Below are 72,089 nucleotides of genomic sequence, written 5' to 3'. Positions count from 1 at the left end.
AACCCTTGTGGTAGCTGTAGTAGTTGAAGGCGAGAGCGTCATCACGAAAATCGGTGTGAGAGCCAGAAGAGCATCGCTGATTGGACGAAGAACTTGGGCTAAGGTCGCCATCCCGCGGCATGTTAAAGAGTTATCGAACGCCATGGCTGGACTAGAGAAAAACGCAACGCTCGTCGCTTCTCCCGTGTTGGCCGGCCGCGATATTTCTATGGGCGAGCGTAAGCGGGGAACGCGGTGTTACAGCCAGGTGAGGCAGGTGCGCGTCACAAAGCTACTGTTGTTATGAATTGGTATGACGCTGTGCAACGACGTGTTGCAGGAGCTAATCGCGGAGGCCACGGTCATGATGCATTACCCCATTGTACCGCTCCCAGAGGGCGACACCACCCCGCCGACGAAGAGGACTGTGATCGGAAAGTGTGAGATGTAGAAGGCGCGCTTGTGAAGCCTCCTGAGTGCGTGACCGTGGCGCAGTGGATAGCGCGCCCGGCAGCTGTTGTCGCTGATCATGACGTCCTGGGTTCGACTCCCCTAACGGAACTATTTTTCTCTGGTGTCTAATCCTGTTATGTTTTCTATGCCATATTTGTGACGGAAAGACGTCACTGAAGTCATGGTGGTGGATCCCGGCATAAAAACACTTTCGTGTTAAAAGTTATTAAATATGTGTGTAGCGCAACAGTGACGCGTGGCACAATTTTTGCAAGGAGTTAGAAAACAACTGCTTCAGTTATTCGCGTTTGTAAGGTCTTGAAGCAATACGAGTGGACGTTTATATAATCTCGAACAGCTATGATTTTAATGCCGGCCAAATTATATGTTAATGTCTTCATTTTTTCCTTTCTGCTATTAAAACTCGCTCGCATGACCTGAACCGCGAGAATGCAGTGCCCTAAGAAATAGACTCGTGTGTAATTATTATTGCGCATGTCGCTGCATCGTCAAAAAGAAAATTCTTACCAATCAGAGCGGAATAAAAAGTCGGAATCGCTGAAATATGTGCCATTGTTCATTGAGAATCCAGGTAGTCACTATTGCGACTCGTTGAGCTGCTGAAGAATCTGCAGAAAATTAAACATATAGTATTGAAATGCATATTAGATTTAGCAAACAAGGTTTACGTATGTAATGCACGTAATGCAACGCAGAGGTTGAAAATTCACCTGCTTAATGTGGCACGATAGCGCAAAGGGAGAGGAAGGCGGTAGCCGAGGCGAGGATTGCCAGTGATCACTTGGTGTTCCTGAGCAAGTGCAGCACTCAACTTTCACGCCCCCCTCTGCGCCCACGTCAAGACGCCATGCTGCGACTTTTCGTTGTCAGACACCGCTACCGACTCTATGCAGTCCGCCTGTCAGCCAGCGCTACGCACTGCCAAATACCGAAGCTTGGGGCATCCCTGACCACCACCCGTTCTGCTACCACTGTGGAGAAACAGGCCACAGCTGCTGCAGTTAAGTGTACCACGATATAGGACTACGTGGTTCTGTGGTCAACGCTCCGCGTCCACAGCGCGGTGAGCGGTCACGGGACATCCCTAATTACCAGGCCAAAACTGAATCGAGGCTTCTACGGCAGTTGCGTTTGCCTTCGCGAGGACGCTAGTTCGTCGTTGTGTCGAAGATTTTCCGCCGACGATGACCACAATGAGCGCATTATTCCGACAACGTCGGAACACGCCGCAAGTCAGACGGAACCGTGAAGACGAAACTTCGCCAAGTACGAGACCTAGCGATTCAAGGTAATGCCAAATTCAAGGTAATACCATCGCAGCGAGCCGGCGCAGACGTGATCCGACGCCGCGAAAAGTCGTAACTAAGGACGACGAACCACCAACCTCAACGTGCTTTCCGATGGCTACAACGTCACCGCTCTTGCCGACGCACGAGCCAACTACTCTATCGTCAGTTGACTGTTCGCCGCAGAGCGTAGGCCCCGACATCCGAACAGCTGGAAGTCCTCCAATAACGCCTGTTGGAATCTGCACAGCAACTTCACGAATAATGATCAGACTTTTCCTGCGAGCTTCCTGATCCTACTGCATGGTACGAGGAATGCAATGTTTGTCGTAGACTTTCTAATCAGACACGGCGCGGTCATCACATTACGGCCAAAGTCGATAACACTGTCCACCGGACAAGCGCTATCACAACATGCGACGATCACTGACTGTGCCCTTAATGCACTCGAAGATCAGGTCGCAACCCCGCCGCAAACAAGTGTTCACATTTTCGTCGGCACCGAAGCACCAACGCACATGGAAGACATAGTTGAGAACGAACAGAACATGCTGGTTGACCGTGAGATCAGCGTCTCAAGGGGAGTATTGAAACCTCACGGCAGGTAATCTCCAGCCATCTTCAGCCAACATTATAAGCATCCTAACAAAGGCACATAATTCGCTTACTTGGAAGAAGCTGAAGCAGTTGAAAATAACCCCCTTTCCGACTCTACCGAACAAGCAATATTATTCCGAGTTTTCCAACTCATAACCAACAACAGCTCAAACGTCTTTTCCAGCGAGACAATTAAGAGCTGTTCTTCATCCTTTTGAAGGATCTGACAAGCATCAATGAATCCACATCGAATTATAACCGAGGAATGCGGCAGGCAGATCCCGAGTTTTGACGTGTTTCTTTTTTTACCTTGTTGTGCAGATCGGAGGGTTGTTAAGTGAAGGTTTTCAAAACAAAAATAAACTAGTTAGATTGCGCTTGTCTTTTTGTATCTCCTCTTTGTCTCCGTGTGCTCGCGCGAGTCCGTGAAGATGAATGTGTTCCAACTAGGCCGACTAGCAGTATTGCTTGAAAAGCGCCGCTTCGCTCACGGAGAACACCTGTTCCCTGACAATGTCATCATCTTCTTGTCCCTTAAGGTTACACCTATAATTTTCCTTTTCACTACCGTCTTCCTCAGTTTCAGCTTAACCATTTTTTAAGCCTTCAGGTCTCTGTTCCGCAGACGAGCACCGGTAAGATGCAGCTGTTGTACGTATACCTTCCTCTTGGCTGTTAGTGGTAAACTACCATTCATGATTTGAGAGTGATTGCCGAATGTGCTCTATCCCATCCTTCTCCTAGTTACTCCTAGTTACATTGGTGTTGCAAGTACGTGGTTACAACTTTCCTGGCTTATTGGGGGCAGGGAAAGAAATAGGACCCCGTGCCTACTCACCACCTTGTTAAGATTGTGTTATGAACGTATTGTACAGCCTGAGGACTAAGGGATGTTCGGTAAACGTTCCCCTGGAATGGTGTATGGTGAAGTGGCGGCAGGCCCGAATGGCGAAGTGGCGCAGGCGCGCATATTACACCGTGGCTACAGCCAAGCAAGAGCGGTCCCAGGGTTATTGTGGCTACTACTTAGCGGAGCGCTCCAGCGATGCAGCAGGCGACGCGAAGTTCCTGCCGTGGGTCCCTATGCCTGCATTTGCGCACACTTCTCAACGCCTCGATGCGCGACAGCACTTGGTGCACAGGCGCTCCGCGGAGAGGGGCCACGCTCAGCCGTGTTGACCTTAAGAGTGGACGAAAAAAGGACACAGATCATGGCGCTGTCCTTTCTTGTGCGATCTTTTTAGCGCCGTTTTTCTACTCGTAACCATGAAGCAACCAGCCCCACTGCGTACCCTGCTAGAGTAGTAGGGCGTTTATAAAATCGGGTCCATAGGAGACATCGTCGAAGAGGTTCTCTGAGTCGTCATCTCACTGACTTAATCTTGATGTTGTCTCTTGCAGTTTTAAACGTATACAAGTGAAGAAGTAACACATTTCATAGCTGTCACTACAATAAAGGAACTGTGGAGTAATTTTAAATGATTAGACACATTTCATCGGACCGGCATGTATAAACAGTGCCCTGCATTTGTTAAATGATTGTGAAAATTTAAGGCCCTGCTCACGTACATGTTGCCAATTTCAAATGTCCTTAACATTAACAACGCCTGATCAAGCAACGAAAAAATAAAAGATGCCCACCTTGTAACGGCTGCGTTCATATCATTCCAAACCGCATACGCTGAAAAACATCTACCTGGTCTGAATGCAAGCACGAATCACAGTCGACAATTGTAGGAGTTTTTGACAGCACAAGCTATGCTTCACAGATGCCACCTGTCAACTTTTGATACGACATACACGACTAGACGTTCTGTCGGATCGACAGCTGCGCATCCCTTTTGGAGCCTTGAATGAATACAGTCCAAATTAAAAGAACCGCTTTGCAGCTGTGGGCGCGGTTAGGGGTCGTGTGGTTTTACCTCTGACGTCTAATTGTAATTATTATTTAGCACTATAGACTAACAGCAGCGTTTGTTGAGGAATACAACAATTATTATTTCAAAACAGTCCATATGATAGGGACATTTTCGTTCGAAAATTTACATTAAAGAATGTGTGAAGTGAAGCCACCAAATACACTTTGATTTGCCCAAGTGCCAACATTACTATTTGTCGGACTTACGAGAATATATTTCTCCATGGGGCTATGCCGCTAAACAGTTTTATCAAAGACAGGGATAAGACCGCATCGTCGTGTTATTGCGCTCATAGAGGTGTGTATTATTGTTTTATTGTCATCGTTGGGCAGTCCAAGAAAGCTCGTGGGACATGTGAAAATTTGTTTAGCCCAGAAATTTATGACTTGAGGCATGTGACAATCGAACGGACACCTGCAGATGCTACATATAGGGAAATAAATTTCGGGATGCTAAGACCCGGATTCTGGCGTTTCAGATTTCAAAACGACTTTACGATTTAAGATCCACCGTAGCCGTGAACTGGAGTAGTTTTTGCTAGGTTGAGGTTATTAACTTAAAAACACAGGCGACTGCACGAGCGCTGGTGTGTGTCATTCCCACCACACCGAGGTCGCTGCGCCCGTACACAGACATGCTATACATCGAGATCAGGACCGTCCGCCTGTAGTTGCAAATGCTGTGTGGTGTGTATACTTAGCTTTGACAAAAAATAGCGAGTAATTCTACTCTCTGGAGGTGGACGACCCACGAAGCCGTTTAGCAGACGCACATAGTGCGCTACACCATAGAGGTGATACATTATTTCAAACCATCGCCAGTCACAATTCGATCACAAATAAATTCGAAGTGTCTGCTGAGAAGAATTTAGCGTATCCTTCCTTAAACTTTTGCAGCTGAGCAGCGTGTTAGTTATTTTTGCCACATTTCCTGTTTTGCGACATGAGTGAAATTGTTTAGCTTGTTGTATGCACTTGTTCAGTGCGCCATCTTTATTTGATGTTTTCCACTCATGTCTTTCCTCCTTCGTTTTTAGTGGACGGACAGTGTGTCGCGTGCTTTGGCCTATTTATGCGGCACGTATGTGTTTTTGTTGCCGCACAGAAAAAGATGCACGGAAAACTGGCGATATCCAGTTTCGCTTGCGTTCCAGCGCCGCCGGGGAAGCAACAGGTTTTCGGCGAGTGGGCGGATGGAATGGGTCACGGCCGCACTGGAACGCCATCGCAGTTTTCTACCACAGCCGTGAATGAGCACATCGTCGGCGCATAGCGTAATATATCGTGTAATAAAGAGTAATGATAAAACAAAGATGTTTAAAAAATACTTACAAAACATAGAAAACTTTGGAACACTCCTAAAAAACATGGCGACAGTCTGACGAAGGGGGGCATCAGCAGTTTCGACAGCTTTTGCGAAGCGCGGCCTGCTGCATTTTATTGAATATTAGGAGTCCTCAAAATGAATATGGCACGCCTTGCATACCATTCAATGAAACATACTGCATCAAATTTGATACGAAGTATATTTCTCATACCACATTTTTTTCCCGCTGAAACTCTTTGTGAATATGTTCACTTGTTTCCCAAAAGTCAATAAACAAGATATTGTCTTTTACAGACATTTTTGCAGGTGCGCTTTGAATAAGTCATCAAAAATTGGCCATAAAATGGTAGAACGTTAAGAAAGCCAATGTAAGGCCGCCTACTTTACTTTTGATCGGTATCTCGCGGAAGGTTTTATTCGTTTTCCTGCGGAGACTCCCGAGCTTTTATTGTTTGTGTGAATTTCACCGAAGAAAGCCTTGAGAAAACGCAGTCATGTGAACATAGACTTCGGATTCTGTCGGCAGCCTGACTCCTGCTATCTAGCGGTACTGGGAGTGCCGGAAATGGCGGTGATGTGAGTAACACTATTGCATGAACATATTTTCAGGTACATGGATGAACGGCCCTGTTAGGACGGACATTGCTTTGCGACACCTGCGGCTAGCTGAGAGATATCCACAATATGTCATCAAACGTGCACCTTGCACAGAAAGGTGCACGTTTTAAGTCGCGAAGTCATAAAAGTGTATCTGTAACTGTGACTGAGTCGAACGCTGTGCATTAAAAACGTTCGGTGGCAGATATCACAAGGTGCAAAGTATCCGTGATCTGGTCTGCTGTAGTTGCTTATGATTCGTTAGAACTCGTAGCACATCGTGCACTTAAATTCACACGTACCTCATTCGGCAGATGTTAAAGGAAGAGCACCCGAAAGATTTTCTATCTTTTGAAGATGGACGGGTTCGAATAGCTGTGTCATGCGGCGGCGAAGTTCTGATGGCTTGTCGTCGCCAAAGTCCTTCCATGATAGTATCTGTTGAATACGCCTCGACTCAGATTTCATTGTGGGCTGTCGTAAATAAATTTTGCGAGTCATACGGGTAAGCAGGAGGAGGATCTCGCAAAAGGTCTCAGATGAAAGCTATAGTGCTGGGGCTGAGAGGACTGACAACTCTTACGAATTTAAGGCGCGTTTTGAAAAGTGCGCGAGTGTTGTAAAAAACGCCTGTTCAAAGAGGAGCAGTTCGACGACAGGTAGTGCAGATGCGAGCACTTTTGATGGAAAACCGAAGAGCTCCGCCGCGGTATAGTTAGCGGGTCTCCACCTAGCCGCTGACGTCCTGGCTGAAGAACCTCCTGAGCAATCGGTGGCCGTACTCTGCGGCTCGAAGCAAGCGCTCCAGAGCCTCGTGAACCACCGAGGATCGGGGCTTACAGGATCCTTGCTGAGGTCTAAGTTCACCACATTCGCTTACGCCAGGGTTTCAATCTCCTTCCACGACATCCCGGCACATGTGGAAATGGTGGGAACTAGCAAGCGGACACCCTCGACACAAGCGCCCATCGCCCTGGTGTGCCGCTCACACGATCAGTTGCTGCCTCTGATTTTTCAACGTAGCGCTTGAAAGAACTGCTCAGGATTGCCCACCCATATGCCAGAGTGGCCATCGGCAAGGGTACCGAGTCTCTCCCAGAGGGTGGCATTACTCAGAGGGAGCGCGTAACGTACCTTCGCCTCCGCACGGGCTGTCTGTGGACAGCAGCGCACCTGTTCACCAAGGGATGCTCCCCCCACCGGCCTGCGAATTTTGCGGCGACCCCGAGATCCTTGAGCACCTTCTCTGTGCTTGCCGAACGTCGGCGCAGGAACGCTCAAGGATAACCACTGCCTACACGCAGCTGGGCTTCACTTCTAAAACCACAAATGACTTGCTGATCCCAGTACCTCCCAACCTCCGGGCACTCCAGAGCTTCTTGGAGTTACTGGAGGCGACCGCGATCACCACCTCCCGTTGGGCTCCTGAAAGTTCCTAGACACTCCCTTTACCGTCGGTCTCCCATATGATTGGACGAGACGCGGGCTATTTCTAAAACCTCTTCTTCTCCTATCCTCGTTATTTCCCACTTCCTCTTCTGCAGACGCTGTACCGTCCTCCCTATTGGGCTGGAGAATTAAGCATCGTTTTCACAATAAGTCACTATTTCTACTCGACGAAGACGATGTGCAAATGGGGCGTGTGATATACGCAATATTAGCTCCACCAGTGAGTAGTGCCCACGCTGGGTGGAAAGAGCAGGGGAAGCATGAGGAGAGAAGGAGTGGGGGGCCGAATTATGGCCGAGTGCCGAAGGTGACCAAGGCGCGGGAGTAGTGGCAAGGCAGCTGCTCACTCCAATCTGGACGCGTACCCAAACTTCTTCCCATTGTCTGGCGTTGGCCAGGCAAGCCTACGCCTCTCGGTTCGTGTCCAACTTTCGGCTGAAGAACGCCGAAAGGCCGCAGAGCTAGACTTACACGATGTTTCCTTCCCTCCGAGTCTAACGTCACCATGTGAGCGTCCCTAACGTATATTCAGCCATCGCCTACTGCGCTAGTGCGTCTCCGCTGCAATTTCCGCGTCTCCTGAGCGGTAAAACTCTAATTTAGGGCGAAGTCCCTTAAACTCTCGGCTTGTCCGCAGTGCGTCGTCGTCTGCGGTCGCCTTGTGCATCGTAGTGACCCATTTGCTTGCTTGTATCGTCGTGTCCCGTCCATTTGCTTGAGCGCAAGAGAGGGCTGCAGCGCCTCAGCGCTCGCCGTGTGGCGAGAGAGAGCAAACGGCGCGCGTTGACTATGGAAGCGCTCTTTTGCGATGAACGCTGAACTACCACCTTGCGAGGAACGAGAACGCGCCCTCGCCCGCGAAAGACAACGCCGACGCTTGCAGCGTCTGCTAGCGAGTTTACTGAAAAAAATGTTGCAGTGGCTTAGCTTAGCTATGTCAGGATAACGTAGCGTTAGCAAAGGTTCAGCTGATTGTTCTTAGCTTTCCTGATTGTCTAGGAGTAGCTTGATTATCATCCTTACTGCTGCTCCAATGATACACATATGGTATACATATTATGTACATGTATATTTATTTTTCCAGGCAACTACTTCGGGATCCGATGAGTTAAGCTTCCCCGCTCTTTTGCGCCGTTGAGCAACATTTGCGCTCCTACTTCATGGCTAAACCACACTGGTAAATGTCAGTCAGAGGCGCTATCAAGCGGCTCCAGCGCAGTGTCAGACGGCGACTGCATAGCGAAGCCGAATAACTGCGCGCGCGCCGACGCCAGTACGTGTACCTCGGCAACGATGTTACTCCTCTAGAAAGCGCAGACCGGCGGCCGCGAGTCGCGCGCGGCAGCGGCGGAGTGCGCGGGAGGCGCCGGCTCCGGTGCGCTAGCTGTGTGACATCATTGATCCTCGCGCATGCGCAGCACGTCTCTTGAGGAGCCACGCGAAACTGGTTCGGCTAGGCCAGTGTAGCTAACGCTACAAAAAACCGACTGCTCGCGCTTTTTTAGGGGCAAAGCTCCTCAGGGCGTGGGCCTGTCCCTCCTTTTTACTATGTTAGGTAGCCACGCATAGTGCAATGTACCCACTACACGTGATAACGATGACGATGACGCTGATGACCATGAAGTATAAGCGCGTTCCATGACGATGACGACTGATGACCATAAAGAATAAGTGCGTTCCAGTATAGTGGAATGTACCCACTACACGTGATAACGATGACGACGACGCTGATGACCATGAAGTATAAGCGCGTTGCAGACCACACATTCTCTTTCTGCCATGGATGAAAACGATCGTGAACGCGCTCTCGCCCTCGAAAGGCAAAACGGCAACGCCGACAAGTGTTCCCCTGAGCTTAACGTCATATATGAGGACCCCCGCGTTTGTGTGTTAGGTCTTTGTATGATGATCGAGTGGGCAAAATTTGCGGGGATTGACGGTTTACCAGATTACCTCCGGAGCTTCGCCCACTCATCATCATTCACTTCGTTGATATGGCGCGGTTTTTTTCTTTATTGCCTTCTTGACTACATATGAAGATAGTCTAAAAAAAATCACACCATCTCCCGCTAAAGGGGACCATGAGGCGATGCCAAGCAGTGTTTCGGCATGTAGAGCCCGCGTTTCAGAGGTGGAGTGGTGAGGGGGAGAGGGGAAGTGGAGAGGGGGAAAGAGAGGGGGAGGGGGAAGCGGAGACGGAAGGGGAGAGATGGTGTGGAGAGGGGGATGGGAGAGGGGGAAAGGGGAGAGGATGGGTGGGGACTGGAAGTGGAGATGAGGAAAGGAGGGGGAAGGGAAGGGGAGAGGGGGAGTGGAGAGGGGAAGTGGCGCAGGCTTGCGCATGCGCAGTAAGGCTGGTCACGCCGCACACCACGACCACCGGATTGAACTCCGCTATAAGATGCTTCCCATCTAAAAAATTGGCCGCGTATCTGCGTGCTTCGCTGCAAATGTCGTCTAAAGACGATAGAAAAGGCGCTGCGTGAGATATGGACACCGTCTGGCAATACGTCGGGAACATGAGTGCTGTGTTGCGGACTGGTAGTCCCGGCGCAGCAGCAGGCGAATACCGGCGGTGACCAACACGAACGGCGGGGACGCCAGCCAGCCCGAACACGTGGTTTGGCGCGAAGCGCTGAAGCAGAAGAAACGTCCGCACTCAACGAGTACTCTCTACACACTCTTTTATTTACACGTCGCCTGGCTAAAACAGGAACGCCAGAGCGGCGCCCCATGGCATTCGTACAGTGCAATACAGAACCGAAACCGAAACACAACAATGAGCTCGTTCAGAGGGCACGGTGGAAGTCAAGTTTAACGCGCAGTCGCATTTTCAGCGCAGCTTAAGAAATTAGGGTCTTTAGAATTACGTATATATGCATTTTCTATTAAAGGAACACACCACCTAATGCTTACCTATTGATGTTGTGCCTCAGATATGCGTAATATTTGCTTTTTGATCGACAATGTACACAAGTATGAACCTAGTGAGCCGTTCAAGATGCCTGGCCCTTGGGCAAGTGGTTCAACTTTGGCCGAGTGGCTGAATCCAGTGACGTGCCGACAAACACAAAGACAGAAAGACAGACCAAAATTCCTCCGTCTAAGTATCCCAAGAAAGACTATCGTCTTTAATAATCTCATTGGACAACCGTTGACCGGCCACTCCGTACATATAGACACTGGATATTGACCTGCAATTTAGTGCCGCTGGGATATTTCTCTTATGTGTAGTTGAACAATTAAGATTCGTAGCGTGCATGTTCACTAAAAGCGGACTGCGGGTCTCTGAGTCTGATCTTTCTTCTGCCTCTCATTGTCCATTAGCAGTGATTTTGCTGTGGGAAATAACGGCGCACACTACATGCTTCGCCCATCAATGGTATCACGTTAGTGAAGCTTCAACACTGCTTCGCCCCTCCCCAAGCTTTTCTCCTAAACATGCCTTTTATGCACGGTTAGCGTCCTTATCTTTCGTTATTCCTATTAACTCCCTTTTCTTTCGCATGTTCAAATAATTTTTCTGTCACTTGTTATCTTTCTGTTCTTTAAGTATACTGAGTGCTTTTTTGAGGGCACGAATGGTCTCTCCTTTCTTGATCACGTTTATGCCATCTCTTTCTATGGGAACCTACACGAGAGCATGGCTCGCTAGCCTCGTGACAACGGCATCGTCGTACTTGGAATGCTTTCGGGAGAAAAGGAAGGAGGCACCCACTAGATACGGGTGAAAGGTTGGTAGCGGCGTTACCGAAGTGCACCGGCAAAGTGGGAGCTAATTCTCTTCAGTCCTTAAAGGTACACTAAAGAGAAACAATGAATCGGTTTAGATCGATAAATTGTGCTCCGAGAACTCTAATACCGTTGATTTCGCCATCATAAATTTATTAATGGAGCAGAAAATCAAGTTCAAAATTTCATTTTTAAATTTCGCGCCGATATCTTCCCGCGTGACTTCACGGATTTCAAAGTGCATTTATTGTATTTTGGCGCCATTGGCTCAAAAAATCACCCCAAACTTGGTATGTTAAGTCTGTGGCCCCCTCAGAGGACAATGTACTTCTTTTTTACCCATTACGAACTATGTACTCCCTAGTAGAAGCCGTCAAAACATGTGACGTCCTGGCAAATGGTGCGGAAACTTCAAAGTGGCGTCGCCACCCACATTTCGTTTTTGAGCGCTTTCTCGCTTACTGATAGCCTTCTCGCAACAAGCGTGGTGTTTTGGGGATTGTGAAAGAGTTCTTTACTAATATGAGAAAAAATGTTTTGCTCTTTACTGTCCCTTTAATGGGCATTGCTATAGCTCGGTTTCCAGCGACTGCAGCAACATTTGATGCACTGCTGTTTCGCACCTATGCCACTTTTTTTTTTTTACTGGCTCACATCTGCTACATTCCGATGTCATCAGAACGTATGTATGGTAATGTATCGCTGGGTGATAAAAGGGCGACACAGTGCTATGTTTAAAGAAATGTTTACAGGCGAGGCAGAAAAGATACACAAGCACGGTAATGGTCATTTCGTATTGTTGTGATCCTGTGCAGGAATGTCAAAAGGTGGAAGACCAAAGAGCTCGGGCTTGAACTCGAGCAGCGAGGTAAGGGAAGTCGTGGCCAGACGCCGCTTCTCTTCGTCGATACGAGGATCGGGAACCATAACGACCTGCATGCCGGCAGCCAGGGCAGCCGTGACGCCCATCACTGAGTCCTCAAACACAAGGACCTGTGCGAAGAAGGTGCGCCCGGTAAGTCACGTTTCGCGTTGTAATTCTTTGAAATCTGTCGGAATTATGCAGCACAAAGGCTTTATTACCGAAAAATAACGCAGGCAGTGAAAAGAAATATTTGGAAAAGCACGCATTTGGAAGAGCACAGCTTACAGAATGATGTGAGCTTATAAATCAATTCTTCCTTTGCTTCTTCGTCCCATTTCGCACGCTGTGGTTCCTGCTCCTTTCCCATTATGCTACCGTGACAACTGAGTGATTTCGACTGCATATCTGCCCTAATTGACAACTTGGCCAGCTGGGTAATGGCAAGTGACCGTGAACCACAGGATGCACGTGCCTCAAATAAAGAACGCCTTCCCGCAGAAACAAATGTGTTACGAGCTGAAAGCCCGCAAGAGAGAGTTCATAGTCATGATTATCGAAATTTACTTACGACAAGAAGCATGGTCCTCTCGGTTTCTTTGTGCCACCTCTACTGTAAGGCGAAAGTCATAGCTGCCTCATAAAAAGCCAAAAGTTACCGTCGGCTTCAACACGAGCAATGCGAAAAGAATTATGAGATGACGTCACCATATGACGTCAACTTGACCTCAGAAATGCCCCCGAGCATGGAGGCGATGCAGAAACATGTTAGGTGCAGAAAGCCTTCCCGGAGTCTAGTAAGGTCAACTTGTTGGCTAGTTGGTAAAGCATGATGACACGGGAAACAGCGCGGTAAACGACGACAAAGAAGGAACACACACACCACACCACACAGCGCTTCGTGTGGTGTGGTGTGTGTGTTCCTTCTGTGTCGTCGTTTACCGCGCTGTTTCCCGTGTCACCTTCCCGGAGGAAGGGGGGGGGGGGAACGGTCAGGCATCAATACTATCTATTGCGAGGAAAAAGGAAATAAAAAGTGCGCGTGACTTTGCTATCGCAAACAGCAATAACCAGTGGAGCTGAGGAGAAGCCCCAGCAGTGTTGTGTAGAGCTAGGCGAAGAGCGTCGTTTAGTAAAGCAGGATAAAAGCTAAGCAAGGTTCCTTCTCTCCCTGCCTTAGTCAATCCTTGCCTTGACACTCCGTTGCTTTAGTATACTTTACCTTCACCCTGACACTCTCCCTTTCTTTCACCTTTTTCCTTGCCTTTAGCTTTGCCGTCACTCTTATGCTTTCTCTCTCCATCACCTACAGGTTTTCCCTCAACATCACCCTCACCTTTTCCCTTTCTTTCGTTCCTGCTATGGTACGCTTTTGCTATGCTTTCTCTCTCGCTATACACTTAACCCATCACCCGACGTCGATTGCTGTGAACATCACTGCGCGAGCAGTGATGTTCACAGCAATCCTTAAAGGGGTGGTGCCCTGACCTTAAAGGGGTGGTGCCCTCAAATTTCTAGGCTATAACAAGCCTGTTGTGGGTTTCCTCTGTATGCAAGGACATTCCACACGAAGGGTCGGACACAGCAAACGTTTAGAATATATTTTAGTTCACTTTCAAAGTGTACCTAAATGCCCATTCTCCCGATCGAAACCCATCTCTAGCGCGCCAACATTGACGTAGATCTGTAGGATGGGCAGCGAAAGTTGTAGTGACGTCACACCAAATCTGCTGTAGTAACGTGAGTGACCTACGGACCTCCACCACTTACGCAACGTACGTACCGGCTGTAGTGAACTAGAATATATTCTAATTCACTATAGTACCGGCAAAGCATCGGTTGCTACATCACTCGCCGAGTTTCGATCGCTTCCTGGCTAAGTGCGTCACAGCCTCGTGTGGTCCCGTGACCACGGCTCCTACACTTCTACGTCACTGCCCAACCTCGGTGCCCAGAAACTGAAACCGAAAGTTGTCCACATCAAAACGCGATATTAAATTATTTAGCGATAATACATGAATCTTGGTGCGTGCATCATGCTTCCTGGAGCTATAGGAAACGCTTACAGCAAAGAACGCGCAAGCCACAAATTTGATGGCACCACCCCTTTAACAGCTGCGCTGTAAAATGGCTTTTGCCTTCGAGTCATCTTAGGCGACTGCATAAGCGCTCGAGTGTCTTTTTAGTGCTACCTTCTCCGGCGGTGGCATTTCGTCGAACTTGGACGCGGCGACGAGGAATATATCTGGGTGCGGCTTGCCCCGCTTCACTTCGGGGTCCCCACCCGAGCAGACCACGTGATGGAACAAGGCCAGGAGTTCGCGATGTCGCGTCATCTTGAGAACGAACGAGGACGGCTTGGAACTGGTCGCAATGGCGATGGGGATGCCATGCGCGTGTAGGTGGCGCACCAGCCTTTCGGCGTCTGCAAATCAGATGTGATCTGGTGTTTTGGAATGTTGGCAATATACATTGTCCATACATAGGACAAGCATGTGGATAAAAATGAACACTTTAAACAACAGAAACATGAAACTCAACGAAGTACATATAACGCCGACGTCTTCGTACTATGCAACATTCCTAACGTCCACACACTCGCTTGCGCAACCCAAACAAGAAGGACGCTTTAAAAATTGTGAGAGTGCAAACAAAGAAAAGTCAGCAGATCCCCTTCATTCTGGAAGTCGATGTCTTGCAAAGCAGTGGGCGATTAGTTGCCTATACCGAATTGTTTTTTATCGCTTGCAGTCAAATGTTGCGAGTTGGAGCGACTTCTTTGTGCATTTTCAGTAATCATCATCATCATCATAATCATCCTGTCTACGCCCACAGCAGGGCAAAGGACTCTCCCATGTTCCGCCAATCAACCCGGTCTTGTGCTTTCTGCTGCTACGTTATACCTACAAATTCCTTATTCTCACCTACCACCTAATTTTCTGTCTCCCCCTCACGCGTTTGCCATCTCTTGGAATCCAGTCAGTTACCCTTAATGACCACCGGTTATCCTGCCGACGTGCTACGTGCCCGGCCCATATTCATTTCTTCTTGATTTCAACTATGATATGATATTGGGACCATGGGGCTGCCCATGACAGTTCCGAAAGGCAACGAAAGCGCTGTTGCGTTTTCTCAAGGATACCGGACTGATTCGCCGTTTGTGATGTCAAACGCGGAAATCTTACGTCGGCTGAAAGAGTGACTTTTCTCTCCTCCTCTCTAACTTTCCTTCCCCCTTCCCCAGTGCAGGGTAGCCTACCGGGCTCAGCCCTTGTTAACCTCCCCGCCTTCCTTTTATTCTTATTCTCTCTCTCTTTTAACCTCCGTTTGTTCCCTGTCCCAAGAGACGAAAGACCTCATTAAGAAACGTCAAGCCATGAAAGCCTCAAATGTAACAGACAAAATAGAGCAGGCGGAGCTTTCGAAGTTAATCAATAGGCGTAAAGTAGGCGACATAAGAAAGTATAATATGGAGAGAATTGAGCCTGCTCTAAAGAACGGAAGAAGCCTCGAAGCTATGAAGACAAAACTGTGCACAGGCAAAAATCAGATGCATGCATTAAGGGACAAGGAAGGCAGGGTCACAACCAATATGGATAGAATAGTTGAGGTAGCGGAAGAGTTCTACAGAGATCTGTACAGCAGCCGAGACAGTCAGGATGATAAGGCAAGAAGCAGTAATAGCCCAGAGGAATCTCACATCTCCACCAGTATTGACAGGAGAAGTAATGAAAGCCTTAAAGGGAATGCAAAGAAGCAAAGCCGCTGGTGAGGATCAGGTAACATCAGACCTGTTGAAAGACGGTGGAGAGATTATGTTAGAAAAACTGGGCACCCTGTATACGAAGTGCCTCTCGCGGGGAGGATACCAGAATCTTGGAAGAATGTCAACATCATTTTGAGTAGTTAGGGTTATACCGTGGGCATGCCCTAGCGAGGATTTTATTTCGGGGTGGTGGTGGGGAGGATAGGGACGAGGGAGCTCTTTGTGAAGGCATTGGCTATTTGAGTAAAGCACTTATCTTGAAGGAAGTACCTCACTGAGTAAGCAAGGATTTTGGAGGATGGGGGGGGGGGGGCACCTATGACCCCACCGTCCTCGCCATGGCAACGGGATTGATCGCGGACTTACCAGGCACGTCGGCTACACGACGCCCAAAGGGTATCCAATGGTCCGGCATGACGTCGGTACACGCGTTAGAGCACAGAAATCAGTTTTATCGAAATGAACTTCAAGCTAACGTGCGACGATGTTCACACCATAGGAAGCCATATGTGCTTATATTATTCCTGATTAAGCAAAGGTTAACCATAGCTTGGCAATCGTGGAGTACGTGTAATGTTTTTTACATCGTTACAAACTCCGACAGTGAACACTCCAACCAGAGCGGACGGTGCCGCAAAATGACGCCATTATAGGGTCATATAATCCATCGTGAGTAGCGCAACAAGACAGGATAACAGAAGGAGTAAACGAGCACAGGCGCAACTCGGACGAGCACAAAAACCAAATCGCCGAACAGTCAACTCCCTTACATGATACGGTCTTTTTTGTAAGCAGTTTCAAGCACTGGCGTAGCTCTGTGGATGAATACTTCAATGCCAGGCAGAGTGTCTGGGATCGATTGCGGCTCTAACCGTGATTATAAATCTTTTGGCCCCTCTGATATTTCCCTACCGACAACGCTGCAGACGCCTGCCTCGTTTATTCTGCGACACAAGCTCCAAAGCGCGATCGCGTAAATTTTTTTTAAGTGCGGAGCATTTCAGGGGCCTGGGCTGTCTTATGCTGTCATCGTATGCTGTCGTAGCTTGGCGTAACGCAGGCAAAACTAGGAATAGCATAGCCATCTGTAAGCAAACTGAGCGCGCGCTCGCGCCAACGAGGAGTCTTCTTGATTTTGTTCTTCGAGCACATTGCCGATGATAAGTGCGGAGCACTTTAGGGGCCCGGGCTGTCGTATGCTATCGTCGTTGGGCATGACGTAGGTAAAATAACGTATAAAAATAGAGAAAAAGAGTAAGCAAGTGAGAAATATGAATAGAGCCAAAGAAAGGAAAAAGTAGGAACAGAAATAGGAAAAGCTAAAACGAGAAAGAAATAGCTAAAGAAAGAGGACGAAATAAATAGAAATAAAGAGAGAAAAAAGGGCAGAAAAAGAAACGGAAAAAGCAAAAAAGAAAGGCTGAAAGGAGGAAAGCAAGAGAAAAACCAAAGAGAAACAAAGAAGGCTGCCCAGCGCCGCCCTTCCTTCAGGCTTGTCACCCCTAGTGCGAAGCTGCCTTATATTTTTTGAAACTACGTTAACGCATTGCTGGGCTGATACAAACTGTGGATCACTTATGGCTCATACTAGAATCACTGTATGTGTTACCTAAAGGCAGCATATACAGTGACTCTAGCTCATACCTGCATCCCATGGGCCGTGGTATACGGGTATGATATGTGCCACAAGTCACTGTAGAAAGAGTTTCATGATGTACGCGACGAGAATCTCACGCGATTCATGCGTTAAACTCATGCCTGAAATCACCCGCTTTTTCCCGCGTACATAATAGAGAGTTTTAGTGCCGAGGACCCGAAGCCGCTTGTGTACGCACGCGCCCATGCAAATTTTGGTATGTGTCAAGTTAAGGAGACAGTCATGGGAGCACCCAGAGGTAGGCGGACAGATGATAGATAGATAGATAGATAGATAGATAGATAGATAGATAGATAGATAGATAGATAGATAGATAGATAGATAGATAGATAGATAGATAGATAGATAGATAGATAGATAGATAGATAGATAGATAGATAGATAGATAGATAGATAGATAGATAGATAGGGGTCATTCCATGCCAAATCACCCAGCGTTTTTCCGACCATCACAAATATGGCTGAAAAAATTTCCACGCTTTTCTTGAAGTTCGAAACTCGTTATGCTCGTTTATTTCTGTTGCCCAAAATTTTCCCGCCTGTTTGTGAGAGTCTGTAGTTTTGCGCCGACTGAGCTAAAGGCCATCAAAGAACAATTTTTTTTTCAAAAGGCGTTTATAGGATGCACTCAATAAAATGGTATTTCCAGCAAGCTAATGAAGTGATGTAACTGTAAAAATAATGACTTATTTATGTCTATCGATTCTTCGAGGGATTTTCGCACGAGCAAAATTGAATAAAGTTGCAAAGTTTGATATTTTTTTCCAGAAAGAAGGCAAACTAAAAAGGTAGAAATTAATTATATACTGGAAGCCTGTTCGACATACTACAAAAGAAAAATAATTTAGTCGCTGAAGGTGTAGCAAATCGTCTGAAAAAAATTGCGAATCTCACTTTTTTTGAGAAAAGGTCTGTATTCATCGTTAAAAAACTTGCCTTGGTGGTCGGACTAAAAATATGCACGATACTTCATTTGAAAGCTCCGTGTATTAGCTAAAGATAGACAAAGTTACAAAAGGGTATTATTTTTTTAACTTGAGAAATTTTTTTTTGAAATTTTGTATCTCCACCAGCTTTACGCTGACGTAACTCAAGCGGCATGAAGCACTCGCAAAGGCAATCTTCAGCCCATGCCCACTGACCTGGGATGCAGACGTCAAGCATGGTGCTGTCTATAAAGCAACCCCATTTCTTTTTCCATTACTTTATAGACAGCACCATGCTTGACTATGCATCCCCGGTCAGTGGGCATGGGCTGAAGATTGCCTTTGCGAGTGCTTCATGCCGCTTGAGTTACGTCAGCGTAAAGCTGGTGGAGATACAAAATGTCAAAAAAAATTTCTCAAGTTCAAAAAATAATACCCTTTTGTAACTTTGTCTATGTTTAGCTAATACACGGAGCTTTCAAATGAACTATCGTGCATATTTTTAGTCCGACCACCAAGGCAAGTTTTTTAACGATGAATACAGACCTTTTCTCAAAAGTGAGATTCGCAATTTTTTTCAGACGATTTGCTACACCTTCAGTGACTAAATTATTTTTCTTTTGTAGTATGTCGAACAGGCTTCCAGTATATAATTAATTTCTACCCTTTGAGTTTGCCTTGTTTCTGGAAAAAATATCAAACTTTGCAACTTTATTCAATTTTGCTCGTGCGAAAAGCCCTCGAAGAATCGATATGCATAAATAGGTCATTATTTTTACAGTTACATCACTTCATTAGCTTGCCGGAAATACCATTTTATTGAGTGCATCCTATAAACGCCCTTTGCAAAAAATTGTTGTTTGATGCCCTTTAGCTCAGCCGGCGCAAAGCTACAGACTCTCACGAACAGGCGGGAAAATTTTTGGCAACAGTAATAAACGAGCAGAATGAGTTTCGAACTTCAAGAAAAAACGTGGAAAATTTTTCAGCCATATTTGTGATGGTCGGAAAAACGCTGGGTGATTTGGTATGGAATGACCCATAGATAGATAGATAGATTGATAGATAGAAACGGTAAAAGTGCCTTTGGTTCGCTAAGAAATGCTTCACGTTAAAAAAAAAGGGTAATAATGCAGCTTCGCTCTAGTGGTGCAAAGCCTGAAGGAACACAGCGGATGGGTGCCGTTCCTTGTTTATCTTTTCCTTTCTCTTTCTTCCTTCTCCTCTTTCTTTCTCGTTCTCACTCTTTTTTGTATCTTTTTGCCTCCATTTCCTTCTATTTGTTTCTTTCGCTTTCTTTCCTGCTCTTTCTATCTATTTGGTCTCTTTATTCCATTTCGCTATCTCTCTTTCTCTCTCTCTATTTCTCGGTTGCGCTTTCTTTCTATCTCTTTCTCTCTCTCTCTCTCCCTTTCGTTCTCCTTCTTTCTCTTTTTCTTGATATTTCTGTCTTGCTTTATGTACAGCGCGTACTCAGTTCAAGTGAAAAGAAACACATAGGCATAGGAATTTCCGTGTACTAAGCCACTTGTAAATGGAGGTCCAACGACGCTGCTTGGCTGTTGAAACATGAATGGTTTGCATCCGACGGGATGCCGCGACGCAACGTGATTTCGGAAGATGAAGCAGCCGGTGTCAGAAACGCGGGCACAGAATAAGGCTATTCTCACTTAACTCAGACACGAATATTCAGCTGCACCATTCACCCGCGTTGTCCCGTGTGCCTAATAGAGAATTTTAGTGCCGGGAACCCCAAGACGCTTGTGTGCACACGCTCTTGAGTTCATTTGTACTCCCAACTGCACCTATAGAGAATACAAAGGAAGGCAAGGGCTTACGTACGCAAGGCGCTTTGGGGCCACGGCACTAGAACTCTCCAATAATATTCAACGCTGTGTCATGCTTCGCGTCCAAATAGGTTCTTTTTTTGCGCGTACTTCTTCGTCAATTATGGGGAGTCTGTGGACCTCGCTGCGAGATGTCAGTCAGACTGTGTGGATACTTCTGTTAAGTCACCCTATAGAAATTGCAGCGCCAAAGAAAAACAAGGATAGAAGAATCTTCGAACAACGTAAAAAACTCTCACGTTTTGCATTCACCTAAGACGACTCAGACACGAAAGCCTTCTTTTTCTTCTCAGTCGATGTGTTCATCCTGCCCCACCACCCATGGAAAGCTTTGGGCTTCATGGTGGTTTTGCACTGCCTCCAAGATAGAAGGCAAATCGTCTGGTTTTGCATTGCGTTCGTGATCGGACTACCCGCCACGGTGGTCTACGCTCTAAGAAAAAAAAAGAGTATGCGTGACTCTTTTCGGAGAGTTCTGACAATTGCCACGTATAGGACTCTCTTTGAATAGCCACGGTGACTCTCGTGGTGGATCAGGGTCGGCTCGGTCTAGGAGAGTCCCCTGACCCTCAGGAAGAGCGCAAAGACTCTCATCCGAAGGATCACGTTACCACTTATAGGTAGTCAGACGACTCTTGCCGGTAATACTCCTACGGGGGTCAAGTGACCCACACCGAAGCGTCAAGCGACTCCACGAGTATTTTAAGCTACTCATTTGACCTTTGCTCTACTTTTGCGCAACTACTGTTGAAAATAGTGGAGTATTCATTTTAAACAAGTCCAATCATACTTACCGTTCTGCCCAGCGACTGCAAAAAAAGAATAGTTCAGTTTTACGATTATTTTAATAAAACTCGTCAAAACAACACATATTTTCCAGCAAAGTTATAGAGAAAGCGCGAAAAGATGGTCTGTGATTTCCAATTAAGAAGTTTGGGTATTCCTCATTTACATGCTTCTATGAGTATAGCCAACTAAAATGTGTGCCTGATGTGCATAGTGTCATATGGTGCAAAATAAACTGCAGAAATGGGCATCATCTTTCAATCTTTATTCCTTATGATTAAGAATAAATCAAAAAGTGGTGACGGCTGGAGGCATCAGGCTTGTGGTTTGATAGGTTGTCGCTCCTGTTCAGCGTGAGCACCATGAAAAACGGTATCTGAAAAGCAGAACGTGATGTTATGATGGGAAAATGAAATTGCAGTAAAGGTTTGCAAAAGCTACAAAATAAGTGGATCGCATAGACACAATGATGGCTCAGAACAAAACAACAAATGCAAACACGTATGGTAAGGAACCAAGTTTTTTGCCGTTACGAGTAAAACACAACTTGCAAATAGTAGCTTTTGTAACATGTCACTTGGCGACAAACTTGCAGCACAAGATGATGTGAGCCTCTTTTAAACAACAAATGAAATTGGGTTAGGCTCCTTTGCGTGGGTGCCACTCACCTATTTTCCTACGTCGTCTTGTCCAACCAAAAGAAATGTAGGACCGACTGCCTCGTTGACAGGGCGAACGCCGCTGTTGATTTTCCCATCACGAGCGGTCAGGCGCCAGACCAGAGCGTCACCTTCGTTTCCCCGAGTGTGGCTGTCAACTGGAGTGAAGAGGCGGGGGAAGTAATCCGGGATTCTGGGAATAACCAAAACACACACATTGATTATTTTTATTTAAAACCACCATTTGTTCAACACACTGTTAAGCGGTTTATTGGACGGGACTGCGCGACAATTCGCTATGGCGACAGTCAAGGCAAGAGCACGGGCAACGAGAGCGAGCGGCGTTATAAGAGGACGACCCACTAGGAGCCGCTGGAGAACGCAACCGTTAAATAGTACCAATTGCTTCGCCACAACACCGTTATTGTACACACATCTGTCACGAGTTCTTAGTTGAAATTTCGCAACGCAAACAAATTTTCACTTAGAGGGCAGCGGGAACATCGTCTCGCATTAGGCACTGGCTATACACGAATGAAAGCACTTCTTTTCTGAGAAATCGCTTCAAAATTTGGTTTCAGAATAAACACGGTTTTGCGCCGGCATATCCCGACATCCAAGCACATCCTCAGGCAGTTATGGGCACGCCGTGAGCGGTTACTGACCGCATCTTTTACAAACGTAACCCATACTCGGATAAACACATGCGAGTACGCGGGCCCGAACGACACCCAGCGCGTGCGGACGCCGTCTACGTCGAGATCAGACATCTCATATGCTAGAATTAGCACGCATAACTCCCACAATCACGTACACTCACTTGATTCTGTTATAGCGTCATCGCAGATGTTGGCAAACCATGAAAACAGCTAACAGAAACGAAGGAAAAAACCCGCATTTCCCCGAAGGGGAGTATGAGGAAGTGCGAAGCACGGGGTGATGCTATGAGGGGGCGCGCGCGACTAAACTGCAGAGCCGAGCGAAGGAGACGGCAGCGAGAGAGCACGCGCCAGCCGACCCACGGAGGTCTGACCGTTTTTAAGTGCAAAGCACTTTTACTGATGATGATGATCTGTCTTCCGAACTCGTTCCAAAGAACCCGCAACGCGTTCAACTTGTTGGCGGCGTTGCGCACGCCCGAGATGGGGCTCAGGTTGTTGTCGAACCACAGTCGATCGCACACCGCGCAGCTATATCCGAAGCTGCGGTCCAGGAAGTCTCGCTGGAAGCGCGCGTCCGGCCGATCGAATTCGAGGGCCCGCGCTCGCTCACGCATCGCGCGTCCCCGCGCCAGATCGGCTTCGGGGTGCTCGGCTCACTTCGCACGCTTTCGTTCGGCGTCTCGCCGCCGGCCTTCATCTCCACAGGCAATGCGCGGGGCGCGCGCAGTCAAGGAGCTGAGGGCGGAGCGCGCGCAGTCACGTGGGGCGTGACGTCGCTGCGCCGTTGCTACTGACGCTCCTCCTCCTCTCCGCTCTCCGCGGCGTTGCTATGGGACGGCGGATTCAGGGTCACTTATAAAGTGCATTCGCACTTAAAAAAGTGCACGGCGGCGGCCGCAACAACGGGCGCCGTCGAACGTCTTTAGCTTTTTCGCCTTACCGGTGAGGCGTGTTCAACTTGAATGACTACCGCGTACGTTCTGGAAGTCACCGTACTATATCTGCACCTCAAACTACCGTCTTTAATCCAACAAAAACCATTATATATAGTGTGACCGTTCTGTACACAGGCTTTTTTTTTCACGTTGCCACGCGCGGAAGCACGCTGCACACTCAAGGTCGATGGAAATGTTATTATGAAGTAGACTAAAGTGCATCTCAAAACGACATCTTGCACCTTCAGTAGTGCAGACACAACGTGCGATCAGCAAGAAATGACCCTTGATAATTGTTTGCATCGCTCACTTTGTGGGAGTTTGTACAGCAACGCGCATAACGGTAGCAACTCGTTAACTGACAGCTTTAGTTGGGCATCCGCAACAGCCCCACGGACACAGGCTGCTGTTGGAAATGGCTGCCAGATAACTTCCGCAAAGCTGCTGCAGACGCCTAGCTAAAGGTGTATAATTAGTGCCTACGAAAGCAGTACACTCACCGTTAACAGGCGCCCGTTGTCCGCAGCTCCATCAATATTCCTATTCCGCCCTCCGAGCGTCACTTTATGCACGGAGCCGGCGTCAACAGCACCGAAGACGCGCCTGAACATGAAACTGATGAAACTTCAAGACACGCAACGACGCAACCCGCACAGCCAACGCAACCACGCAACGCATTCCAATAGACGAGGAGACTGAGACGACTGAGAGAGGAGGCAGAAGTAAACAAAACGCGCATCAAGGCACCCTAGGAAGAAGCGGCGCGGCGCGCCACCCCGGCGCCGACCCCGTCTCCGTCGGCGAGCAAGGCGCCACAACGGCGCCAAAGAGCAAGCTCGCGATATGTATGGCGTATACGGGGGCTCTTTTATCACAGAAGCCAATCGAAACGCGCTTCAGGAGCGTCCAGTGATTCCTTCCGACATGCTAACTCTTTTTTCTCTGCCTGTACCTTCCAAAAGGGGTCAGATGGACGTCCTAAGAGAGTCACGGTTCCATGACCATCTTTTGACTCTTTTATTTTCTTAGAGTGTAGTGGTTATGGTGCACAACTGCTGACCCGCAGATGACGGGATCGAATCCCGGCCGCGGCGGCCGCATTATCGATGAGGGCGAAAATGCGCGAGGCCCGAGTACTTAAATTTATGTGCACGTTAAGAACCCCAGGTGATCGAAATTTCCGGAGCTCTCCACTACGGCGTCTCATATCATATCGTGGCTTTGGGACTTTGCACCCCACTAATTATTATTCTTATCCGTGATCGGACCGCGTTTGACCAAGCTACAGTGTAACGTGATTACATCATCATGCGAGGTAACGTGACGTCATAACGGCGTCACAAATTTCGACAATCTGTGAAGTCATATGGCGACGTCAACACGTGATGATCTTTTCTCATCACCCGTCCCCGACACAGCGGGGCGCCTGCGCCGACGGTCAATTTTCTCTTTTGACAAGGCATCTAAGGATTTCGCCTTAAAAACAGAATGTGCATTTACATACAGTTTTATATCTGTCTAGCGCCAAATGTTCAAAAACTCACTGATACACACCGCTTACAGCGCACAATTCTATGAGCTTTGCAAAGGTGAAAGCCTAAAATGCCTCATCAAACGCGTAAATTGACCGTCGGCGTCTACGTCATGTGCATCGGCGTCCCGCGGCGTCGGGTACAGCACGAGTGATGAAAAAAATCATCATCACGCGATGACGTCACAATATGACGTCATCATGACGTCACAGATCGCTAAAATTATGACGTCATCGTGACAAATTTTGGCACGCTGTCAGGTGACGTAACGTCACATGGCGCCATCATCAGATGACGTCTTAGCTTGGTCAAAGGTGGGCCAATTTCGGAGGCAGTAAAAAACCAGTGCCTCCGATCCTGGAGGCAATGCAAAGTCACACTAAGCTTTCGGGTGGTGGAGGGCAAGAATCAACGCATCAACCGAGAAAAAAAAAAGAAGATGGCTTTCGCTTCGAGTCCTCTTAGGTGAATGCATGGGACCCCTTGAGTTTTTATTTTGAAAACGATAAAATTTTCACGCACGCAAATAATTTCTCCATCTCTTTACCACCGTCAATCGCAGCACCTTCGCCCTATAAGTTTTGCTTGTGAGTGTAGTTTATCGCTAACAATCATGTTTGCCCCTTTAGACACTCGCTGCATAACAGCGAAGTTTTTCGTTTCGCTGAGTTATTGCAAGGTTAATGTTGGTCTAGGTTAATCGTCCTATCACTTATTAGTGAGAACTAAGAGACAATAATGCCAAGGAAAGTATAGGGGATGTTATTTGTAATATTGGATTACAAATGTGAAGAAAGCAAAGTGGACGAAAAGATAACTTGCCGCCGGCAGGGACCGAACCTGCGACCTTCGAATAACGCGTCCGATGCTCTACCACTGAGCTACGGCGGCAGTCATCCCCCCTTCCACTTTGTAGGGTATATATGTTCATTTAAACCTAGGAGGTTCAGTCAGCGCCGATCGCAGGCATGGCGGCGAGTGTGGAACACTCTTTTTCTGCCTTTTTGGCGTCACGTAGCACGTGATCTTTTTGCGAGCTGGCAACTCACCAATAATCCCTCGCAAGTTATCTTTTTGTCCACTTTACTTTCTTCACATTTATATTCTAATTACTACAAATAACACCTCCTATACTTTTCTTGGCATTATTGTCCGTTAGTTCTCATTATTATTGTGTCTAACAACGAAAAAGGAGCCCTTAAAAGTCATATTATTTCCTCCATTTGTAGCGAGGGTCTCGTTCTGGCAGATTTGATGCCTTCAGGTAGTATGCAAGGGATTATTGGTCAGTTGCCAACTCGCAAAAAGATCACGTGCTACGTGACGCCAAAAAGGCAGAAAAAGAGTGTTCCACACTCGCCGCCATGGCTGCGATCGGCGCTAACTCTCCTTGGTTTAAATGAACATATATACCCCATAAAGTGGACGGGAGGATGACCGCTGCCGTAGCTCAATGGTAGAGCATCGGACGCGTTATTCGAAGGTCGCAGGTTCGGTCCCTGCCGGCGGCAAGTTATCTTTTCGTCCACTTTGCTTTCTTCACATTTATATTCCAATATTACAAATAACATCCCCTATACTTTCCTTGGCATTATTGTCTGTTAGTTCTCATTAATATTGTGTCTAACAACGAAAAACGAGCCCTTAAAAGTCATATTCTTTCCTCTATCACTTATTAGGGAGGACGGCACTTCCTTGCCGTGTGCCACAGTCAAAAATGCTGACACCCTGTGAAGCCGACCTCATGCCGCGGCCGCTTATGTGGCCACGGTCCGCGCGCACGGTTATTTTGGCCGAAGCACGCGCGAGAGCGCTCCAGTTCGGTAGCGCATTAGCACCGCCACGTGTCTTTGTTTCACATTTCGCGGACACCCCTAGTCACCTAAAATGAGGGCGGCGCAAAGTCTGCCTCTTACATTGACTTAATAGGGAAGTGGGGCATCGCGATGAAACTTCGCCTCCACTACCCCCCCCCCCCCATGAAGAGGAACCCTGCGCACGCCTTTGCATAGACCGCACGAAGGTCTCTTCACTCACAGCAGAGACCGAATTTGCTAAAGGAGGGAGCTGCTAGCCTTTCTTCGCGTGACATTCTAATGTGCTGCTATTGCATTCATTATTGACCCTTGCGTCGACAGTGTCAGTTCCTTATATACTAGTTTCAATTCTTGTTCTTATGTATTATTACGATTATAGTTGCTGTATTTCTCTTAGTTTTGTTTACATTCTACTTCTACGGCGCGAACTCCAGTTTCATGGAACTCGTTGTATTATTTTTTCCTTTTGTTCCATATTTTCGTTTTTGTTTCTTTTTATATGTTGTTTCATCTTCTATTTTTATTTTTATCTTCTGCTTCCGCGGAAATGGTCCCGAGCAATTTAATCGGCATAGGCAAAAAAAAAAAAAAAAGAGCGCCGCGAGGCTCGATACGTGTGAGCCACATCTCTTGCAGCTCTCGTTCACTCGGCTACGTCGACGGCGCAGGGACGAAGCTCAACCCATGTATGGGCACATAGGAGCTGCGCTCTAAGGCGAAATGAGAAGGAAAGTGTGTCTGTATGGCAAGAAGAAGGACGCAAAATATGCCTATATAACAAGGCAAACAACGCTGGTTTGCTATTCGGAGGCCCAGCGTCTCTGCCTTGGGAATGTCACACCGGATAAAATACTTAAATGTCTCTGTTGTATCAAACGTCCACAAAATACTTTGCGCGTTCAAAGGGGATACCAGGGCACTCAACCTAGAAACCTTTAGGAAACATGCACTTTTATTGCGATAGCATTTGTATGGACACTCTCAGCGGATTTTTGCCGTCGCCGTCCTGTCCCGTATATATCGAACCAGCGAAATCGAACCAGCGACTCCTCGCTCCGCAGCGCACCATGTTCAACAACTCTACCATGCCCCATGCATCCACCGGATTATAGAGACGACCAATTTATGTACACCATTCACAGCTGGCGGTACGAAAATCTCGGGGGAGCTTGATCCTATTCTCTATCACGCAACGCTTCTACATTTTCTTTAAATGTGAAAACTGCCCTTGAGACGCACACGAAAAAGTGGCTCTTTTTCTGTACCCCCTCGCCATGTGCTGCGAAAAAGAAAGAACACTGGGCACACCTTCCTTCAGACACCAGCGTGTGACAGGAGAAAAAGAGGGTCACTGCGCGCCGCAGTTTAAAAGAAAAAGAAATATCTAAACGCGTGGGGTTCTGCATAGTCGTGACAGTTGTTCGCGCTTGTCCTGTTTATACCTGGGCGTTCTTTTCGAACGTCGTTCTTTGTGCTTCAGCGCCGCGCTGCAAGTTTCGAGTTGCTTTCCCTCTTCCTGTCACATTCCAATTTCTTGCTATCGCATTCATTGCTTCGCCGTTCCGGCGAAACTGTGACTTTATTAACATGAGCCGCGATACAAGGCGAATTGAAGTAATAATAGGGGATATTCAAAATGTACGGCGCCATCTGTCCACAATCGAGTAAGCTCGATCCGCGATGGTTTGTTGGGCGCGAAAACGAAACCAGTCGCATATCGCAGCCTTTCAGGTGCTTGTTGCTGATTATTTATCTTCGTTCTGCGATGACTTCCCAATGCTTCGTGCGCTGTTCAGGCAACGAGGGAGCCCTGACAATGCCAGGAACAATGCAGCATTAATTTTAATGGAATTTATCAGTGAAACGAACGAAGAAAAATGATATACCGAGGCGAACTTGTTTCGTCAACGAGATCCGCACTGTGTTTAAGTTCGGAAATGACCGGCGCGCGCAAAAGCGCTCTTCAACCTCAGTTCTTATTTCTCCGTTCTATTTAGTTGCTCGCCTGCAACATAAGCTACACTTACAGAACAATATATTACGATATATGCATTTTGAAACAGACGACCGACGTCTCACACGCGCTAGAGAGCATATTTGGCCAACATTAGCTTATCGATGTTGCAGATGGACAAAAGCAATGATTTACGTATATAAACGTGTGTAGGCAGTGCCACAGACGCTGCTGCGCGCGTCCGCGGTAAATCAGTGCTGTCACTAGAGACCCGATCGCAAAGATCCACACAGCGATCGCTTTGCAAGCTCGCGAGGCAGTGTGCGCCGAAGTACATAGTCCGCACGCCGCGCCTACCCTTCGCTTTACACCACCTTATTCCTCAGCTTTTATTTTTCTTTTGCTTCCTTCAGTTAGCGTGCGCTGCGAACACGGAGCGTGTTGCGGAGCCGTACTACAGATGGAGCTGTTTGTTCGGTAGATAGGTGGATCGGGCAGATCATCGTGCTCACCTTACCGCGGATCGCGGGCACTTGTATGCTTGTACGCTGTTCGCAATAGCGCGCGGCGCGCGATAATGCACGTCTACGTGGCATGGAAAAGCAAAGAGCGCAAAAAGATATGTCAGTGAACGCACACGTATAGCTTTCAGGAAAACCAGAACGACAGTACTAAATCCGCGCGATAGATTACGACCACAAGGCATTATAAACAACCAGTGTGCATTAAAACAGCCTTACTCGGGCCGCTCTCTGTGTACACAGTTCAAACGCGCGATGAGTATTTTTGTTTGGTTTGCCGTGCACCGCTCATGCACATGTCCATGCCTTGTTCATTTCGAAAAAGAACGACACACGCTATTGCGAAGGGTGTAGAGATACATTTGGCTAAAGAAATGAGTCGAGGAACGCAGCACAGCGTTGCACAGGTCGCGCAGAAACAACGTGGTTTCAATAGCTAACGCGTGTTTATAATCGCAGTATGGAATACAATGTAGATGTATTGCTGTGTAAGGTTATCTTAGAAGTATGAGAGTTACACCTCCTCTGCAATGAACACTTCTCTTGACCGCTTAACTCAGATCGGAAGCACACGCCACTAGAGAACAGCAGTTTGGCTTTCCGAAGCGATGCGCCTCGTGCAGCTGCCATCCGGATGAGTTTTGAAGCGCGCAGAGCTCCGATATTGCGTTCCCGTCTATTTGTGGCAGTACAGTGAGGTTCACTGACCGTTCGGCGCTGGACGACGAAAGAAACGGCCGTATTTTCATGGTCCGAAAGCTCCGCCAACGACTGCGGCTCAGCCTCTCCGCGGCCTCTCCTTATGGACAAGGGGAGAAATTCGGCCTTGTTGGTAAGACATTAGAAAAAATTTGCAGCGCAAAATAACACAAGGACGAGAAGGGAGGACACAACACGTCCTCCCTTCTCGTCCTTGTGTTAAATTGCGCTGCATATTTTTTCTAATCTCTCCTTATGGAGACGCAGCAGACGATTCCACAATGGCGCCCAACAAAAAAATGGCGGACGCGCCCAGTGTTGCCAGAGCACCAAACATTATGAATATCCCCTATTGGTCGCAGTATAGATAAATAGGAGTATTGGTGAAAAAAAAAAAACGAAAAAAGAACACAGTTCCTATTCATTTGATGTGAATGGAATCGTGGATGGGATGCGTAGTGCTATATAGAAAAGGAAAGTTACGTAAAATGTAGCACGGATAGCATTAGATGTAATAACACCTCATTAAAGCAAATTATTCATGTAAGTATTTGACGATGCGAAGTAGCACATAAATGTCAGCTATCTTCATATTCTGCCTTCGCCGGTTCAAGTGATCTAATAATTCATAAGTGGAAACACAGGCGTACGTTTTTCCAGTTTCCCGAAGGGCTCTTCCTCTTGATATTCCATGCGGTTGTAAAATTAAATTTGGTTTTCTTCAGTGCAACATTTACATCGCGCAAAATGAGCACCGCAGATTTTATGCTGTGGTTCGTTTTAATACAAAACACCGTTTCAAACAATACCTACATGCAAGCATGAACTCATGCTGAAATTAACGACCACTATTCCTTCGTCGGCTTCAATATCTGCTGGTTTTTATGAGGGTTGTGTCAAGAAAAGAAACGAGCCCTCAGGATTCCCTTCCTTCATTCATTCATAGCGAGGGCCTCGTTCCGGAACACTTGATGCCTTCAGGAAGTACGCGAGAGCTTATTGGCCAGCTGTCCGCCGGTTAAATGTTCACGTGCTACGTTACGCCATCTGGCAAAAAGGAAAGGTATTGCACGCTTGTTGTCATGGCTACGATCGGCACCGACATTCCCAGGTTTCTTGCACATGAACACCCGATAAGTGGACAACCGGACGACCGCCGCCGTGGCACAGTTGGCAAGAAAATGGGGCGCTTAATCCGAAGGTTGCAGGTTCGCTCCCTGCCAGCGGCAAGTTGTCTTTTGGTCCAATATTCTTTCTCCACATCTACATCCCAACTAACACAATACACTTAAAACAGTGCAATTAACGTCCCCTATACTTCCCTTGGCTTCATTAACTGTGGGATTTCATTAACGTTGTGCCAAACAAAGAAACGATCCCTGAAAATTGAAAATGTTTTACGCTTTCCGAAGCGAGAACCATGAGGCATGGTGGATGCTGAGGGACGTAAGACATCAGGCAAAGTAGCAACAATGACTACAATTGCTGCGTCTGTTCCCTAATGTAATTACACAACTGCACGTGCTTCACGTGCTTTTGCAAGCAACTGCCTTCTTGCATTCCCACACTATCTTGTAATCAGGAGTATATGTAAGCATAAATATCAAGGGGCAAGTAGATTGTTTGGAGATTATACTGGCCATAATGTTGGGCATGTTCGCAAGGGCAGACACCGCGAAAGTACGTCACACGACACTGTGTACTCCTGTATATGAACGCAATCGATTCGTGTCACTGAGCGAGAAAAAGTTTGGGATTTGCCTAACGTATGCAGCCGATGCGGTCACGACGCGACAGCGAGCTCTTTCGCCGCACGCACCGTGGCCCATCTCTCGAAGAACACGGCAACTCGCGCCGCTAAACCCGTTCACCTGCCCACCGCTGGCATTCAAAATGGCACACGCTGGGCGCTGGCACTCAGAAGAGCAAGTGTGTGGTGCCCTATCTGGCTGTGTAACATTGTCATTGTGACAGGTAAATAAGGGTTCAGCGTGGAAGCTTGGGTAGTAGTGTGTATAATATCTGGTGTTTAAAGTCCCAAACCCCCGACATTATTATGAGGGACGCCGTAGTGGAGGGCTCCGGAAATTGCTACCACATGGGGTTCTTTTACGTGCACCTAAATCGAAGTACACGGGCCTGAAACATTTTCGCCTCTATCGGAAATGCGGCCGCAGAGGCCTTGAGTACGAGTGAGAACAAACACTAAAAAAAATGCAGTGGCTTAGCTCGGCTATGCCAGCATACACGTAGCGTTAGCAAAGGTTCGGGTGATTATTCTTAGCTTTCCAGATTGTATAGGATTTTTAGCCTTCTTCTGTTCATTCTTCGCGCGCTGAACCGCTAATTGCCAGGCAACTACTTCGGGACCCGATGAGATAAGCTTCTCGGCTCTTCTGCGCCGTTGAGCAGCATTTGCGCTCTCTTTCTCCATGGCGTTAGCCACCTGCAAACGCCAGTCAGAGGGGCTATCAAGCGGTTCCAGCGCAGTGTCAGACGGCGACTGCACAGCAAAGGCGAATAGTTGCGCGCGCGCCGGTGCCAGTGTGTCTGCCATGGCTACGACGTCACTCCTCTCGAATGCGCAGACCAGCAGCGGCGAGCCGCGCGCGGTGGTGGCGGAGTCTGTGCGCGCACCGGCGCCAGTGTGTCTGCCGCGGCTACGACGCCACTCCTCCCCAACGCGCAGACCAGCAGCGGCGAGTCGCGCGTGGCGGTGGCGGAGAGCGCGTGAGATGCTGGTTCCGGTGAGCCAGCTGAGTGACATCACTGATCCTCGCGCATGCGCAGCACGGCTCATGAGGATCCACGCGAAATCGGCTCCGGCTAGGCAAGTGTAGCTAACGCTACAAAACTCTGAAGCAATATATAATATAACTTGTTTCGGCCACTGTCAGGATGTTATGCGGTCCTGTAAGAAGGGGTGACTGCCACAGACCACTATTTTTTAAGCTTTTGGGCTGATTGTCTGTATGTCTTGTGGAAGACGCCCGTATGACCTCGATTGAGTTCCTGGATAAGGGCGCTCGGATTTGGCTCAAGTACTCTAGAAGGCAGACGACAGCCGGAACTAAGATTATTTCACGATTATTAACGTCTCATGTACTTCCCCTGGCTTCGTTATCTGTTGATTTCATATGGGTGCATCTAAAGAAAAAAAAATGTTGCACTGGCTTAGCACGGCTATGCGAGGATAACGTAGCGTTAGCAAAGGCTCAGCTAATTATTCTTAGTTTTCCTGATTTTCTAGAATTAGCTTTATTATCATGCTTACTGCTGCTCCAATCACACACACACGGTATACGTATTATGTGGCACATGCATATTTTTTTTTGCCAAGCAACTACTGCAGGATCCAATGAGTTAAGCTTCTCCGCTCTTCTGCGCCGTTGAGCAACCTTTCCGCTGTGCTTCTCCATGGCTATACCACAATGGAAAAGGCAGTCATATGCGCTATCAAGCGTCTCCAGTGCAGTGTCAGGCGGCGACTGCACAGCGAAGGCGAATAGCTGCGCGCGCGCCGGCGCCAATACGTCTGCCACGGCTGCGACGTCACTCCTCTGGAAAGCGCAGACCAGCGGCGGAGTGTGAGGGAAGTGCCGGCTCCGGTGCGTGACATCACTGATCCTTGCGCATGCGCAGCACGGCTCTTGAGGAGGCACGCAAAACTAGCGCGGCTACGCCAGTGCAGCTAACGCTACAAAACGCCAGGCCTGCGCTGAAGGCGCAGCACAGTCACAACGAAAGCTGGAAGAGCGGCATTTCTAGAGCCCGTTATAAACTCTCTTCGGGCTACTAATACAAGTACACTAGCAACGTAACCACTACGTCACAAATCATAATTTTTCTGAAGTTGGGAAGCACCCACCACGACATTATTCGTCATTCTGCGGAGAAGCGACGTACCATCTGTAAGGCATTATGTGAACTTTCTTGATGCGACGGCTGATGACGATGAAGAATTATGGCTGAGCCTTTTGTAATGGGTTGGAAGCTTTAAAGGACCCACTAGTTACGTAATTCGCATTGTGTGACGCCCGGTCGTTATTGAATTCTCCTACCACGCTTTATAACATACGTCAACGTGGGGAAGGAGAGAGGGAGAGAGGGAATTAACTTTATTGGGATCTTGAGGAAATGGATCATTAGCCTTATTGGCTTCCATGGCAACCAATAGAAGTGCACTTGCGGGGAACACACTGCGTTATATATAATCATAATTTTTGTGATGTAGGCAAGCAGCCTCTATGCAATTTTTCGTCGTTCTGCGGAGAACTGTGGTATCCGCTAAACAATTGTAAGGCATTATGTGCACTTTGTTGATGCTGTGGCTGATGACGACGAAAGATGACGAAGCAGAATTATGGGGGAGCCCTTTGTAATGGGTTGGAAGCATTCAACAGCCCACTCGTTGTGCAATTCCCATTGTGTGACGCCTGGTTACAGCATTCGCGTTGTGTGACGCTTGGTTGTTATTTTACTCTTCTACCACGCTACATTGCATATGTTAATGTTGTTCTATCCCGACATGAAGCCTTTATAGGCTCTTTTTCAAAGCAGTTTGAAGCACCGGCATGGCTCTGAGGTAGAATACTGGGCTCCCACGCGGAGGGCGCAGGTTCGAACCTCGTTCCATCCTGAAAATTTCTTTCTTATTTCGCTTTTTTTTTATTTCGAGCGATAGCGGTTACGGACACCGGCGGCGGCGGCCAACTACGGCGCCAAAAACGGCTCTTGTTGTTATATAATAACAGCTTTCGCTGTAATAAAACCGCGCTGCCTGGCAGATCCCCTGCTTGCATTCATTTAGTAGCTTGTGCAGAGGTTGGTAATCAGTAACCAATGCATTGCGAAATAAACAGGGCTGAGGTGTTTCAAGCCAGGCTATCGATACGTTTGTTTGTACATCTTTTCCCCCACAGTTTCAATCGGTTGGCTACAATTTTTACTTTGAGTTGTATGAGCTACATGCTGCATGAGCCTGCGTGCGTTCGTACTTACCAGGCATAAGCTGGGCCTTGGGGAACGTCTCCTGAAATATGCGATCCAGTGCCGCCATATACTCATCCGGTGTCAGGGGCAGGCCGAGGGAGTCAATGGTCGTGCGCGCCGCATCAGCTTCCGGCGTTCCCATCACCCGCTTCTTGAGCTCCCATGTAAACTTTTTGCCGTAGCGCGAAGCCACGGTCTCCGCCGCACGAGTGTACAAGTTCTCCGTGTCTTCAGGTGGTGCCCAGAGCGGTGAGTGAATGTAGAGAAATGAACACAGCGTTAACATTTTGGTAGCGTGGTTATTGGTGGTAATTTTTAGCCTTCTCAGAATTCATGCCTTTAGACGTCACCAAAATGCTTAAGTGCCAACGAAATAAGCGCTCAGAATGCACAGAAGAGCAAGCGTGTAGTGCACCTAAGTTGCCGCGAAGTGCCCACAAAGGTTGAGGTCCCTGCTAGTAGCTCCAGCTTGTGCTTACAAGCACCTCGCTGGCTATTTAGAACCGACTGCACATGACTCCTCTCTGTTTTAGGACTCTTCGTCGGTAACTCGTCATTTGGAATTCAGAGCCTTCCTCGCAGTGCTTGGCTTAGGTCAACAGAATGCGTTGGCGCGCTATTTGGTGAGAATACATATTGCTTTTTCAGCGAAAAAAACGACACCACAAGAAAGAAGACGGAACACGGCGCTACTCTCAACTGACATGGTTTATTGCGCAGTTGTAGAGCGCAGTTCTCAGCTTAGGTGTGTGAGCTATGGCCATAATTATCAAGGCCGTAAATAACATAAAATACTTTATTGACACATCATGGTCATAACTAGCACACACATACAGACACACACCCGTGACGTCAACAATTCATCCCATTTGTCTCCCCTCGCCGCCGTTACTTCCACTCGTAAATCCGGCGTCTTCTCACAGATCGCCTTACTGTGGCAACAACGGACAATGTCATCCTGGCAACACACCTTGAACCTTAAACTTTCATTGCTTGCATGAACAGTCTCAACTGTATTAACGGAGCAAATCTTTCTATGTAACCATGACAACCTCTGGGAGTTTACAATTGCCTGACGAATCACTGGGCGCAAATATGTTGAATCAGTCCCTACGAGCGCAGTTGTAGAGATTCGTTGCACGCTAACTCTGAGCGGTTTTTCTCTTCTTTCGTTATGAAGACCGCTCTGAAAGCTAGACAGAAGCTGCGGTCATGTCCTTGAGAATTTCATCTTTTCTACTCCGTGAACGCGTTCGCACACTAGCGGTATGACGGTGACGAGCGCAACGCTGGCACGTAGAGGCACCCCGTGTCGCCCACGGTAACTACGACGCTCAAAAAGCGCCAGGTGCCAAAGTCTGGCAGAGCTATGTGAGTACCTTGTGCGCACCGGCTGTGTCCTGTGCCATCTTGAACAAGCAATAATAGCTAAATGAAGGGAGCCTATTTTCAAATTAATTGATTCATCTAATCCACAATAGATGTCTGCCAAATGTCGTGTCATCGAGGTGCTTAAATTAGACAAAGCGTTCAATTGCAAGCGTACAGGTAGCTTCGAGGGCTGGGCAAAATCGTGATAGCATATTAGAGATTATTTTGAGCATCTGCATTTCTGTATAGAGATACATTTGAAAATGTATTTGTATCTCAATAGTGAAACACATTTATGATGCATCATATATCGCGATGCTGGGGGGGTATGGGTATTTCGTTACTTTTTTTTTGTCGCAAAATGAGGTGACTTGTTTCCAAGGGTGAAAGGGAGACTTGTTTTTTTTTTTTTTTTTTTGCGCTAAGCCAAGCATAGGCACGCCGCCGGTCGGCTACACAGGGAGGCCGGCGAAGGGACCCGAGAAGAGATATCACCATGCTGCTGCTGCAGGACTTTCCGTTCATAAAGGCGGTATTTATTCTTTCTAACACGAACTTGTGCTCGTCTCCAGCTGTAGAGAGACATTTGTCGTTCGCGAATCCTGCGTTGAGGCCGAAAAGACGCTGTCTAGAACTCAACCTACTTGAGGAGCTGGTGTTGCTTAAGTGCACTTAACGCAAGAACTTTCTCAGCAAAATGATGTGTAAAATAAATATGTACCTTTTTTTGGTAATTCAGTGCTGTTCGTTAGTAATTCAACCGATATTCATGACTTCTAAGTTTCAGTGCGCCGCAACTATGTTCACAATACTATGCTGCTATTAAATTATTTTTATGCGGACCATCAGTATGCCCGAAATGAAGAGCATTCCTGTATCTGTATTCCGGGATACTTTTTTCTTGTGTTTTCAAAACTATCTCCGAAATATCCCGTTACGTCAAAGACGAATGTATCTCAGTATCTATATTTTAGGCTGTCAGCGCATGTATTTCGACATCTGTTCCCGAATACTTTTCTAAGGTTGTCTGCCTAGCCCTGGCGGCTTCTGAAGAAAACTTGGATGGCACTTAGGCTTCGCCTTTAAGAGTGCAACGCAATAACATTCCCAGACGCTCTTTACATCGCCTTCTCATTCGCTTGCGTTTCATTGTCATTCGTTTGCTTGTCGATGGACACCTCAACCATGCTGTAACTGAAGGAATTAACTGCGTGCGTGACGTTGGCTGTAGTAAACTCTCAAGAGCGCCCACTGCGATTACAGTTGCGAGGCACGCTCTACGCGTCAGTCTCTCACGTCCACCTACGTAGATGCACGCATTGGTGATTATGAGATTGATGATGTGATCATGATGATGAAATATAACTCAGACCTTTTGAATGTGTTGGCAGCTTTGAACCAGCCACTCGTTCACTGGTAAACTACTCCTCTGCGGTGCATTATTTCATCTGGCAACGTTACTCCTTGCCCGACATGACGGCGCTATGGGGTATTCTTCCAACGCAGTTTCAAGCAATGGCGTAGCTCCATGGTAGAGTTCTTGAATGCCATGCACAATACCTTGGTTCCACTTCAGCTTAAACCTCGATTCTTATTCATTCGATGGCAATTGTTTCTGATCGACAACGCCGATTTCGCGCTCGCGACCAATGGCGCTGATTCCGACACCGTATTTTCTCCCGCACGAGCTCATTACCGCTATTCCACTAACGAAAACATACATAGATAAGTACGGCCGCGGCCGGCTCTGTACGAGATAAGTGACCGACATAGGCACGTATAGCCGCGTGCCGCCTCACTTGAACATAGGAGAAAACAAAACGTTCAGTAGATCAAAGTAGATCGAGACCGGATGTGCTTCAGGTATTTACTTTTTCGGTGTTTCTGAAGTGAGAAACATGTATATTGTTACTTATGGAGCTCGATACTAACCGTTGATGTAGTCGGGGGTCTGCCCATAAGACCGGAGCCAGCCAAAGTCCCGGGGAGATGTCGAGAAGAGGAGCCGGTGCGGTTGACAGGAATGTTTATTTACATTATATACAGGTTCAAGGTAGCGTGCTACTTCAATGTTTCTGGTAGCATGCCTCGAGCGTCTCTGCGCTCGTGTTTTAAAGTCAACGTCTTTCCAGGATCCCTTGCTGGGCAAACAATGGAACCCAGGATCGTCCAATCAAAATGTGCTCTTCAGCTCCGCCCTCGATATGGGAGGGTGAAACACCGCCTTCTTCCCAACCCAGGGAAAGCGGAAGAGGCACGCCCAGTTCGTACCATGGCGAGGGAGAAAACACTGCACAAACACTGCACCAGGCACATGACACAGCGCAGCGCGAAGATGTTGGGTTCTACGTAGAAATCAATTCCGTAATCCGTTGCAATGAGGAGTCAACGGCGCCAGGCAGACCACGACTTGTGGAAACAGCGGTATTAGGCACCACGGAGAGCGTGGGAAATGCATCTCCAGTCTGTTCTCAGTCGCTTGGCTCATTATCCGCGGCACTCCGACGAACAGAGACGTACCGAGATAACCACCCTTTTTAAGCCGTTTTGACTGTAAACAGCCTTTCATAGGTCGCCGGTCGGTCGGGCAAGTTCCAAGGGTTCTACGAGGAGAGGCGGCTGCGCCGCAAAATTCCAAGTACGGCTTGCTTTGTTGTCGCTTTTGGTTCACCTCTGGGAGCGCTGTCCAGCAACCGTCTCACGTCTAAGCGGCGCCATGTCAGGGAGGTCAATCACAACAGCCCGTCCACCGGCACAGCAGGTCTCGAAGGGAATGCTGCACAAAAGCACTCCGCAGAGACCGTAGGCTTCCTCCTTTGAATTCGTTGACGTAGGCGGAACCCCATTTTGGACCTGGACAAAGGCTTGCAAGCGCCGGAAATGAACCAAGCAAAACCCGAGGAACAACAAACGGAGAGCCCTCAACTGACCTCGAGAAATGCCAGGTTATATTCTCAGATAAAAATTCCCTCAAAATTTACCGTCGTGCCTTTTTTCGTGAAAATAATGAATCAGATGATAAAGCCAAGAAGCACACACCTACTATGTGCGAAGAAAATCAACTGCCTAACGTTTGGTATAATTTCTCAGATAAAGTCACAGCCTTTAAAGCACTCAGCTGCTACGGACGACACGAAAACGAAAGGGAGGGATTTATGAAAAGAGTAATAGATGCAAGATATAAAAGAAGGACACAGAGTGCAAGGGCGTAAAACTGATTTGGCATTACACTGGAAAGCCACGGCTGAGCCCATCAGCGTTGCCATTATCGCGCCCTTTTTTGTACCTTACATCAAAGGCGTGTTCCTGCAGTGCAAGGCTCCAGCGAAGCAACCTGCCGTTCTTTGCAGACATGTTACGCAGCCAGGTCAATGGGCAATGGTCAGTTTCTATGAGGAACCGCGACCCTGCCAAATAGCACTGCAGTTTTTGCACAGCCCATACTAAACAGGGGCATTCCTTCTCCGATGTGCTGTACGCTCGCTCACGCTCCGTTACCTTTCGGCTCACGAATAATACCGGATGCTCTTCATCATTATCGCTCTTCTGACTGAGCACTGCACCCATCCCCCGGTCACTTGCGTCACACTGCAGAATGAACGGGCGTTCGTAGACTGGAGCTCTTAAGAGCGGTTTGTCGATCAGCGCTTGTTTGAGCGTGACGAACGACTTTTCTTTTTCCTCATTCCACGCTACCCTCACCGGCTTATTCTTTCGCAGACTGTCGGTGAGAGGGCTAGCGATCTCGGAAAAGTTGCGGATGTAGTGCTGGTAATAGCCAGCTAACCCTAAGAACGAACGAACGTCAGTGTTAGTTAGGGGCCTTGGATACTCTGAAATCGCTGCTACTTTTATCTCAGGGGGACGCCTGTATCCGCAGCCAACATGTCCCAAGTAACTGACCTCAGCTTTACCTAGCTGGCATTTTTCGCCCTTGAGAGTTAAACTGGCAGCTCGCAATCGTCCGAGAACGTCCCTGAGGTGACTCAGGTGTTCCGCCCAGCTGTGAGAAAATACAGCTATGTCGTCTAAATAGGGAAGAGCGTAAGCCTGCGTGCCTTCCAAGACTCGGTCCATAAGTCGGGAGAAACAGAACGGTGCGTTTTTCAAGCCGAATGTAAGGACAAGAGGTCGAAACGTACCCATGGGTGAAGTAAACGCGGCGTATCGACTAGCTCGCTCGGTCAACGGCACCTGTCAGTAGCCCCTAGTAAAGTCCAGTGTAGAAACATATTCCGCACTGCTAATTGTTTCCACTCGTTCCTCCAGATTAGGGATTGGGTAATTCTGATCGCGCGTAATGGCGTTTAGACGGCGATAGTCAATGCAAGGTCTTGGGTTTTTCCCTTGAGCCTCTACCAGTATGAGCGGCGACGCATACTCACTGTCTGACAAAACAATCAATCCCTATTCCAACATGCGTTGCAGCTCGCTTTCTAAAATTTCTCTTTGTCTAGGGGAAACTCGGTACGGTCTGCATTGGACTGGCTCATTCGACGTCAGCTCAATATCATGCTCGATCAAGGTAGTCTTTCCCGGCCGGTTGGCGAAACATTCCTCAAATTGCCATAGAAGCTCTTTAAGCTGACTCTGCTGACCTGCGTTAAGATCAGAGTCATGCGTTATCTTTTCTAAGAGCTTGTCAAGAGGAACTGCAGATGGGGGAGTCGGGTGCCCAAACTCAGTTTCCACTTCCTCGGGCACGTTTAGAACGAGCTGAACTATAGCTTCGCGCCTTCTATAAGGCTTCATCAAGTTCGTGTGATATATTCTCAACTCCTTGCGCCTGCCAGGTAGCCTAACCACATAGCTTGTGTCTGACAGCTTTGTTACAACTTCAGCTGGTCCTTCCCACAGAACGTCTAGTTTGTTCTTTCGTGAAGCTGTTAATAGAAGTACCTTGTCCCCTCACGAAAGAACCGTTTTCTCGCATTTCTGTCATAGTACAACTTTGCTTTGCTCTGCGCGGCTTTCATGTTTGCCTCCACCAGTTCTTGACAGGATTGCAGACGCTGCAGTAGTTCCAGTACGTACTGGACCACTGTTGGGTTCTCTTCATGCCCTTCCCATGCCTCACGCACCATCTGAAGGGGTGAACGAAGCGACCTCCCGTAGACAAGTTCCGCAGGGCTGAACCCTGTGGTTTCATGAGGTACTGACCTCAAGGCAAACATAGTGGCTGGCAAACAGGCCTCCCAATCCTTCTTTTGTTCGTAGCACAGTGCTCGCAACACTCTTTTTAAGACGGCGCATGTCATGCTTCAACACTATTGCTCTGCGGATGCCTTACGGAACTGTGTATGATGTTAATGCCACATCTCTCTAGGAAAGTAGTCGTAAGAGCACTTGTCAAAACACTTCCCTGGTCACTTTGCAACTCGGCTGGGAAGCCTATTCGGGAAAACACTGAAAGCAAAGCCTCGACTACTTCGACTGAATTGACCTCTTTCAGCGGTATGGCCTCCGGAAACTTTGTGGCAGGACAGAGCATCGCTAATATATACTTGTAGCCTGAACTAGTTGTGGGAAGGGATCCTACTACATCAACCACCAAGCGCCTGAATGGTTCGGGTATTACAGGCACCAGTTTCATAGGGGCTTTTCGAGTTGCGGCTTCCCAATCCTCCGACACGCTTCACATGTTTCAACATAATTCTTAACGTCCCGGAAGCACCCGGGCCAGTAAAATTCCCTTAGTAGCCTATCTTTAGTCTTCTTTACTCCCAAATGGCAGGCCCAGCCTTTGCCGTGGGACAAGTTGAGAATTTGGTCTCTATACTTCGAGGGAAGAACTAGCTGGTCATACTGAACCCCTTTCTTATCTTTGTACTGACGGTACAAAACCCCTCTACGTCGTTGGAAGCTAACGTTTTTCTTCGCCACCCCCTTCTCGAGTAGTTCACTTAAGCTCCGAAGCGAGGAGTCACTTTCCTGTTCCGCAACTATTTGGTCTCTATCCACTTTTAAGAGATCTAAAAAAACCTTCCGAATGCGGCAATACCAAGGCACTTTCTTGTTGCTCTGCAATTATTGTTTCCCGAGACTGTAAGACTTCGTCACCCTCACACTGATCGCGACATTCAACTTGCGCATCACTTGAGCTTTCTTCTCCCTGAATCTCGTTGCGCTTCATCTCAGCTGCGATCTCTCGAGCTTTCGAACGCGTCAGAGCTAGTACTGTATAGTCACTGAAACAGAGGCCCTTTTTTCTCAAAAGCATATCAGACCGCTTTGAAAAAAGGTAGGGATAATGCTTCGGTAGGTTCTGTGACACGGCGGCCTCCGTCACGAGCAGTCCGAAGGGTCCCTCAACCTCGACGCGTGCTATCGGCAGGCATACACTGTTTTCCTCGACTACTTGCCGGATCCACGCGCGCTCGCCAGTGAAATTTTCAGGTTTTTCATAGGAGGGATGTACAATGTCCATAGTTGCGGCAGAGTCGCGCAGTACCTGACATGGCTTTCCGTTGACTGCTAGCTCGTAGAGGTAGGGATTTAATAGCTCTAAGCTATCATCGCTGCTGTCCGAGAAAGAGAAAACAGCTTTGGGCTTTCGGCAGCCTGTTGAGACGTGACCAGGCTCATTGCACCTGTAACAAACGATTGGCCTTTTAGCTTCAAACGCCCTCTCCTTCTTTTTGTCGTTTTTCAAGCCACTTGCGGCGGTTTCAGTCTCGGCAGCTGCCCCTTTCTGTGGCTCTCCCTTCACGGTTTCAGTGCCCCTACTTTGAAAGGGTTGCTTCCTGTCGTCTCTGCGAAATTGTGAGAAAGGCTTACTGCGCGCTCTTTCGGACTCACGACGTGCAGTGAACTCATCCGCTAACTCTGCAGCCCGTTCCATGTCCCCATCGCCTATTCTGTCCTGTACCCACAGGCGCATTTCGGGGCCTAGTGAACTGTAGAACTGTTCCAGGCATATAACCTCAACTACCCTGTCGTGGTTTCCAAAAGCGTTCTCCCCCTTCAGCCACTGAACTAAGTCAGCATTGAGGTTGTAGCTGAATTCCTGAAACGACTCATTCGATCTCTTAGCTGCTTCCCGAAAACGGCGGCGGAAGGCGTCGGCGGAAAGACAGTGTTTCTTCAACAAGGCGGTTTTTACTTTATCGTAGTCACCGGAATCCTCTTTCTTTAGCCTCGCAATTATCGCGGCCGCTTCGCAAGGGAGAACACTCAGAAGCCTGTGCGGCCAACTGTCACGTAGAAATTCATGGCTTTCACAGAGCCTTTCAAAATTTACTAGAAACAGGCCCATGCCGTCATTGACCTTATAAGGTTCCATGAGATCTTTCATTTTTTCGGCTTCAGGTCTCCCGTTATTCGAGTTATTGGTTGCCTGTGACTCTTGCAAAGCTAAACGCCTTGATTCATTTTTCCTGTCCTCCTCGGCCTCTTTTTGCCTTTTTTCCACAACTTCCCAACACTCCTCAATCTCATCATCCTCCGCACCACATTGCTCAATTGCCCTGATCAGCTGCGGCTTTCTCTCTCCTCTCTCCACCTCGATTCCCAGCTCTTCACACAGTAGCAAGAGGTCTGGTTTCTTTAGCTTCTTTACCAATTCCATGGTCTCTACGAGTTAGGACTTTCTTTCTTGTCGTAATGTTAGGTTGCGAATCAGCGAAGCCTACACATACGTTAAAGTTACTGCCGGTTTATAATATGAAAGATAAAATTTGGTGAATAGCTGTGACGTATGGTACCGGTACAACGAACCCTATACGCACAGAAAATTACACACTGTTTTAGAAAACTTCAAAAGCTAAACCTGGCAAAACTCAAAGAAAGTCAAGCACTCACCATATCGTTGAGGCCCGAGTCAAGCATGGGACATCCCGTCGCTGCCAACCAGTTGATGTAGTCGGGGGTCTTCCCATGAGACCGGAGCCAGCCAAAGTCCCGGGGAGATGTCGAGTAGAGGAGCCGGTGCGGCTGACAGGAGTGTTTATTTACATTATATACAGGTTCAATGTAGCGTGCTACTTCAATGTTTCTGGTAGCATGCCTCGAGCGTCTCTGCGCTCGTGTTTTAAAGTCCACGTCTTCCCAGGATCCCTTGCGGGGGAAGCAATGGAACCCAGCTTTGTCCAATCAAAATGTGCTCTTCACCTCCGCCCTCGATATGGGAGAGTGAAACACCGCCTTCTTCCCAACCCAGGGAAAGCGGGAGAGGCGCGCCCTGTTCGTACCATGGCGAGAAAGAAAACACTGCACAAACACTGCACCAGGCGCATGACACAGCGCAGCGCGAAGATGTTGGGTTCTACGTAGAAATCAATTCCGTAATCCGTTGCAACGAGGAGTCAACGGCGCCAGGCAGACCACGACTTATGGAAACAGCGGCATTAGGCACCACGGAGAACGTGGGAAATGCATCCCCAGACTGTTCTCAGTCGCTTGGCTCATTGTCCGCGGCACTCCGACGAACAGAGACGTACCGAGATATCTAAGCCGTTTTGACTGTAAACAGCCTTTCATAGGTCGCCAGTCAGTCGGGCAAGTTCCAAGGGTTCTACGAGGAGAGGCGGCTGCGTCGCGAAATTCCAAGTACGGCTTGCTTTGTTGTCGCTTTTGGTTCACCTCTAAGAGCGCTGTCCAGCAACCGTCTCACGTCTAAGCGGCGCCATGTCAGGGAGGTCGATCACAACACCGTATAAACATGGCTCCGTGTTTTCGGAGTTTATTTTTCTCGACATTCGGAGGGTATTTTCGGAGTTTATTTTTTGGCGGAAATAGGGCGTTAATCGGATTTTATTTCTCGGATATCGCCAATTTTCCGAAACTTGGAGTTTTATTTTGCCTCATTTTCAGCACTCCGAAATCTTAGGTAGAATGATATCTGAACACAAAAACATGAGAAGACATCAATTGGATGTCTGGCAGATCTACGTTAGTGCGTGTTACAAACATCTACGTTAGTGTGCATTAAAACCTTCGAGCTTGTTGCAGTGGATGAAAGCATACTTTACGAAGTTGCTGTCAATAATGGAAGGCACGGTCATCTCGATTGAATAATCTCAGCTTTGAATCGAGCACAACGCATCCACATCGGCTAAGGCCTTACCAAACATTTAAAAAGCGGTTTGTATCAACATGCGAAACGATACTTCGTTACACTGCTGAACTACTTGCTAGTCTACCATAAAGAGTCTACTTCCAGGAAGCTCGTCGTCGCAGAAGGGTGCAAGCACCACCTCTGCCAGTCGTCGGTGGAGCTCCGGCGACTCGTCGACGGTGATGGAAATGGGGCGGTCTTTCATCGAAGAGCGCAATGTAAGAATGCCTTTCGCACTAACCTCATGTCGGTACTTCTCATATAATTGATTATTACCAGGCAGCATGAATGCCGCCGCACGCTAGCTTCCAAAGAAGCTCCCAAGAAGTCCATCAGACCGATCCAGTGTGATCCCAGTATGACAGAGTGCATGGCAAAACTAGTGCGTGAGGCAATGTTGATATCGGCCAAACTAGCCGTTGTATCAATGGCCGCTTAGAACAAGTCGTTTCAATAAAGAACGGAACAGGGTCATAGTGGCTATTACAATCAGAATTTATTGGATAAATTCGAATTGTCAAAACATTTACCGGCGAGTGTTTATCCCATTTTATCGGATTTTTCCGAAAACGCGTATCATTAAACTACCGAGCATACTATGGCGATCATGACATTCAGCAATTACCGTGTTCGTCCGTACTACGTCGTAGTCACTACCTTCGTCTGCGTATTTGGCTGCGAGAAGAGCTAGCGATATTCAGTCATTATTAAGAGAAGCTGCAAGTTCACCACAGGGTCTAGTACAATAATATTTGACATGTTCACAGGAGCTGTGACCACTTATCCGCAGCTTTTCCTGCCGATGTTCAACAGGTTCTGCAGGTATCCGCTAAAACATACGCCACTATAATTGTCCTGGCTTACCTAAAAGAAGGCCGTCCATGTCGAAAATAACATGCGACACTGGCTTGAACCTAGCTGCAGTGGCTGCTCTTGTCTTCACGCCCGTGGTGCTTGCCGAACGGCTCAGACCTGTGCCTGGGATACGTGCAGCACAAGCACAAAACTGTGATCACTCAACATTTAACATGTCTCGGTTGAATTATCTATAGTAAGGCTAACGGTGATAAATAGCAAGATTAGGTGTTCTAAAGAAATTCTTGCCTATATTTTACACGGCATATTTTGTAAGATGAATTACAGATATGCAGCTTATCAGCTCTACTCTATGAAAAACTGCCTTTACGTTTGCACTTATAATAGAGGCATTTGAGGCATAAAAGTGTCGTAGTAGTTGTGCGCCTTGATGGAAGTTATTAAGATATTTTTGAAACTTTTTTTAGCGCACACAAAAGACGGGGACACACGAAGAAGGTGCACACGAGCGCTTGTTCATTTAACGCTCGTTTGTACCTTCTTTCTGTGTCCCCGTCTTTTGTGCGCGCTAAAAAGAAATTTCAAACATGAATTCTTACTAAGTCACCCAGCTATTAGTTTTACTGCAAGGTATTGAGACTAAGGATGAGCATCGGGCTAGTTGGTGCAGCATAATCCAAAGGTTTTACAGCGCCTACAACGAGGACGAGCAAAGCAGACACACACACACAGCGATGATGTGCGTTGTGTGTGTCTCTGCTTTGCTCGTCCTCGTTGTATGCGCTGTTAAACCTGTGGATTATTAAGACGTTTCATAATCTGAAAGTTGTTTCATGTAGTTTTTGAGATATTTCTAATCTACAGGTTATTTACCATTCATTTGCGCCTACTGAAATTGGTGGCACATCAAACCCAGGCGATGCACATTCGATGCATAACTTTCGTTCATGAACAGAGTCCGGAAAGAACAGCGATAATAAAAAGTAAATCAGAATCTAAAATTATTGCTTAATTGTGTGTTAGGGCAACGCTTAGCAACATGTGCCTACCGTAGGGAAGTTGGGCCCTCGTCCGGTGTATTAACACACCTTTAGCCCAATTTCCTCGGCATACAGTGTTCGCTGTACACCGGAATAAAATTTGATTTCATGATTTGATGATGAACTTCGTCGTCGGTGTGGTAATCGCTCACACAACGCAGGAGACACCTCGGAAACGTATGGGTAGGCTACAAAGATACGCCAATGGAAGAAGACGAGATTGCTCAGGGCAAGTGCCTGAGCGTAGAAGGACTGATGCAGCGCATTTGTTAGATTTCATCGAAATACTATGTAAAAAGAGTGAGCTCAACCTACGCGCACAACGCTACACGTAACAAACAAACCTTTCGTTTTTGTTTGTTGCAATCGTCTTCACCTAGCCATATCACTGTTAGATAGCTTGTTCCTTTCGCTGCCCATGGTTTCCCGCCAACATCGTCATTATTTGTAAAAGCGCGTACATAATAATTTGTTGTGTAGCTGCACGTTGTTTTGTCGGTATTTATCTCAACTGTAATCACTCTATTGCACCGTTTCTAGTCGAATGACACTGCAAGCTTTTTGTTGTAGGTACGTGGCTGTGTATTCATTTAAGCTGTACTCTTTGAAATACGGTAATTTTAAGCGCTTACTAACAAAATGTCCCGGTATTGTATCTGAGATGAGACCCCTGCTACATGATTTTTACCTTACATTGCGACATTTCTCAAATGACCCTAAAGATCGTGACTGTCAACTAACTTGTCGCCCAGGAGCAGTACCTTGTGCGCAATTAGAAAGTGCTCAGCAGCCTAACACTACGCCAAGGAAATCACCGTTCCTCGCCATGTTTTTCTACATCTAGCCCAATGATTTCCCAAACGCCACACATCACACAATTTACACATACGGTTCATCCAATTGGGGGCCCGCTGCCCCTGCTATCTCGCTTGAACCCCTAAGTTTGTTTTCCAGAGAAACTAAGATAATTTTTGGTCGTGAACACGTCTATGTAAAAGCACTACAACTAGGCCGATACTTGAATTTTATGAAACGCTGCTCAGTGTGAGGGTGTGAAAAGTATTAGCAAGTATAGTTTCAATTTCACGGGACAAGCGACATTACAGTTAGCAGGATTTGTATATTTCTTAGGTGACATTTAGGGCACATTTCAGTGCATTATTTTTGTGCAGCTGTTCAAATAAAAGGAAGTGGTCTCTCAAAGCTACCTGCGGAGCTTACAACTTACCGGCATTGAAGAGGACGTTCACAAACAGTCCATTAAATTCAGCCATCTTTGTGTATTGCTGTCAAAATAACAAAAAAAGAGCATGTAGATGTTAAAGGGTTGCTCTGAAAGGGTTGCTTGAGCTATGTTCAGAAGCATGGATGCGTTTATCAATATGGTTTTCTTTTTCTAAACTATCTATACGCTTACATCGCCCTGTAGCATCAAGGATTCTGCTGCGTCTTACGCTAGGGCACCACAAAAATCTCGCGAATAATATCATGTTCTTTAGTAGCATGATACTAACATTTCAAATAATGTTGTTAAGAACAAAATCATGCTCTCTCCTTCTTTTATCTACTAAGGCCATTGTAGGAAATATTGATTTCGAACAATCTCGCTTCACTGAATTGGCTGTTTGCATAAACATTTAACTGTTTTGCCTTCATTTCATGGCATCATTTATTCGTATACTCATGAGCACTGCTTTTAAATTTTCCAAATTGATAATTCAGGTTTCGTTAACACTTTTGATTAGTGAGTCCTTGGAAGCCAGTGTGTGATTCATTGCGGTGTCCTTCTGTTGGTACTTATTCGTCACTACAATATACGAATACGATAACGAGCTCTGTAAAAGTCATGGCCTCGGGTTCTAAGTTTACCTCTTTCATTAGAAACTGAAATTTCCCAAATTTCCATATGATAGCTTTTTCACATCGTTGTTTGCTTTCCTTTGCACTATTATCTTAGTTTTATGAATCGTTACACGCCTATCGAGAAGACCTATTTAAGAGCGGCATATGCAGTTGTGAGCAATATAAAAAGGAACACCAAATTGGTGATGAAGATACGATTAGGCATTATGTGTGTGTAGAAAAAGAAGTGGTTTAATAAAGGATGGGGGCTCGTAGAGAAAAGAAGAAGACGATGAGGTTGGAATGGGTCCTATGTGTCTGCGTCAGTCTCTCGCGTTTTTCATATTTTTTGGTGCCGAAAACCCCGTGCGGACACGTCTTACACTCTTCGCATGCATCGAGGGGCTTTCTGCTCTGCCACTATACTGGTGAGGAACGATAAACGCCGACGCAGAGATTGACTCCAGTGCAAGCCAGCTGCGAGAACGCACCTAACTTCAAAGAATGGATCGACTGAAAGCCAAGCGAGCCTCCCGACGAGCACAGAACACCAAGGTCATTCAGGAAGCCAGATCTCTTCTCAGTATACCCGATGTTGACATTCCCAAGCTCAAAGGTATGCGTGATCGTATTTTTTCAAGTAACGACAGGCTATCGAAGATCGATGACGAGATCCAGGAACACATACCGGAGGATGAGTTAGGAGTTGAATATGCGGCTTCTGCCGAGTACAACGACGAGGCAATCAGCATGCTTGCCGAATTAACTTGTCGGATCGAGGCAATGGAAAGAGTTGAGAGAGATCGCGCTACTCCTTTGCAAGCACCACCTGTGCAGCCTAACGTCACGGATAACGCTGTTCTCCCGCGCAGTTTCTGTCGACCTAGTCTTCCCAAGCTCGATATGCCAACGTTCAAGGGAGACATAAATGAGTGGACTGGATTCTGGGAACAGTTTCAGCAGACAGTTCACCTAAATAACGCCCTCTCGTCCACAGCGAAGTTTTTCTACCTGCGGCGATATCTCGCCGGAGAAGCAGCAGCAGCCATAGCAGGACTGCCAACATCTGAGTGTTGTTAAAACGACACTATCGATATCCTCAAGGAGCGCTTTGGGGACAGAAATCGAATCGAGCAGCATCACCTAGCCGGTCTAAGGAACCTTAGTCACGTTAAGCAAGGCACTGACGTGCGAGGTCTCAGACGGCTGTACGATACTACACAGCTGCACATTCGTTGCCTGAATTCTCTCAACGTGCCTACGCTAAGCTTCTCCGCCATGCTTATCCACATACTGCAAAAGGCTCTACCGCACGACATCGTTCTTGCGTTTACTAGAGAGCAACGAACTAAAGCATTGAGGAGAGACTCATCCGGTGGCACCCAAGTTGTGTCTGAATCAGCTTCAGCAGCGGCTTCTTCAGCTGCCAAGTTGAAAGAAGTACTGGCATTCATTCGTGTCGAGTTGGAAAGTCGTGAGCAATGCATGACGCCAAGCGAAAAACGTTGTGAACGACCTGAAACGACAAGAGGTGCCACGGCTTCGGTTTTGCACAATTCATTTGTAAAGAAAGCGGGCTGCTTTTTCTGCCGCTCCAAGAAGCATGGCACGCGTGCTTGTGACAGCAACCTGTCTCTTTCTTCTAAGAAGGAGAAACTTTCCAAGGACAACGGATGTTTTCGCTGCACGTCCAGGGGACACCAGGCACGAGCCTGTCAAGTTAAGCTAACGTGCTCATCTTGCCATGGAAGGCATGCAACAAGCATGTGCTATCCATCGTACCGCAAACAACGGGTCGATGCAGACGCATCAGGAAGCTGCACAGCAGTATTCGTTTCCCCCGAAACAGCAGTGTCAAATTCCACAGAGTTATCGTGCAGTGGGCAGCGAGTAAACAACAAGGATACTGAAGTATATCTGCAGACCTTTCGTGCTTTGATCATCCAAAATAACAAGCACCGCTGTGTCAGAGGCATTCTAGATGGTGGAAGCCAGAGGTCTTTCATCAAAGAAGAAGTAGCCATGAAGATGAGTCTCAAGGTCGTAGGGGAGACAAGGATATCGTTCAGTACGTTCGGCAGCGCATCTCCTTTTCGAGCTGAACGTCGGAAAATAGTTGAAGTACCGTTACGCAGTCAACAAGGCACCGGGCTTTACCGTATACAAGCTATTGTTGTTCCGGTGATATGCCACGACATCGCTTCGCCATCAGCTGACAGCCATTTCGTACAACAGCTGCGTTTGGAAAACAAGTTCCTGGCTGACAACAGCATGATCGTGCAAGCCGATGAAGAGCCAGAACTTAGTGTTCTTATCAGATCTGAGTATGTGTGGAACATTCTGACTGGTGAAGTCATTCGCAGCACGGAAGTTCAAGGGCTCACAGCCGTCAACACTTGCTACGGGTGGACGCTGCAAGGACCGGTTCGTTAGAGAGGCTTTCTCGACCACAGCACTAACTTGATGGTTTATGTTATGCGAGTGGACATCAGCGAAGCAGAAGATCAAAGGACTTCTCAAGTTTTACGATCTTTCTGGGAACTGGAAACAATGGGCATTGAGGACGTTTATGAATCATCTGCAATCAAGTCCTTGGATCACTTCAGAAAGACCACACGAAAGTCCATTGGCCGATATGCTGTCGCTTTGCCGTAGAAAGAGGAATGCAAGGACCTCATCGGAGACAATCGCGACATTGCCGTCAACCGTCTACAGAAGCTGGTGAAGAGACTATCGCGACAAGAAGGCTAGCTTGACCGCTACGATACAGTCATTCGACAGAATATGTTGCATGGTCACTCAGAAGTTGTACCCAAGGATGTTCGCGATCACCATCCCGTTTACTACATGCCACACCGGGAGGTCATCAAAGAAGAGTCACTGACCACCAAACTCCGGGTTGTGTTCGATGCATCCTCGCATGGCCCAGGACTACTATCACTCAACGACTGCCTGGAAAAGGGAGCTAATCTAAATCCAGAGCTTCTCCGTGTGCTACTTCGTTTTAGATGGTTTTTAATCGCCCTGAACTCGGACATCGAAAAAGCGTTCCTGCAGATTGAGATACAAGAGCCAGACAGAGACGCCTTTCGATTTCTTTGGTTCAATAAGATACCCAACGAGAAGAACGCTAACGTTGTCGAATGGCGCATGACGCGCGTGCCTTTTGGGTCAACGTCAAGCACATTTTTTCTGATGGCTACTATCCATAACAACGCTGGTCCTGAAGACGAGAAGCTTGCGGCGAATCTGAAGAAGTCATTTTACGTTGATGACTTGCTCACTGGAGCAGATTAGAGCTTTGCACGGGCCGTATTTCCGAGCCCGGCCCAGGCCCGCTGACTTTGTCTAAGTCCCACCCGAGCCCGACGGCAAAGGGCTGCGAGCCCGCCCGGCCCGGCCCGACGTGCGAAAACACATTCCCGGGCCCGGCCCGGCTTTTTCAAGGTTCGCTGCGAAAACAAAGCATTGTTTTCCGGTAATTTGGCATTTTCTTGAGCATACCAAATATGATCAAACGACACACGACGAACAGTCTCTATTACACAGATTACAAATTACAAATAGACGGCCTCATGCCAGCAACAATGGAGTTCGCTCGCCAAAGCCGTCACGTGTATGGGGTATGCCCACGCAAGCGTCAGCTTTCACGAAGGCGATCTACGTCGGGTCGCTCGTCGCTGTCGCGTGCATTTTCACCCATATGGGATTTGGCCTTAAATCTAACGCGAACAGTCGCGTGGCGCCGTCACTAGCTCAGGTGGTGTTACTTCTCTATTTGTCGGAGTGCAACAGAGGCAGCGTTTTACCTGCTCCCCTTTTGTGTAAAGTAGCGAATGGAAAGGAAAAGCGATAAAGGGCGGTCGCGGAAAAGGCGCTGTATGCGGAAAACGGTTCCCGCTCATTCTCTATATTTCGGGCTTGAGTCGGGCTTTGTGCAGGGCCCGAGCCCGGCCAGATAAAACTCCAAGTGGCCCGAGCCCGGCCCGGGCCCGAGGTGAAAATACGTCGGCCCGCCCGAGCCCGGCCCGCGGGCCGGGTCGGGCTCGGTCTTTCGGGCTACGCGGAGCCCGTGCACACCTCTAGAGCAGATACGTTCAACGAAGCCCTTGAAGTTTACGGAAGGACGAAGTCAATCATGAATGACGCTGCGATGAATCTTCGGAAATGGAGAACCAATGACGACACACTGCAAGAAGTGTTTCTGGAGAAAGAAAAGCCGAGAGATGGAGGAATTAATGCAATTGTATTGGGCAATACGGCTGTATTGGGTATGCTGTGGAATACAAACTGCGATAGTTTTGAGTTTACTCTTAAGTCAGTAATGGAATGCTTAACGGCAACAAAGGCAAATACCAAGAGGCATCTACTAAAGACGGCATCCAGGATCTATGACCCGCTTGGAGTACTCTCACCCTTCACAGTAACAGCCACGCTTCTTTTTCAGCAATTGTAGGTTCGAAACGTTGCGTGGGACGAAGAGTTGCCCAAGGAAATCGGCACACCATGGAATAAATGGTGCACGGTTGTCCTGCAGCTTGGCTCGATTAGAATTCCGCGCTGCGTAAGAAGCAGTCTCCAAGGAGTGACGGATACGGCGGAACTTCACATTTTTGTGGATGCTAGCTTGAAAGCATACGGTGCATGTGCTTATCTGAAGGCAACCAACCTGCAAGGCGAGTCTACTACCATGCTCGCAGCAGCGAAATGTAGAGTTGCGCCGATGAAATCACTCACGTTCCCGAAGTTGGAGTTGATGGGCGCAGTTATCGGAGCAAGACTATTGAAGTACAACCGATCTGCGTGGGAACACCGGCAGTTTCCTTGCACTATGTGGACCGACTCCACTATTGTGCTCAGCTGGGTCCGAGGAAGCGGGCACAAACTGAACCAGTTCGCCAAAAATAGGGTGAAGAAAATTTCGAGTGTTACGGTCCCAGAAGAATGGCGTTACTCTCCAGTACAAGAGAATCCCGCAGAGCTGCTTACATGCGGTATGTCTGCAAAGTCTCTTTTGGAAAGCTGCGTCTGGTGGAGCGGTCCAGAATGGCTCCCGCGAACGAGTTCGGAATGGCCTACAGAACTCATCATGGTCTCACAGGAAATTGTGGACCTAGAACCTGAGCCTGTAGTGTTTCAGGTACTCATTCAGGCGAAAAGGAAAGATGACACATTCATCGATCTCACAAGATTCAGTGACTTACAGAAGTTACTACGCGTAACTGCGCTGGTATTTCGCTTTGTTGAAAAGTGCCGACATGTGCAAAAAACCACTCGAGGCAAAATAGCGAGTTTTAGTATAGCGGAAAACAGCAAACGCAAGGATTTAGCGTTAGCGTTAGCGTTGCGTGCTCCTAACTGCGCATGAGCAGAACGTAAACGTAGCCCGACCTCTTACGTACGAACGCTATTTCTGGAATATAGCGTTCAACGCTAACGCACGCAAGAGATCCCGTACGTAAGGCAAGATGGCGGTGCCTGTTGAAGCGAGAGCCGTCCACTTCGAATCTTTGTAGCCGTCGTCCTGCATTATTAAACTTATTCATTCCCTAATAATGTTCGTGTTTGATTTAGATTTGAGTAATGAGGCTTCGCCAACCGTGTACCGCCGATAAAATAGCTCCGTATTTGAGATACAAAGTGGATTTGCGCTGCAGAAGGCTTAGCAAGATTTATTTGCAAGGTTCGCTCATGTTTTCTGTAGCAGCGCAGAGATGGCGACGCTGTCTTTAGTCGCCTCTTTCCAAGATACGGCCACAAGTCAAGCAGATACATGTCAGGCGTCGTTTCCCTTCATGCCTTTCGCGGCAGTGCATGAATGTGACGCGTGATGCGTCCTTAAAAAGGCCAACTAATAGGGGTCTTGAAGAATTCTCGAACGCGGCATGTCGACAGAAACCAGTGTGTCATAACTCAACACTTCTGCAAACGCGGGATGGAGACGCAACAGTGGTGACTTTGGATCAGCTCGACTTGGTGGCGCTTTTGTGGATTCTACAGTGTATTTAGTGTTTTTATGTCTAGATGGCGCCGTATGTGCTCGCGTTAGCGTTAGCGGGAATGCCTTCCGCTGTACTAAAAGACCGCCAGTTGGCACGCAGCGCGTTCTGTTTTAGCGTTAGCGTTGAGACGCACGCTAACGCTAACGTAAGCGTTTCCCGCAATACTAAAACTCGCTAATATCCGCAGCAGATATGAAGGACGCCGAAGAATTATGGATTCTTCGAGTGCAGAAAGAAGTGTTCAAAGAAGACATTTGCCAGTTGTCGCGCGGAAAAGCCGCTAACAAGAATTCTGCGCTGAGAGATCTACATCCCTTCCTTGGTCCCAAAGGGGAACTTCGCCTCGGTGGAAGACCTCAAGAGTTGGACGGTACTTACCGAGAGAAGCATCCCGTCATTCTGCCATATAAACATGAGTTCACGAGATTAATTGTGACAGAGGCGCACTGCCGTACGTTACATTGTAATGTGTCAAGCACAATGATGCAAGTGCGACAACGGTTTTGGGTTATACAAGCTAGGCAAGAGGCTAAAAAAGTCATCAACGCCTGTTTTTTTGTGCAAGCAAGAGATACAGTGCAAAACGTACTGATGTCAAGTATGCGCCTATACCCGTAGACAGAATCAGAATATCTCGGCCGTTTGAAGTGGTGGGCGTAGATTTTGCAGGCCCACTGCACGTCAAGCAAAGGGAGTCGAAATCTGGCACTGCGAAGACTTTCGTATTGCTTTTCACTTGTGCGACTACCAGAGCGGTACACCTTGAACTGACAAGTGGCCTGTCATCAGCGGTTTTCTTCCTTGTGCTTCGCAGATTTCTATCACGCCGAGGAATTCCTCTTACTATTTACTCTGACAACGCCGTGGCATTCAAGAGAGAATCGCGAGACTTGCAAGACTTTTGGACCGTCATGAATGGATCCCCCTTTTCCACTTTTCTTGCTTCCTATCGCATCGAATGGAAGTTCATTGTACCTAGTGCACCATGGCGGGGAGGATGGTGGGAGAGATTGATACGGTCAGTGAAGACAGCGCTTCGCAAGACACTCGGAAAACAAGCGCTTGACAGCGAACAGCTAACAACACTACTGATGGAAGTGGAGGCCGTAATTAATTTGAGGCCTCTGACTTATATGCATACGGACGCAAGAGAACCTGCTCCGATTTGTCCAGCCAATATTTCAGTCGGAAAATCTCTATTGGCTGAACCGGTGGAAAGCGGGCAGGAATACCAGAGCCGAATAGTCCAGACAAGCCAGGAAAACCTAATTAAAAAACTACGACATAGGAACAAGCTCCTCAAGCACCTGTGGCTTCGTTGGAAGAAAGAATATTTACTTGAGCTTCGTTCACTTCATCACTACCCAACAGCGAGAGATAAGGGCTTAAAGGTCGACGACATAGGGATCGTCGAGGAACCCAATGCCTCACGATGTGTTTGGCCACTCGGAAGAATAACGGAGGTATATCCTGGACGCGACGGACTGGTACGAGCATGCCGAGTTCAGACTCAAAGCGGAAAGATTACGAGGCCTGTGCAAAAACTGTACCCAATAGAAATACCATCAGTTTCGGCGAGCCGGGAGAATGCAGAAAAACAAGTGGTTTATTAAAGGATGGGGGCTCGTAGAGAAAAGAAGAAGACGATGAGGTTGGAATGGGCCCTATCTGTCTGCGTCAGTCTCTGGCGTTTTTAATAGTGCGCATACGAATCCGAAGTATTTGCTTCCAAGGTGCGCAGTTCTGGTTTAACGTTTCGTGTAATAGACACTCTTGTGTTTTGCAAATGCGTTTTGGAGCAATTATATCTAAACAGGGTGTCGGAAGAACGAAACTCAAAAACGAAAAACGAAAAAAAAAACGATATTTTTGACCGGAACGGAAACGTAACCGAAACATTATCTATTATTTCGTTCCGGAGTGAAACCGAAATTTTTTCAATCGTTTTTCGGTTCACGAGAAAACTTGGCAATCCCGAACTGAGGTCATGCAACGTGACCAGTTATGCACATCTCAGAGTACAGTATTAGCGCATACCTCAGGCAGGAATTCCAAAGGAAAGATATGTTGAAATTGTGCGAAAAACGAAAACAGTGGCAACCAGATATGTTTATATTAACGCAAGTGGACTTTTGCGCGCCTGTCACGCAGGCCAGCGTGGAGAGGGCATGATCGGCACCGAAGTTTGTTACAGCGAAAGCTGTTATGAGATCAGAACAGCCGATTTTGGCACAATCTGCCGGTGTCCGTAACCGCTATCGCGTGGAATAAAAAAAATGACATGAGAAACAAATTTCTAGGATCCGAATGGATTTTAACCCGCGCCCTGTGCGTGGTAGTCGAGTATCCCACCACAGTGTCACGCTGGTGCTTGTAACTTCTCCGCAAAAATACTCTACACAGGCGTCATGTCGGCCAAGGAATCGTGAAACATATGTTATATAGAGTGGCAGAAGAGTAAAATAGCAACCTGGCGTCACACAATGCGAATTGCTCAAGGAGTCAGTCGTTGAACGCTTTCAACCCGTTACAAAGGGCTCAGCCATAATTCTTCATCGTCATCAGCCACAGCACAAAGTGCACATAATGCCTCACAGATGTGTAGCAGGTACTACGATTCTCCGAAGAATGAAGAAAAATGGCATAGTGGGTGCTTCGCTACTACAGAAAAATTATGATTTATGGCGTAGTGGGTACTTTGCATGTGTACTTCTATTAGTTTCCCCAAGAAAGTATAGAACGGGCTCAAGAAAGGCTGCTGTTCCAGCTTACGATGTGACTGTGCTGCGTGTTCCGCGCAGGCCTGGCGAACTTTTTTGTTCAGATTAGCTGCCTCGCGCAGAGAGTGCACTCATTGACGTGCTGCTTTTGAGATCGTGCTCACTCCCTTGACACAAAGCATTGAGCCTGCTAAAAAAAGTCGTAAGTGACTTTTGAGAAAATAAATATTATGACTTTGAAGGATATAGTACTGGTTTGTGCTAGTTGGTAGGAATTCGTGGTAGAGCTTGTTCCACTCCTCTGAAGAACGTAGAAAGAACGTGTTTTACCTCTCTCCCACTTTCTTAATTAAGAGGAGGGCAAGTAACTATATCACAAATCCCATGTTTTTATGAGTACTTAAACTTTAAATTTTTGCATGAAAAAAGAAACGATACGAACCGTTACGGAACATTTTTTTTTCGTTTCGGAACAGAAAGGGAACGGAACTTTTTGCGGCGAAACGAAACTAAAACCGAAACGAACAACATTTCGTTCCGACACCCTGTATCTAAATCGACTTTTAGTGTTTTCTTTCATAGTGGTTTCGACTGTACATCGGTAGCACAGTTAAAATACAGTCAGGCTTCCTGAGTGTTTTTTTTCCGACACATATAATGCGACACATATAATGTGTCTATAAAGCGTTTAGTTTCTTACACTTGACATTAATCCTTGCCTGGTAGCTACAGCGCAGGATCCTTGCATCAAGACAAACACTGATGCGATAAAAGGGATGCAGTGAGATGTCGTTAGGTTAATTTCTTTCTAAGTGTCGCATGATTGATTGCTCAAACATCTCCATTTCTGTACGTTATTTAGAAATAGGGCAATCAGGAAGGAAAACACACAAATTTCGTTTTCTCCTTTTGCTGAGTATTCGCAAATTGCATATTTATCCACACTCTTACTGTATCACCGCATGTTCAATACGAAGACAAGGTTGCTGTTTAACTACCAACTCGCCCAACTTGCCGTTTTGTTTTCTTTTGCAAGACTTCAGTATTCGAAAAGTCATTCAGTCTCAGACTTTTTGACGAATGGAACCATTTTCTTGCCTTCGTTGTAGACATATCAAACAACCAACATTTCGAGCTTGAATGTATGAAATCAATAAATATGATTATATTACACTTCCCCACTTTTTCCTTTATTCCTTCTTTACAGGTAATTTTATGCTGAGTACACAATTGTGTTTACAATCAATTCAGGTATCACACATTTTCAGGCGAAAGCTTAAATACCTCATCAAACGCGAAAACTGACCGTCGGTGGCATTCGGCAGCGCCAGCGGCGTGAATACGTGTGATGCAAAAGAAATCATCGTTACTTGATGACGTCACATTATCACGTCATCCTCCCCTCAAATATCGCCCGAATTTGTGACGTAATGATGACGTCATTGACGTCATCAGTGATGACGTCATCACATATGATACCGTCATATCGTCAAATGCGGGCCGACACGGAGGCACGGCAAAACCAGGTCAGGGGCAGAAAGCCTGTGATGCCTACGATGCTGGAGACAGTACAATAGCACATTAGCTGCAGAAAGCTTTCGGAAGGGGCCATGGGTGGATCAGTACATCGACTGAGAGGAAAAAGAAGATAATGGCTTTGGACTGCGAGTCCTCTTAGGCAAATGCATAAGCGACCCTCTTTTTTTTTCCATTTTGCATTGGCGTCTCCTTCATTTCAAATTTGCTTATTAAATGCGAAGCATTTCTTAGCGAACCTAGGCGCATTGTGCGTTTCTATCTATCTATCTATCTATCTATCTATCTATCTATCTATCTATCTATCTATCTATCTATCTATCTATCTATCTATCTATCTATCTATCTATCTATCTATCTATCTATCTATCTAGACACCTACGTCTGGGCGTTCTCGTGAACGCTTCCTTATTTGCTGTAGACCAAAACTGGTATGGGATGGTAAGAGGGTTTGACGAATATGACTGTCTGGTCATGACATCAATAACGTGAAAATCTCGTCGCGTACGTCGTCAAACTCTTTCCTCCTTTCCTCCAGACACGTGTGGCACATACCCGTATACCACGGGCCGCAGTAAGCCCGTATACGCCACAGGTGATTGACAGTTTATATCTTTCCGAGAACGGCGAGAACAGACATTGGTAATTTAAATGCCACTGCGTAAAGAAAAAGCGACATCGGCGGCGTTGACTCGACCAATGCAAACAACAAAATTCATGATCTCAGCGGGAATCGAGTCAAAACATTCTGCGTTGCAGTCACATATTCTACTACACAGCCATGCCACGTCTTCAGACTGCTTTGAAAAAAGACCCTGTGCATGTGTGATGTCCGCAGAATGTCAATTGTGGTTACAGTGCTGGTTATCTCATTTCATACCAAAGCAATGAACATTCAAATATGTCCTCCTACAATACAGGCGTCATTCCCGGTTAACGTCAATATTGGTTTTAGTCTATGGTGGGAATCGTTGCGCATTCAATCGGACGAACACACGAAGGGAAGGACAAAGTAAACGAAACAACGGTTTCGGTGGTGCCTCCGCTTTTATAGAAGTGTAATAAACATTACAATTGTATTTCTGGAATTGAGCAGGCTATATTCAAGCATTGCTCGACCCCGGAGGAATACGCTAAGGAAAGTTACGTATGATATTGACATCATCGCACCGGAAAGTGCACTTCGTTTCGATAATTCGCCTCGAGATCACTGAGTGGTGACCCCTCGCGTGTGACGTCAGAGAGGTGACTCGGGTGACGCTCCTCGCGCGCTCCCTCGCTACGTGAAGGCTGCTCGACGCTACCGGCCTGTCTGTCCTGCTCGAGCTATTGAAACTTTAGTGGGCAAGTTCATAAAAGCAATTCTTACTGAATGTTCAAGCAAAATGCCCAGCGAAATCGAGCGGAGTTGCCGTCAGGAGCACGTTCAGTGTCGATTGCTCGCGGTGTCGTCTGCTAGCCATCGATGTGTACATCTGCCTGTACGGCGACGATTTCTCTTCGCGACTGTTTTAGGGCCGTGGCGCACTCAAAATGACTTTTCGGCCCGTTTTCCATCAATATAACTTCAGTGTTCGGCCTTCGGCTTCAGTCTGCGTTAAAGCTCAATGTATGTATAGCGCCTGCTGCGCGTGTGCGGTTCGGATATTCCGTTGTTCGGAGATTTAGGTGCATGACAAACGACGTGTGATGTCATTCAATTGAATTAAATGGTCGTTACAGGCAACAATCTTTCATTAAATCCGAGTTTTCAGCAGCTGCTGTGAAACCACATCGTAAGTACCTGGAATTTAAGCAAGAAATAAAAAGGCTGATAGCACCAGTGAAAAGGAGATGCACGACGGTGATATGAACGATTGCTGTGTTCTGCGGAGTTTTCTTTTTTTCAAGACATTTAAATCTCCTACGTTAATAAATCGACGTGTGCTGACTCGTTCACGGTGTTCTGAAGGTATGCTAAACATAATCATTGTGGTCATACTAACGTATATAAATACAAAGCTTTCGCATCGAAAGTCCTAATAAATTAGGATGAATTTGCAATACAACAGTGTAAGTAGCTCTCAACGGTGCACTCTTGACAGGCCGGGGTGCCATCACAGTACAAAAAAGACTCACAGGGTCCCTTATGGACTTGTTTAAGATGACTCGAAGCCGAAAGCCACCTTCTTTTTATTCACTCGTTGTACTTTTCGTTCCCCGCCCCCCTCCGAACGTTTTCTGGGCGCAACGTGGTTTTTCAACGCCTCCGATCCTAGAGTCAGTGGAAGCTTTCTACTGAGCACCTGATTTTGCATTGTCTTCGTGGTCGGCCCACCGATCACGGAACCAATGCAAACCGACGATGTCATGTGATGACGTCATCATGTGACGTGACATTATGACGTCACAAATTCTGGCGGTCTGGGATGTCATGATGACGTCATAAAGTGACGTCATCGTGTGATGATTTTTTGCATCACTCGTGTTGACGCTGTCGACGCGGGACGCCGACGGTCAATTTTCGCGTTTGATGAGGAATGTAAGGCTTTCACCTTAAAATATTCAATCGTGTTACAGCGCAGTAAAGAATAGCAATAACCAGCCAAAGGGGCCTTAAGAACGGTGGGCAAGAGCTCTCTTTCTCCTCTTCCTGTACAAATTCTGCGATTGTTTCTACTGTTTAGCAAGATGTACTATCTGTGTCAAATGAAACATGAACAGCGGAAGCGCGTTGCCCAAGCATTAGGAACTGAGTACTGCGCGCCGTCCTGGCATCACCATTGACAGGCCCGCACACCCGGGTAGGCAGCACTGCATGATCGAAAGCATGAATGATGTTCACGAGCGGCACACCACATGAGCGTATCTACCTCTAATCATAAGGGTGCGAACTGTACCACGCGCACCACTGCTGCGTTTCATACGAAGTCGATAGTACGCGTAACAAGTTCTAATGTGTATCCAACTCGCCCAATCTACGCAAGTTGTCTTCAATAAACGGCTGGCCGATGAAGTTATCAATTTTATTTTGTCGGCAAACGTTTTGTGTACAGAGGTCCACATGACTACAGTTGGGAGTGCAGTCGGAATTTTCGTTTAACTCAAGTCTGTTTACACCACGCTAACTTATGCGAATAAGCCGTAAAATTGATCGCGCTTCGCTTCGAAAGCAGCGTAGACTCCCTTTAACTCGCATGGCGGGACCTTCGCGCTATCACGTAAGCTATTTCAACGCCATCCAGCCAAGTGAATGACGCTAGGAACTCGGGGGCATGATCCTGACCGCGATGGCAGTGAGTATGTAGAATATATGTTAAATTTTACCGTCTATTAACCTCCTGTATTGCTGGAAGCCATCTGAAAAACTATCAATCAGAAGAAAATACAGCTAATGGTCGAGGAACGCCGTGCGACGCGAGCGAACTATAACGAAAATGGTGCTGTTTTAGCCATATTCTAGAAGACGACAAAAGCCGAATCCCCGCCTTTGCGTCACCGGAGCGCCGTTCGCAAAGCCGCCATAGGTGGCGCACGAGGCGAATAATGACGTCTGTTCTCTGAAGTGAGTGCTGATGTTACATCAGATCACAAGTTACCCTTTAAATGCCAGTGTAGTCGACGTGCCTGGCAAAGCCATGATGTGCACACAACTACTACGCTTACAAAAAATTGGAGAACCCTTAAGCTTCGCCGTTAAGAGTTGAACGCGATAGCGAAATCCGGCCCCTAGTGCGCACTTCAGCCACTTGCATACTTATTAATGTGTGTTCTTATACACAGAGACACACACACACGCACGCACACGACGTATGTATAGTAATGGTACAGGTCTTCGATCTAAAGCACTTCCCTGTGCTAGAACGGCGGAATCATATATATAGGCTCTGCTGTAGTCGAGACACGTTTTTCACAATGTCTCACAGATTGCAACGTATTATCTAAAGTTTGCTGTTTGCTTGATATGTTTTCCACTAGATGGACATAGTTGTCCATTTTTGGAGCTGTTTGTAAGTTTTCACAATATCTCACAGATGGCAGCACATTATATAATGCTTGCTGTTTGCTTGATGTATGTTTCCGCTGGATGGACATAGTTGTCAATTTTCGGAGCTGTTTGTAAGTTTTTGTGGTTTTAGCGGCGATGGGCACACGAAAATCGCACTGAAACAGTTGATGCAGTTTGGCGTCGCCTTGCGCGATTGTACGCCTCTGCCATGCAACATTAAATGCGTTAAGGAGACTCATTCTACTACATGGCATTTATATAGTGTATTTTTCCGACGCAGTTGCAAGTAGCATTGTGGCTTTGTGGTAGGGCACCTGCTTGCCACGCGAACAGCCCGGGTTCGATCCTCAATGAAACCGGACATTTTTGTTGTTTATTTTATTTGCAGCTTTCTCGATTTTTCGGTCGCGGACGATTTTTCACTCACAGCCAACGGCGCCGTCACCGACACCGACCCCTGGCATTTCTACGAAACGATCTCTCTAACGATATTGCGTTAAAACACGTCGATCCACTTGGTAAAGCTTGGCTCAAAGGCAAAAAAATGCAGCATAGCTTGCTCATTCCTGCGCATGAAAACTATTCCAACAAGACGTGGGATCTGCCGAATTTTGTTGTTGGTATAGCTCTTCTCAGCAATTTTGCGCCCCTGAGGGTATAACACATGACTGTACAGTGTACACGATGGAAGCCGTCCTCATGCTGCCCCCTTAGCAACTAACAATTCAACATGGAATGCTTCTCAACATTCCTCGTTTTCAATGCACAATGGGCGAATGTAACAACCTACCTACAGAAAGGCTAATCAGCACTGGTCTTAGTTGTTGATATTAATGATTAATGATACCTCCTGTAGAGTAAAAAGTTGGGCGAGTTGGCGTTCATGATACCTTGTCGAAGTTCACGATACCTCCTGACAGAGGAGTTTTCGAGGATACGCGCCTCCTAAACTAGATAGCGGATGCCTCATGAAACAGCGAAGTGCGGCTGTCTTCGTCGAAGGCGACAACACGAGTGGTAGGAAGAATTAAACTCACACGGTCCCTTATGCATTCGCCTAAGACGACTCGAAGGCAACAGCCCTCTCCCTCTTAACGCGATAGCGTTAGAGAGCTCATGTAGCAGAAATTCCGCCGTCGGCGTCGACACCATTGGTTGTGAGCGAAAAATTGAGAAGGAAGCAAATAAAATAAAGTATAAAATATTCGGTCCCATTGAGGATCGAACCCGGGCCGTTCGCGTGGCAAGCAGGTGACCTACCACAAAGCCACGATGTTACTTGCAGCTGCTACGAACAAAAAACACTACATAAATGCCATGTAGTGGAAGGAGTCTCCTTAACGCATTTTGTTCGGCAGGTGTCACGACGAAAACGAGCCCATTCGGCGATTTGTAGGCGCATTTGGGAGGCCATCAAACTACGTCGAAAAAGGCCGGGATAGTGCAGCCATCGCCGCTAAAAACACACGCGAACTTTATTTTATTGCGCTACTATACATATATGGACACTGTTGGCTGATTTTTGCCATCGCCGTCATGCCCCGGATATATATATATATATATATATATATATATATATATGCGTTATATATATATATATATATATATATATATATATTGCAAGGGGGTTTATTGACGACGTCTGGTAGCAGGCAGACCGCAGGTCCAGCGAGAAACAAGCAGGATCCGCAACCACAACTCGCGATCAGCGCTCGCGCCTTTGCACCAAGAGATGATCCCACTGGTGAATGCCTCGCTCTTTCACCTTTACAATACCCCGGCGATGAAGAGGAGCCATCCTGGCGACTCAAGGTGACGAGAGGACGGGAGGGTCGTAACAGGGCTTGAGGCGACTGACGTGGACCGTCTCACGACCAAGACGGCGCTTGTCCGTGGACGGCTGGACCGGCTCAATCACATAGGTGATAGGAGAGGGGCACTGGATGACGCGGTAAGAGCCGGTATACTTCGGTGCAAACTTGGGAGTCAGGCCAGGAGAGTGAAAAGGCAGTCGAAGCCGCACGAGAGAGCCGACGGGGAAAGTGTCCGGGGCCACATCACGGTCATGGCGATCTTTTTGGAGGGCTTGATTATCCGCCGTGAATGAGCGTGCGAGCTGACAACACTCTTCAGCATATTCGGCCATTTCGGAAACTGGGCTGAATTCTGAGGCATCGGGATTGTACGGCAGTATTGTGTCAAGGGTGCTGCATGGCTCGCGGCCATACAAAAGAAAGAATGGGGAAAAGCCTGTTGTGGATTGCGTCGCAGTATTGTATTCGTACGTCACGAAAGGGAGAATGACGTCCCAATTGTAGTGGTCCGAATCATTATACATAGCAATCATATCTCCCAGTGTGCGGTTGAAACGTTCCGTTAGGCCGTTCGTATGAGGGTGGTAGACCGTTGATGTGCGGTGCACTGTACGGCATGAGTGAAGAAGCTATTGTAGAACTTCAGACAAAAACGCGCGACCTCTGTCACTCAGTAGCGCCCGTGGTGCCCCATGACGAAGAACGAACCGATGCAAGATGAAGGTGGCAACGTCACGAGCACCAGCCGAAGGTAGCGCTCCCCAGGGCTGGGCAGAGATACTCAGAAAAGTATTCCGGAATACAGATATCGAAATACATGAATTGGAAGCCTAAAGTACAGATACTGAGATACATTTGCCTTTAACGTAACGGGATATTTCGGAGATACTTTTGCAATAAGAAGAAAAAAGTATTCCGGAATACAGTTCCAGCAATACAGATACTGGAATACTCTTTTTATTTCAAGGAGACACCTATTAGTGCAGCATAATGTTGTCATTAAAGTTACAGCGCATCGAAACGTTCAGTTCATTTATTTATTTATTACAGCACCCTCAGCACCATTAAGACATTGCAGGGGAGGGGAGGCGGACAAAGTACATTATTAGTAATAATGACATAATTACAAGTATCAATTCCAATAAAAATACACTATTTCACAGCAACAGTAACAAGGATTGGACCCCGAAATCGACATACTTGGCGAACAAACTAAGTTATCCTAGAAATAGCACACTTCAAGCAAATCACTCGAATCACTAATGAACACCAGTGAATTGAGAAAAAGCATACATTTATTTTGAAGATCTGCTTTGCTGAGAAGGCTGCTGTGTAGGCTTCTCAAATAGGCTGTCTTCTAACATCGTCGGTTCAGCCTCAGCACAAGACTCACGAAAGAAAGAAAGTCTGTCTACCGCTGAAGGCGAGCACATATTCGTGTTATAGTGAATAAATGTTGCCTTCACAGCCGGATTGCCCTGCAGCGTGGCGATATCTCTTCTCGGGTCATCTAGATACCGAAACACTTCCGCCCTCACTTGGGTTGTTCTGACTGTTCAGAATCCGAAGTCGGTCGCCATCTTCGGAATCCTCAGCCGTCTGACCCTGTCGGCTTCAATGAAGCTTCCACCACCACCGACGCAACCAGCACCCATTTCAAAAAGCCGCAACAGGCGAAGTCGGCTCCGGCGGTGGGGAAGCCTGCTACCACAAAAGACCGTTTCACGCATGTAATCAATTAGGAACGCACCCTGACATTGGAGAGGTGGCTGAAAGCGCGTCAAAGATAGACATCTTCTAGTCACTTCCGCCGCGACTACGGGAACTGCTTTTGGAAGTGCCGCCGCTTTGGAAACTGAACGCACGCGAAGCATTGCAAAGCCTGTTCCAAGGCGGTATCCGCGCGTGGGGTCGCGAAGTAATGGCTTTCCACCGGAAAAAAATTAGGCGTGCTGCACTGACCTTGAGAGACAGCGACTTTCGTCGGTAGAGGCCAACACTGCCCCCGCGATTCTGCCGTCCGCGGCGTCGCGCGCTTTACCACATGGACCATTCTGTGCTTGAGGGGAAACCATCGCCGCCCTATCTGTCGGCGACCGGCGGCGCGCCTTCGCTTGTCTTGGCACAAAAAAAGAAAAAAAAACGTCATTCCCCCATTGGAAACACGCCTCAACTCATTTCCGACACAAAAAAACAATGTAACGAGATACCTGTGTCCTGCATAGTATCGCAATACAGGCGATACATCGTAAATGTAATTCACTACTGAGATACAAATACATGTTTCAAATGTATCTCGATACAGAAATACAGATACTCAAAAGTATCTCTGAAATACTATCGCGATACTCTTGTATCGCGATACTGCCCAGCCCTGGCGCTGCCGTTTCGGCGTATCTTGTCAGATGGTCGGCAGCTACAATCACCCATCGATTACCAGCAACAGAGCACGGAAGTGGGCCGTATAGGTCAATCCCAACACGGTCAACTGGGCGTGCAGGACATGGGAGAGGCTGCAGTTGACCGGGTGAATGAGGAAATGTCTTACGCTGTTGGCACATGGAACATGAGCGAATGTATTTTCGCACAAATGTGTACATACCCCGCCAGTAGAAACGTTGGCGGATCCGCTCATACGTTTTTAGCGCACCAGCGTGTGCATGTTGCGGTTCAGCGTGAAAATATGCGCATACATCAGACCGCATATGGCTGGGTATGACGAGCAGCCATTTACGACCCGCCACTTGATAATTGCGACGGTATAGTAGAGCATCCCGCGTTGCGAAATGCGTTGCCTGGCGGCGAAGAGCCCGCGGGTATCCGGAAGTTGAGGAGTCGGAGAGCATATTCAAGAGAGAGACAATCCAAGGGTCCTTCCGCTGTTCAGATGGCATGTCGGTGACGCTAACAGCGGCGAGGGGAAAGTCAATGGTGGAGCTCTCCTTTTCATCGGATTTCACGGGTGATTGTGAGAGAGCATCTGTATCAGAATGCTTTCGCCCCGATCGGTAGACGACGCGAATGTCGAACTCTTGTAAGCGAAGTGCCCAACGTCCAAGCCGACCAGAAGGATCATTTAGCGACGCTAACCAACAGAGTGCGTGACGGTCAGTCACCACGTCGAAAGTTTGGCCGTACAGATAGGGGCGAAACTTGTTTAACGCTCACACAATCGTGAGGCACTCCTTTTCGGTTACAGAGTAGTTGACTTCCGGCTCAGTGAGGGCACGGCTGGCATAGGCGACCACATACTCCGTAAAACCATGTTTGCGTTGCGCGAGTACTGCACCAAGGCCAACGCCACTGGCGTCTCTGTGTACCTCGATTGGCGCAGTTGGGTCGTAATGGCGCAGGACGGGCGGAGAAGTAAGTAGTTGGCGCAGAGTAGTGAAGGATTCGTCACAGGCTTGTGTCCAATTCGAAAGATCCGCCGGGCCAGCAAGGAGTTTAGTGAGCGGGGCGATGATGGAAGCGAAGTTCCGGACGAAGCGACGAAAATATGAGCTCAGGCCCACGAAGCTCCGTAGTTCTTTAACTGTAGTCGGCTTGGGAAATTCAGCAACAGCGCGAAGTTTGTCAGGGTCGGGGAGGATGCCGTCTTTTGAAACGACATGACCAAGTATGGTGAGTTGCCGAGCCCCGAAGTGGCATTTCTTCAGGTTAAGCTGAAGGTTTGCGTTGGTAAGGCACTGGAGAATCTTGCGCAGATGAGTGAGATGCGAGGTGAAATCGGGTGAAAAAACGACAACGTCGTCAAGATAGCACAAGCATATCTTCCATTTAAGACCGCGTAAAATGCTGTCCATCATTCGCTTGAACGTTGCGGGCGCATTACAAAGTCCGAAAGGCATTACTGTGAATTCGTAGAGGCCATCCGGTGTGACGAGCGCTGTTTTCGGGCGATCAGACTCGGCCATTGGGACCTGCCAATAACCCGAACGCAGGTCTAGCGAAGAAAAGAATTCGGCACCTTGGAGACAATCGAGGGCGTCGTCTATGCGGGGAAGAGGGTAAACATCTTTCCTCGTAATTTTGTTCAGGCGCCTGTAGTCCACGCAGAATCGGATGGAACCATCTTTCTTCTTGACGAGTACAACTGGGGAAGACCAAGGACTACAAGAAGGCTTGATGACTCCACGCTGTAGCATGTCGTCAACTTGCTCTGTAATGACACGACGCTCCGCTGATGACACACGATAGGGGCGCTGGCGCAAAGGGGTATTGTCCCCGGTGTCAATTGTGTGAACAACGGTGTTTGTTCGACCTAGCGCCGCTTGGGGGAAGTCAAACGAACGTCTGAACCCATGCAGCAGGGCAAGAAGCTGCTCTCGTTGAGCCGGAGCGAGATGGCTGTCGATGGGACGGTGAAATGCATCTGAGGACACGCTGTCCGACGCAAGGTGAGGGACCAACGCGTTCACTTCCGGATTCAACTTGGTGTCGTAGAGATCAAGAGGCACGATAACGCCTTCATCGATAGGCTGAATGTGGCCGAGCATCTCGTTGCGGCGCAAATTGAGAGGACACGAGTTGGGATTAGAAATAAATATCCCGGTGGTGTCTTGACGAAGCGCCAGAACGGCGAATGGCAGCGACGTGTGGTGGCGGCTACCGAAGATGTCAGATGGCGTGAACAAAACAGTAACGTCAGAGGGAAGCGCAGTAGGCAAGAACAAATACGGCGCTGAAAGGAGGGAGGTCAATGTCCGTCGCGACGACAAGGTTGGTCCCAGCAGATACGGTCACATCGACAGAAGGCGCTTCACGAAACGCAGATAGTTCCACTTCGGCCCGAGCGCAGTCGACAACGGCGTGATGGCGTGATAAGAAATCCCATCCTAGAATTATATCGTGGGAACATGAAGCCAGCACGAGAAATTCAATGGTGTACAACACGTCCCGAATTACCACTTTGGCTGTACACGCCGCAACGGTCTCAATTTTTTGTGCGCTCGCAGTGCTGAGGGAAACCACGGGAGAAAGCGTCGTTACTTTACGAATAGAGCGGCAGAGTATTTGACTGATCACGGATATTGCAGCACCAGTATCGATGAGCGCAAGTGCTCGTATACCTTCGACAGTTACATCATTAAGATTGGCGGGGGACAGGCGAGGACTTACACGAATAGACGATGACGCAGCTCGCGCCTCCGGAGCTGCGGCAGTCAGTTTTCCGTCTCAGTGGGGGTGGCTCGTCGACGCATAGGGGACACAGAACGACGACGTGGTGAAGGGGAGGCAGAGCGTCGAGAAGCAAAGGTTTGGGTATCGGGAGCAGCTTGCACGTCGCGTTCGTAAACTTCAGGTGGCGTGTGAGGCGCGCGGTATGGCGGCCGAAACGAGTAGTCGTGATATCTTGGTGCCTCCGGGTTCACCGCGAAGCGCCGACGACACAGGCGTGCCACGTGACCTGGATTCCCGCAAGCGTAGCAGATGAGCCGGTTGTCAGCAGTGCGCCAGGGATTTCCGTAGTGCTGCGGTGTAGCAGAAAATGGCATGGTGGACGGTCGCACAGGTTGTGGGGGCGATACCGGCAGACGACGCGGCGGCCTTGCTGCGGCAGCTGCATAAGTCAGTGGTGCGGCGACAGGTGTCGGTGGAGAGGCGGACGGCAACGGCAACGCCTCGGAGACCTGCTCTTGAATAGCCTGTCTGATAGTCGGCGATAGGCAGTTCGTGGGCACTTCGGTGGTCGGCAAATACGACAGGCACGAGAGCTGTCGAGCCACTTCTTCGCGTACATATTCTTTTATCTGCGCCAACAGGGTGTTATCACCACCGACGGTCAAGGCGGCGAGGGAGTCGTCTGCTGTCATAGATCTCCGAACTGAGACGCGTTGCTTACGAAGTTCTTCGAAGCTCTGGCACAAGGTCACAAGCTCGGACACGGTACGTGGGTCCTTCGCCAGCAACATTTGAAAAGCATCATCGTCGATGCCTTTCAATATATGTCGGATCTTGTCTTGTTCAGTCATCTCAGGGTTCAGGCGCTTGCATAGATCGATGACATCTTCGATGTAGCTGGTGAAGTTTTCGCCCTGCTTTTGCGCACGTCCGCGTAGGCGCTGCTCGGCGCGGAGCTTGCGTACTGCGGGGCGACCAAACACAGCTGCCAAGATGGTCTTGAAAGCGGCCCACGTGGAAAATTCCGAATTGTGATTGTGGAACCACAGGCTGGCGACGTCTTTGAGGTAGAATGGGACATACTCCAATTTCGAGGGGTCGTCCCACTTGTTGGCGGCGCTCACCTTTTCAAATAACAGCAGCCAATCTTCCACATCTTGGTCCTCGGTGCCGTTGAAGAAGGGAGGATCGCGTTGGCGCAGGGTTGTAGGCACGATGACCAGCGGCGACTGGGCCGTGCCTTGTTGGGCGGCGCCTTGCTCGGTGGTCTGATCAGGCATTGTCGGCGCAGTGGGCAGCTTCCGGCTTCGAAGTTCCAGATTTAACTACCCAGCACCTCCACCACTTTGAAAGGGGGTTTACTGACGACGTCTGGTAGCAGGCAGACCGCAGGTCCAGCGAGAAACAAGCAGGATCCGCAACCACAGCTCGCGATCAGCGCTCGCGCCTTTGCACCAAGAGATGATCCCACTGGTGAATGCCTCGCTCTTTCATCACCGCTACAATATATATATATATATATATATAAGGCACAAAGAAAAATAAACTACAAGAAAAAACTGGGACCATCTCCCCGCAGGGAACACTAATGGGATGCGAAGCAGAAGCGTTGCGCACGGCGTTGACTCGGTTGAAACGGGCGTTGACGCGTGTGCTGGAAGAACGGTTTGAAGCGAAACTCGGTGTAGCGTTTACTCGAGTAAACGTTTGTTTGAAACGCAAAGACACGGGAGGCGGGTTGGGTTTCGTGTAAGCTTCATTAAAGCGTTTGGCAAGACTTCGTAGTCGTTGTTGCTTCAGAGTCGAG

General features: G+C 47.8%; 1 protein-coding gene across 1 annotated transcript; it reads right to left on the bottom strand.

The window, feature by feature from the left end:
• Nucleotides 1-12,099: 12,099 nt before the first annotated feature.
• LOC119399321 (uncharacterized) lies at nt 12,100-65,490 on the bottom strand. Its single transcript, XM_049417340.1, has 11 exons — nt 65,203-65,490; nt 48,485-48,542; nt 46,265-46,378; nt 40,944-40,997; nt 40,048-40,133; nt 39,844-39,933; nt 39,632-39,765; nt 38,278-38,486; nt 34,984-35,202; nt 14,414-14,646; nt 12,100-12,352 (listed from the first exon to the last, which is right to left on the bottom strand). Exons 1-11 carry the CDS (start codon nt 65,488-65,490, stop codon nt 12,146-12,148), a joined length of 1,692 nt encoding a protein of 563 aa, XP_049273297.1. The 3' UTR covers nt 12,100-12,145.
• Nucleotides 65,491-72,089: the final 6,599 nt, after the last annotated feature.

Source organism: Rhipicephalus sanguineus, chromosome 7 (assembly GCF_013339695.2).
Source record: "Rhipicephalus sanguineus isolate Rsan-2018 chromosome 7, BIME_Rsan_1.4, whole genome shotgun sequence".
NCBI lineage: Eukaryota > Metazoa > Arthropoda > Arachnida > Ixodida > Ixodidae > Rhipicephalus > Rhipicephalus sanguineus.
The sequence above is the reverse complement of the archived record's forward strand: the minus strand, read 5'-3'. Positions and strand labels throughout refer to the sequence as shown.

Bases quoted from the DNA above. Each gene is read 5' to 3' on its own strand.
- LOC119399321 (XM_049417340.1), bottom strand. From the start codon at position 65,490: ATGGCCGAATATGCTGAAGAGTGTTGTCAGCTCGCACGCTCATTCACG. The intron at 48,543-65,202 runs GTCAGTCGCCTC...TTATTTTGACAG, and splicing joins TTGGTCGTGAGACGGTCCAC to CAATACACAAAGATGGCTGA. The intron at 40,134-40,943 runs GTCAGCAGAGTC...GTTCGTTCTTAG, and splicing joins TGACTCTGATCTTAACGCAG to GGTTAGCTGGCTATTACCAG.